This window comes from Pinus tabuliformis, chromosome 5_2 (assembly GCF_031772625.1).
Source record: "Pinus tabuliformis cultivar Carrire ecotype Pingquan chromosome 5_2, CPIR1, whole genome shotgun sequence".
Taxonomy (NCBI): Eukaryota; Viridiplantae; Streptophyta; class Pinopsida; order Pinales; family Pinaceae; genus Pinus; species Pinus tabuliformis.
In genome coordinates, this window is record NC_142306.1 from 517,900,718 (window position 1) to 517,972,806 (window position 72,089).

The following is a 72,089-nucleotide window of genomic DNA, read 5'->3' on the forward strand; positions in this document are numbered from 1 at the left end:
CTCTACGAATACCTGCACTGTGACTTCCTCTGTACTACGTACCCCGCACTGCGCCTTTAGCTGCGCTACGTATACCCGCACTGCGCCTTCTTTTGTACTGCGTACCCCCACACTCTCACTTTAGATCGCCTGAGAACCTCTGATTAGGGCCAAATTAACAATCCTCCAATATACTATAGACAGTCAGATCCATAGATCTGATCATGCGCCCGAGAGATCACGACTTGGCAAAGATTCGCCTTCAAATTTTACCTTGATTTAGATCTAGCTTTTAAAACTGATAACCCAAAATTCAGATCTTAAGATATTCAACTTTCAACGATACATTAGCCAAGTGATCTCCTTCCCTATTTATAGTCAAGCCCTTATTCACACCATGGGACAAAACCATCAATAACCAATACAAGGGATCCAAACCGTGGCTAAATTAGATCCTATACCACGGGCCAAAACCATAGAATCAAGAACGGCGGGCTAAATACCACGGGCCAAACATAAGAAACCCCACGTGAGCACGCTTCTCTACCTTGAAGTGAGTGAACTGGGGGTCCGCACCTCATGAACGGGTAACCTGTGGATATGAACATACTTCCTGGCCAGCGTACCTGCGGGTCCGCACTTTTTGAACCATTCACCTGCGTACCTCTTAATTTCCAACATTTTGAGAGCCCGAACAGAGCATTGCCAGCATTGCCACTTGAGTGAGTTGCCATCAAGTACAACACCTGTAACATAGGGCCACACCAGAATCATAATGCCAACAATCTCCCCCTTTGGACTTGATGGCAACCTCAAGATCCTCAACGTCATTCTCCCCCTTTGACATCAAGGGCAAAGGGTGATGCTCCCCCTAAGAACATGCTCCCCCTGACTATAAACCAGATCTGCAAAGAAGCACCATAATCCACCAAACACCATAAATGACCATGAAAGAGATAGAGACATATTGTAGCAATATTCAGACCAGCATCCATGATCTCCTTCTGTACTTCCTCCATAATGCCAACAATGCATTATATGCTCCCCCTGAACCTGTGCAATTCGCATATGTACGCATATACCCCAGATGAACCTTGCGTACAACCAACAATCAGAAGAGATTCAATCAACAAGATGATGCATCAACAACCCCCAGCTTTTGCCTGAGGTATTCAAAGGTCTCCTTGGGCAATGGTTTGGTGAGTATATCAGCAACTTGTTCCTTAGAAGGAACATACTCCAACTTGACCTTTTGTTCAAGTACTTTTTCCCGGAGAAAATGATACTTGATCGGTATGTGCTTGGTATTTGAATGCATGACTGGGTTCTTTGAAATGCTGATTGCACTTGTATTATCACATAAGATGGAGATGGGTGGTATACAAGTGATTTGAAAATCCTGCAAGGTTTGCATCATCCAAAGGAGTTGAGTGCAGCAAGATGCAACAGCAACATATTCCGCTTCAGCTGTAGACAAGGCAATCGAACTATGTTTCTTGCTGAACCAAGATACTAATCTGGAACCCATAAAGAATGCACCACCACTTATACTCTTCCTGTCATCCACGCTTCCGACCCAATCTGCATCTATATAAGCATGAAGTGTGAGATCTGTATCTCTAGGATACCATAAGCCATAATTTTGAGTCCCTTGAAGATATTTGAAAATTCTCTTCACTGCCTGAAGATGAGTTTCCTTTGGATTTGTCTGAAATCTTCCAACTATTCCCACTGCATGCATGATGTCTGGTCAGGTACCTGTCAAAGAAAGTAGACTTCCAATCATAGACCTGTAGGTTGGTTGATGCACTGTTGCTGATTCATCATTTGCATTGAGGCTACATCCTGTGACCATGGGTGTACATACTGGTTTTGCATCTTCCATGCCATATTTCTTCAAAATCTGCTTGAGATACTTGGTTTGAGACAAGAAGATTCCTCCTTCCTTTTGTTGGATTTTCAAACCAAGAAAATATATCAACTCTCCAAGCAATGACATTTCGAATTCTTTCTGCATCACTGAGGCAAAGCTTTGACTCATAGATTCTTCATTGCTGCCAAAGATAATGTCATCTACATACACAATAAGTATTAGCAATTTGTCATTTTCAATTTTTATATAAAGATTGCTATCTGCTGATCCTTTTGAAAAACCTTGTTGATGAAGATATTTGTCCAACCAATAGTACCAAGCCCTTGGAGCTTTTTTAAGACCATAGAGAGCCTTCTTCAGTCTGCATACAAGATTTGGATCATTTCCAAGAATGAAACCATCTGGCTGCTCAATGTATACTTCTTCTTCTAAGTCTCCATTCAGAAAGGCTGATTTCATGTCCATTTGAAATACTTTGAACTTTTGAAAGCTTGAGAGAGCAAGGACCATTCAGATGGCCTCAAGTCTTGCAACAGGAGAAAAAGTTTCTTCAAAATCTATTCCTTCTTGTTGCGCATACCCTTTACAAACAAGTCTGGCCTTGTTTCTAATTACTTCCCCATTTTCATTCAACTTATTTTTGAAGACCCATTTTGTCCCTATAACATTCTTATCCTTTGGTCTAGGAACCAACTCCCAAGTGTTGTTCTTTTCGATCTGCTCAAGTTCTTCATCCATTGCTTTGACCCAACATTCATCTTTACATGCTTCTTTCACATTTTGTGGTTCAGTGGAAGAGAGTAATGCCAGATAGCTTGAAGCTTCTGCAATTGTTCTTCTTGTTTGTACACCTGCTTCTTTCTCCCCCAAAATCTGAGATTCTGGATGATTCTTCTGAACATACCTGGATGGAGTCTTCTCTTCTATCCTTATCTGTTCCTCTGGTGCTTCTTAAGGTTCTTCTTCTTCATCATTCTGTCTTTGAGGGTAGTCTTCATCTTCTTCGATATTTTCATGATTTACTTGCCTAGGAATGTATCCCTTTTCATCAAGCACTACATCAATGCTGTCAATAATTCTTCCAAGTCTTTTATTGTAGCACTTGTATGCTTTGCTGTGTGGAGAATAACCAAGAAGAATGCCTTCATCTGCTCTAGGTTCAAGTTTGCCAAGTTGCTCATCAGTATTCTTAATATAGCATTTTCTCCCAAAGATTTTGAAGTGCTTTACCGAAGGAGTCTCACCATACCAGAGCTCATGAGGAGTTTGAGTGTTGTTCACTCGGACATTTGTTTTGTTGAGAATAACAACCGCAGCATATGCAGCTTCACCCCAGAAAGTTGCGGGAGTTCTAGACTCACCAAGCATAACACGAGCCATTTGTTGGACTGTTCTGTTCATCCTTTCCACCACTCCATTTTGCTGAGGATTTATAGCTGTAGAGAATTCTCTTCTTATCCCATGTTCTTCACAGAAATCGAAGAATTCATTTGAGGTAAACTCCCCACCTCTGTCGGACTTGAGGCACTTAATTTTGTGACCTGATTCATTTTCAACCAAGGCTTTGAAGGATTTGAATTTTTCGAATGCTTCGTCTTTGTGCTTCATAAGTCCTAACCAAACAAACCTGGAGAAATCATCAATGAATAATATCAAGTATTCTTCTCCTCGAGGTGTCCTTTTCCTAAATGGACCACATACATTTGTATGGACTAGCTCAAGAGGCATGCTGGCTGATCCTTCCTTCTCCAGAAAGTTAGTTCTGGTTTGCTTTCCAAACTGACATGATTTGCATATGGTGTTGTCTGGAATTTTGATATCTCGAAGACCACGAACTACCTGATATTTGCATGCTTTCCTTATTTGTGAAAAGCTTAGATACCCCAACCTCTAGTGCCATAACCAGTGTTCATCATCCTTGCTCAAATAGAATTGTTGTTGTCCTTCTTCAAATATGTATAGATTATTTGGAGTTCTTCTACCTTTGATCACTGTTTCACCTGTATCAAGATCACGAACACGACATCCATTTGATCTAAATACTACCTCAGTTCCTTGATCACACATCTGGCTGACACTCAGAAGTTTATGCTTCAGTCCATCAACATACAAAACATTTCCAGCTTTGACCTTTTCTTTTAACTGAGTAGTGCCTTTTCCTTTTATAGCTGCAGGAGTATCATTTCCAAAAGAAACTTTCTTACCCTTTTCTAAAGCAGAATATGATTCAAGTTTTTATTTATCACCTGTCATATGATTCAAACATCGACTGTCGATGTACCATAGATTTTCTTGTCCCTCTGCATAAAATGCTATCCCACATCTTTCTGTTTGTGGTTCCTTTATTCTCCATGTTCTGGTGCTTGAGGCTTGTTCCTTTGTCTGCTGAAACCTGCTCCTGCATTCAGAATCTTCATGACCAAAGTTATTGCAAATAGAACATTCAACTTCATTTTCAAGAGCCGAAAAGTTGTTATAGGTCCTTTTTGTAAACCCGGTCATACTTCTTTGTTTTTGAGATTCTCTAGTCATGATTGTTTTATATGCAACACATTGAGCTGCTTTTTGACCAAAGTTATGGCAAGAGAAACATTGTCCATTGAAGAAACTTCTGCGATTATCAAGTCTACCGGCCAAATGATTGTAATTTCTATTGTCATCCATTTTTGAAGCAAATTGAGAAGATTTTACCTGTGGCTGGTTGTAGCTTTTGTTCACCCTTAAGATGAATTGCCCCTGGTTTACCTGATAGTCTTTGTTTGTTCTCGATGTAATTCGTCCCTTCTTTACCTGGTGATCTCCATTGTGCTTTTGCTCATTCCCTCTTGTTGCATCAAGATAATTCTTTGAGGTGGATGATTGAGATGTTTCTCCATTATATCCCAGACCTGTCTTGTTTAGTGGAGAACGCTGTACATTGATGATCTCATCCAGAGTTTCAGATCCTTTGACAAACTTAAGATTAATAGCCTTTGTTTTCTCAATTTATTTTCTAAGGCCAACAATTTCACATTCTAACTTTTCAAGAAGTTTTTCTTTTTCATCAATTTGAAATTGTAGGGTATCAATTATCACATTCTTTTCTTCTATACATGTCTTGAGTCTAGAAATCTCTTCATAAAAGCTATCCACATCTATAGCATCCATGTAATCATCATCTTCAAATGCCATTAAAATTTTATAGTCATTACTTCGTTCATCTTCATCACTATTTGATAGACCATCACTGTCTTCATGAGTGTAGTAGCTTTTCTTATTTGCATTCTGTTTCTTGTTCCATCTAGCAGGTTCCTTTCCTTTATCAATCTTATCCTTATGAGGAAATTTGGCAGCATAATGACCTACTCTTCCACAAGAAAAACATTTAAAAGGTAACTTACCTCTGAACCTTCTAGTACCCCGTTGAAGATTTTTGACAAAATTTGATTCTTCTTCTTCTTCTGGCACGTGACTTGCTTCATAGTAGTCTCCTTTGCCTGAAGCCTTAAAGGCAGCTTCTCTCCTATCTGATGGACCTCCTTTTATCATTTCATAGGCAGTTAGAATTCCGTGTAGCTGAGACATAGTAAGAGTTTGTAGATTTTCCTTTTCTTCTATTGTAAACACTTTAGATTCAAACTTGGGGGACAATGATCTTAGAACTTTTTCAACCACAATAGCCTCTTTTATTTCTTCACCCAAGTTTTTCATGCAATTAACAATCTCATCTACCCGAAGGAAATAGTTAGCCACACTTTCATCATTATACATTATGAGATTCTCATACGGAATCCTGAGGGTTTGAAGTTTAGCACGCTTTACTTGTTCATCTCCTTCGTAGCTCAAGACAATCTTGTCCCATATTTCTTTTGCGGATTTATATTGCATAACTTTCACGAATTCTGTTTGAGATAAGCATCCCAACAGAGTATTGACTGCTTTAGCATTTGTTTCATATTTCTTCTTCTCAGCCGGATCTGTAGGAGTAGTTGAAGGAAAAGTGTAGCCTGTATCTATGATATCCCAAACTTCTGTACCAAGAGATTGAAGATAGGCAGTAACTCTTACCTTCCAATAATTGAAGTTTGTCCCATCAAAAATTGGTGGCCTCATTGATGCTTCCCTCTCGTAGTTGCTCATGATTAATGATCTTCCTCCAAGCGATCAAGATTCTCTGAAGGACCTGCTTTGATACCAATTGTTGGAGATAATACTGAGAAGGGGGGGGGGGGTGAATCAGTATTATTAAAACTTTTCAATATACCATCCAAATTTATACTTCAACCTATTCTTCAGATATTGATGATTAACTTATGCATAATAATGAACAAGAACATGAAAAACATATAGTCACACCATAGAACACCAGATATAAGGTGGAAACCCAATGTGGGTGAAAACCACCTGTTTCAATATGTCTCTATCTTCTTTCAATTAGAAAATTCTTTTACAATGATTTTGTACTGGTGCAGTCCTTTACCAGTACGCAGGCTACAACCTACGGAGAGCTACAACTCTCTCTAGTTTTCCAGTTTCTCCTTGAAGGGAGCTACAACCCCCTACTTCTTTTCATTCAAGGACCACTTTTCATTAATTTTCAGACTGGATCCAAGAACATCAAATAAACATCAAGTACATGTGAATCAACCAATCTCCTTATACAATCAAACCACTGAACCACCCGAACTTCTCAGAATGCTGTAAATAGAAAACCAACACCAGTATCCTAAACCCAGAACACAGCAGCAAATAGAAAACAGGCAGCAAACAAATATTTCAAAACAGGTCCGCAACTTCACCAATCTAATCCTGAGGATACCCGCACTTCACCTTCAGTTGTTCTGCGTATACCCGCACTTCGTCTTCTTTTGTACTGCGTACCCCGCACTGTGCCTTCAGCTGCTCTGCGAATACCCGCACTGTGACGTCCTTTGTACTATGTAGCCCGCACTGCGCCTTTAGCTGCACTTCATATACCTGCACTGCGCCTTCTTCTGTAGTGCGTACCCCCGCACTCTCGCTTTAGATCGCCTGCGAACCTCTAATTAGGGCCAAATTAACAGTCCTCCAATGTACTACAGACAGTCAGATCCACAGATCTGATCATGCGCCTTAGAGATCACGACTTGGCAAAGATTCGCCTTCAAATTTTACCTTGATTTAGATCTAGCTTTTAAAACTGATAACCCAAAATTCAGATCTTAAGATATTCAACTTTCAAAGATACATTAGCCAAGTGATCTCCTTCCCTATTTATAGTCAAGCCCTTATTCACACCATGGGACAAAACCATCAATAACCAATACAAGGGATCCAAACCGGGGCTAAATTAGATCCTATACCACAGGCCAAAACCATAGAATCAAGAACGACGGGCTAAATACCACGGGCCAAATATAAGAAACCCCACGTGAGCGCGCTTCTCTACCTTGAAGTGAGTGAACTGGGGGTCCGCACCTCATGAACGGGTAACCTGCGGATATGAACGCACTTCCTGGCCGGCGTACCTGCGGGTCCGCACTTTTTGAACCATTCACCTGCATACCTCTTAATTTCCAACATTTTGAGAGCCTGAACAGAGCATTGCTAGCATTTCCACTTGAGTGAGTTGCCATCAAGTACAACACCTGTAACATAGGGCCAAACCAGAATCATAATGCCAACACATGGCTCTCATCAGCACACACCAGCTCCTTACAAATAATCCTCAAATTGCCCCTAGATATATAAGTGATCAAGCATAGGCCATTGCACATTTTGAGGACATGGAAAGGTTACTTGGGGATGACTATGTGCATGCATGTATGAGGAGATGGAACACCTTACCACACAGTCTGAAGATTAGGGAATATCATTCCCCAATGAGGGTGAAGGAGGCACTAAGGAGAGTGCCTATGTATAATCACTCAATGCAGAGGCTGCGGGTCAATTGGATTGGCCTCAAACTGAGTCCACCACTGCTATTAGGCATGCTAGAAGGGAGAACCAAAGAAGAAGAGCAGAGGTAGTGGGAAGAGATAGACAGAAAAGGAAGCTTCTATGATAAGGAAGAGGAAACAACATCAGAAGCTTGGGATGCTAGAGAGGCCACCAGGGCCATCAAAGATGAGGAGATGGACTAAGTTGCTCAGAGGATGAGCAAAACCTTCAATAGGGGGTGATGATAGGCCCCATCAATGGGTAATTATATGGGGTCATTTTGCCTCCTAACATAGTTAAATCAACCATTCTCTTAGCTTATTGCATTTTTTTTATTATATTTATGCTTATGGAGTGAGTTGGGTTAGTTATGATGCCATGAGGTCTAATATTTGTTTAATGCAGATTTTTGTTGAATTTTGAAGACAAAGTCAAAGATTCAATGGACAATTGGCAGAAATAATTCGAAGTGGACAAAGGAGAGGATTTATAGGAGGGAATCCCCCTCATTTATTACTCCCCACTTCAAATTCCCCTTCATGCAGCTCAGAGTACAAACAACCAAATCAATGCACTAGGAGGCAACCGAGCAAGTGGAGGATAACTTATGTTTATCTTGAGTTTTGGGGTGCCAAGCCTCCTTGATTTTAAGGAAGCTTTTGGGAGCTTCATTTATATAAGTAGAGAGGCCTAGGGCCTCACTAGGGTAAAATTTTTGTTGAATTTTTGTTGTACTTTTTCTATTGTAAAACTCTGCTCAACTTTGAGCTTACTTTTGGTGACAGTTTCATGTAATCCTATTACTATTTTGATAATAAAGATGAGATTATTTTTGAGCTAGCACTGAGTTACCTCAGAGGGCTGAAACTCTTGGGTTAGGGCCCAATCCAAGTAGCCAAGCTCCTCTTGTTTGTATTTATATGATTTGTTTCAGTTTATGGATTAGTTGTTGTTAAATGAATTTCTTTCTTGGTTAAGAATAGGTTGCCTTTCGTGATTTAGAAGATTGTTTCCATTTGTCTTTCCCATATCAGGTTAAGCAGTGATAGAAAGAAGATTCAAAACGCCAGTAATATTGCCTTGGCCTCTTTTCCTCCCTTTGGGACTATGAATTGAGGAAAAGACCCTCTTGCTAGCCAAAAACATAGATTTTCCTTCTCCATAGGATTTCTAGCGTTTGCAGTTTGTTAGAAGGTTAATGCTTTGGTTTAGATTGTAGGTTTTAATTCTGTACAGAAATTACCTACATACAAATTCTAAAACATAGAAAATAAACAATGCAAGAGCATAACACATAAAACACATATACACAGAGATTTTCCCTTGGATCCCAAAACCGGTACTACGAGCTTGATTTTTCATTATGTTCTTTTCAATGTTACAATACATATTTATACATGCCGAAGCATCCAATACTATGGACTGAAAACCATCGCGTCCAATACCATGGACCGAAAAACCATCGCGTCCAAAAAACATGTGAGAAAATCATGCAAAAAACCATAGGTGGGTCCGCCTAACCTAACATAGGGTCCAAAACCAAAATTATCTAGGGCGCTACCCCGGACCCCATAAAGTGGGGTTACGAGTGCCCTTCAAACCCCTTGTTAACTACGTGGAAAGAATATAACACAACCCAACATTCTCCCACTTGTTGTTTTATTTCCATAGGGAGCCACAAGAGAGCTTAGTCATTTTCCCAGCCCTGAAATTCCCATTGTCTCTCTACACCAAGAGAACTTGTCAGAGCTCATAGATTTTGTCAATGCATCTGCAGTGTTCTTCAAAGTGTCCACCTTTACCAGCAACACCTTTTTGTCTTCTATCATATCCCTCACAAAGTGATACTGAACATCAATGTGATTTGTCTTTGAATGATATGCAGGGTTCTTTGCCAAGAAAATTGAACTTTGGCTGTCACAATCTATCCTTATAGCTTCCTGTACTAACCCCATACTTGAACACAATCTCTACAACCAAACTACTTCCTTGCTTGCATGAGTGGCTTCCATGTATTCTGCCTCTGTAGTCGATAGTGCCACTACAGATTGTTTCTTACTCATCCAACTGACCAAACCTCCAAATAGGTTAAACACATACCCACTTGTAGATCTTCTCTGATCCAGATCTCTAGCCCAATCTGAATCAAAAATGCCATGAATATGTAACAATTTGTCCAATCCTGGTCTTCTTTGGTAGCACAAACCATAATCACTAGTGCCACGCAAATACCTGAAAACCCTCTTCACTGCTATCCAATGCTCCTTTCCTGATTTTGACATAAACCTGCTCAATACTCCCACTACATATGCAATGTCTAGTCTAGTACAGACCATTGCATACATCAGGCTACCAACTGCACTTGCATATGGAACACGGGACATGTTCTCTTCCTCTTCTTGTGTCTTGGGACATTGTTCAACAAATAACCTCGCACCTACAAGAATAGGAACCTTCACCGTTTACTATCCAGCATATTAAACCTCTGCGGTATTGTCTCAACATACTTCCTCTGGTTTAACCAGAGCTTCCTCTTTGCCTGATCTCTTTTAATTTCCATGCCCAAAATATAGTTTGCAGCACCAAGATCTTTCATGTCGAATTTCGAGGACAATTGGGTCTTCAAATCCTAGATAATTTCTTTGTCATTTCCAACCAGCAACATATCATCCACATACAAGAACAGATAAATAACATGATCACCAATTAATTTAAAATACACATAGTGATCTACTTTTCTTCTGGTGAAGCCAAGTCCCTGTATAAATGTATCAAATTTTTGATACCACATCCTTGGTGACTATTTTAACCCATACAGAGACTTCTTTAACTTGCATACCAGTTATTTCTTACCCTTCGCTGTAAAGCGTTCAAGTTGCTTCATGTAGATTTCCTCTTCTAGATCCCCTTGAAGAAATGTTGTCTTCACATCCATCTGTTCTACATCAAAATCAAAAGCAGCAACAACAGATAAAAGTAATCTAATAGAAGTTACCTTGGCAACAGGAGGAAAAATATCACCAAAATCAATTCCTGGCACCTGGGAATAACCTTTTGCTACCAATCGAGCTTTGTGTTTCTCCACTTTTCCTTCTGCATTTGTCTTCTTTTTGAACACCCATTCACTACCAATGAGTTTCCTTCTAGCCGGTAACTCCACCATATCCCAAGCCTCATTTTTGTTCAATGATGCCATTTCATCAACCATGGCCTCTTTCCAGAGTTTTCCATCCTCTAAATCTACTGCTTCATTCACAGTCCTAGGATCATCGTTAGTAATAGATAAAGAAAAATTTGAACAAAAAGCAGATGGACTATACCTTTCAGGTCACCTTCTTTCTTGAACTGATCTTCACACAGCCGGAGTTTGTGGACCTTCATCTTCTAATTCCTCCTCTGCTGTAGAGTCTGATTCTTCCTCCTTTAGCTCAAACTCTTTCTTCTTAGGTTCCTTTCATTGGACTTCATGTTTAATAACATTTTTCACCTCTCTGAACACCAGATCTTAGCTGTACACAACCTTCCATGTGACTGGGTTCCAAATCTTATAACCCTTTAAACCATCCCTATACCCAATAAAGATGCACTTTTCAGATTTACTATCCAACTTGGTTCGTTTCTCCTTTGGAACATGTACATATGCATCACATCCAAATACCCTTAGATGTGAAAGAGAGGGTTTCTTACCAGTCCATATCTCTTGTGGAGTCTTATCCTCCAATGCTGATGAAGGTGACATGTTGACTAGGTAACATGCAGTATCCATCGCCTCTACCCATAATTCCTGTCCTAACCCAGCACCATTGAGCATGCTTCTTGCCCTTTCCATCAACGTCTTATTCATTCTTTTTGCAACTCCATTTTTCTGAGGTGTGTATGGAGTAATATTCTGTCGTGCTATACCACACTTCTTACAGAATTCTTCAAATTTCTTACTGCAAAACTCTCCACCGTTATCTGTCCTTAGCACCTTTATCTTCTTCTATGTCTTGTTTTCCACCAGAGCCTTAAATTATTTAAACCTGTCAAAGACTTTATATTTCTTCTTAAGGAAATATATCCATGTATTCCTTGTGAAATCATCTATAAATGATACATAGTACATAGACTTACCCAGTGATGGAACCTTCACAGGTCCAAACACATCACTGTGCACAAGTTCTAATATCTGTTTCGCCCTCTTACTACAAGAGGGGAAACTCACCCGATTCTGCTTCCCATATACACAATTTTCACAGAAATAAAAATCCAGAGAGCTATTACTCATATACCTTTACCATGAAGTATCCGAAGGCCTTTTCTCCAATATGTCCAAGCCTTTGATGCCACAGCATGGTCTTCTCTCTAGAGACCAGTATATTTTCTGCTCCACTTTCAGGAACCATAGAACTATTGCACCCATCAATAACAGTGCTACCTTGCAGCTTGTACAGAGTTCCAATCTGAACTCCCCGCATCAATACCCGTGCTCCCCGAACCATCTTGCAGGTATCCTTCTCGAACACTCTTTTTACACCTGCATCATCAAGATTGCTAACATAAATCGTATTTCTCGGTAATGCAGGAATATCCAGAACACCTGGAAGTGTTCTAACCCTTCCACCTTGAAACTTCAACTTTACCTTTCCATGAACAATGATTCTAGCCTTCCTGTCATCCCCCAAGAAGACATCACCACCATCATATTTCTCATACTCACAGAACCACTCTCTATGGGGACTGAAGTGAAAGGATGCACCTGAGTCAATAAACCATGCCTCATGATCCACATGTGTACTTGAAGAAGCCAAGTACACATCCCCATCTTCATCTGAGGTGGTTTTCGCCTCTGCAGAAGGAGCCTCATCAGATCCATTTCCTTTGTCAGGAGCTTTAGATTTACAGTCCCTTTGGAAGTGGCCTTCCTTTCCGCATTTCGAGCACACCACCTTTATAGGTTTTCCTAGAGATTTAGATCTCCCTCTAGATTTAGATCTCCCACTCGATGACTTATTTTTGTTTCTGTTCTGGGACCATCCTTGTACAAACAAGGCATCACCATTTTGGCTCTCCATATTTTTCTATCTCATCTCCTCCGTCAGCAAGGCTGAGACTATTTCATCAAACTGCAAGGCAGTTGCGTTCCTACCTATTGCAATAACCAGACTATCCCATGAATCTGGTAGAGAACACAACAAACTGATGCACTTATCTTCATCTAAAATTTTAATATCAATAGTAGCTAATTGACTTACCATAGTATTAAATGCATTCAGATGCTCTGTCACCAAGTCTCCATCTTTCATCCTCAAGTTATACAGCTTTTTCCGCAGGAACAGTTTATTCACTAGAGACTTAGATTGGTACAAAGTCCCTAACTTGACCCACAAAGCCTTTGATGTAGCTTCCCCTGATACATTCAGCAATACTGAATCTGAGACACACAATTTTATTGTGCTTTTTCCCTTCCAATCCAACTTCTTCCATTCTTCATCGGACACTCCCGTTGGTTTAGTACCTAGATCTACTGCTATCCACTGATCTTTATCCACCAACAGATCCTCCACCTTGAGTTTCCACAACTCAAAACTCTGACCATTAAATTTCTCGATCTCTATCTTTCCACTACTCGCCATCTTCTTTCACCACCAGAATCGATGTTGTAGATCTCCCACTGAACAGGGTCTACCACAGCCCCGAGCGAAACCCATCAGCAACAAAGGTGTCCCCTTGAAGCCAAATCTACTCTGATACCAAATGTAGGTTTTAACCCTATACAGAAATTACCTACATACGAATTTTAAAACACAAAAAATAAAAAATGTGAGAGCATAACATATAAAACACATATACACAGAGATTTTCCCCTGGATACAAAAACTAGGACTACCAGCTTTATTTTTCATTATGTTCCTTTGAATGTTACAATACATATTTATACATGCCGAAGCATCCAATACCATGGACCAAAAACCATCGTGTCCAATACCATGGACCGAAAAACCATCGCATTTAAATAACATGTGCGAAAATCATGCACAAAACCATAGGTGGGTCCGACCTACCTAACATAGTGTCCAAAACCAAAATTATCCGGGGCGCTGCCCCGGACCCCATAAAGTGGGGTTACGAGTGCCCTTCAAACCCCCTGTTAACTACGTGGAAAGAATATAACACAACCCAACATATATCTCTTCGACCATGCTCATTTCTGTATTTGCAATAAGTCTTCTTCCATGCTTTCTTTTCTTGTAGCATTGCTCAGCATTCACTTCTCTAGATCATTAGACTAGCTTGATGCAAAATTCTATTTTTTAGATGTGTTCACTCCTTGCTTGCTTGATCTTATTGGTTGAATTTCAGTTCTTTTGTACCAGATCTCTCCTCAGATAAAGTTAGCCTTCAGTCATCACATCCTCTCTTTGATCCATGCCCTATAGGTTGCCTCAAAATTTCACCTCAAATCAACCTTAGTTTTCTGCATTTTTCCATAGGAATGCTTCCTCTCTCCCAATCTTCTTTCCCTTTCCTAGTGATTCTTGGTTGAGCCTAGGTGCCCTAACACATCATCCCAACCTTCAGCTACCCTTTCCACCCACTCTTGCACCCTAAAAACCTCCAAAACATCTCTCGGCATCCTCCTGTAGACCTCCTATAGACCTCCTGTAGATCTCCTGTGTCCTCTTGTAGATTTTCCTGTAGGCTTTCTTTTGAAGGCCGATTGTGGGAAAAGCCTACAGAAGGCCACCTAAGACCTCCTAGGACCCATCCACACCATCCCACATCACCTCAAACCCCAAAGTCGCCCTTCAGGACCACCTTTTCGCTTCCACCTTCACACACAATAAAATACATGCATATCAATTTGACATAAAAATACATTAAAATCCAAAAAGATGTTTTTTGCTTATTTACTTATAAAAATAGCTTAATTAGTTGTTGTTTACTACCTTGAGTAGGTAATGGCATTCATTTCATGGTTTTAATAGTGCTTTCTACAAAAGTAGGATTAGTTGGTTAAGTAGGGTTTTCTAGGTTTACTTTACATTTCAGTCTTTTTCCTTTCTGCAATTAAATTAGCCTCTGTAGAGTAAGCTTTCATTTATTTCATCACATATAGATCTTCTTCTGGAATCCATAGAATTTGGCTTGAGCTCCTACTGATCTTGCGCCAACTGACCAAGTGATAACCTGCAGTAAGAACTAGTACTTGTGCATACAGCACCGTCGCTTCCAAGTTTGTTATGAACTACTGAGTTAATAAGAGTAGAGTAGGCATCCTAAGAGTTGCAGCATTATTGCTGCAATACTGGTGCTCACCAGCTTGGTGGTAATCTTCGACATAGATTTTATTGAAAATGTTAAGGCCAATAATGTTAGTGTCAATTTTTTTTTGTAGACAAAAAATTTCAAAGCAATGTTGGTCCTTGAAAATAAGTGATGCGAATGGAGAAAAACCTGGCAGGCCTGACCAACGTTGCAAAAATTCCTCTCCTCTATAGAGTTGTGTGACTTGTCCCATCGTTGGCTTGCACAAGAAAAAAAGAAATGAAAATAGTTAGGGCTTAGCATATGTCCCCGTTGGAAAGGAGTTATATTGAAAAAATTTGAAAAAAATAGGGGCGCTTCTACATTTACTTGGTTCATGGTCGAGAGGAGCGATGGTGGAATAATCGTTGAAGGAAATGAAAACATAGTGGTGTGTGACATGGTTTGAAAGAACATCGTTTCTCTCATCTGAAGTCTACTCGACATCTCAACGAAGCTCAAGGGCAGTGCATGATTGCATTTAGGGAGACTCGACAACTCTAGTGGATGAGCTCCTCTCCTTTCCTGGGAAAATGTTGCAAATGGCAAGAGGTGGTGGGGAGGGCAATGATGGTAGGTAGGTCAATCGACAAAGGGTTGCGCTGACTGTCAGATGAGAAGGGAGAGTAGGCACGTTTGTAGGGTAGGCACATTTTTCTCAGAGGGTAACACTGATCTTGACATATTTTATAATTATAAAAATATTTTCTAACTTCTTAAATGGAAAAGCTATGTATTATTGTTAATAAATGAGAGAAAAGGTATTTTATAATAGTCCATGTAAATGTACAATTGTAAATCTCATCATGGTTTAATTTGATAAAACTAAAAAAAAATCCTTTTTCCTGTATATTTATTTTGTATGTTTGATATTGACACTCTTTTTTTGTATAGTTTTAATGGCACTCTTAGAGTATAACTAGATCACATATCAAATATTCCCATATAAATATATGGTTTAGCATCTTTAATGGAAAAGTAACTCTCTTTTTGGTTAGAAAATAAAAATAATTCATGTAGTGATAAATTGCTACCATTGGATCTATATCTTCATACGTTTAGTAGACAAATTTCCATGTAAATTATTGACTAATTTTTAAAATACCAAAAGAAATTTTCATTTAAAAATTCATTTCTTTAATTATAAATTGTAACCTTTGAATCTATTTGCTTCGTAGACGTGTTTAGAAGAATAGAAAAATAATATATAACCTAAATTAGTTCCAGAGGGATCGAATGCTATACTATCATATGCCATCTAACCAACCCTTTAAAGTGGGCTCATGTAACGCGTTAGTTTTATGAGTTAGGAAAATTTTGGAAGAGAGAATCTCTTATATTGGCGTTAAAATATAATTATCAAGAATAATTATGAGGGACCCATGATCATTAACCATAGGAATTAAGCATATAATACCATTAAAATTACATGGAGCTATTATGTACAATGATTTTGAGTGTATTTCTTTGGAGGAATCACATCTCTGCGAGGGCAAGGCAAGATCATAGCCAATATAGCCATTATCGAAGGATTGACTTGGGCCTCCTGTGAGCTCATTTGAGTGCTTTCATAGGGGTGAAAGTGGAACTCAAGGTTCATTTTTCCATTAAAACGCAAAATTACATTGCAATTGGAGGTTGTGATATGGGGACCAAATTTCACTAAGGTGAATTCACTTGAATATTCTTCTTTCCAAAGTTACTATTAGTTTTATTTCCGAATTTAATAAGTTGAAGTCCTTACTATTAAATATTGAGATTGGTTGGGTGATGACTATGGAATGTTTTCATGTCGTAAAACAAATAGTTGAGTGACCTTTAGTGGTTTAGAAATACTTCTCAACAACAACACTCATTGTAAGGATTGAATCGATTTATTAAACGTATTATGTTAAAAATAATTTAAATATAAATAAATTAGATATAAGTAAATTTAATATATATATAATTTTGATAGATTAATAAAATTTAATAAAATTTAACAAATACTTATCAAATTTTTAATTATTTGAATACCACTTTAATATTTATTTTAAAAAATAATATTTATTTAAATTTATATTGATTTAATGAAATTGAGAAAACATATGTATATATACACTAAAAATTAAACAATCATAATAATTAAAAATATTGATCAAAATAAATTCAATAAATATAATTAAAACTTATGCTTATTAAAAGATTCACATATAGTAACACATGGAAATTGTGAGAGGATGGAGTCGGAGGAGACAGATTGGAGGTCCGACGAGGGTTAGGGTTATTCTTGGTTACTGAATCTCATAGCACTGGCGGACTAATGCAACTGTAGCTCATCTAACTTTTTTTCCCGTACGCCAGCCTTGCTTTCTCTATTCGCTATCGTTGCGTTATTGCGGTTATTTTCTCTCTTTTACCGACTTGGTTTACCCTCTTCCTCCTCGGCACTTCCCCATCTGCTCCCGATCACAATACCGACAGGCACTTCAAGGTTTTGGATGCAGCTGATGTGGGAAATTCGCTACGGTTATGGAAGAGCTCGTCGATTATTCGGAGGACCCATTAGAGGGTACCTCCATTTGGACTAATCCCCAGGTTAACCTGAAAGGCATATTCACCTACGACTACGAGCTTTCTAACACCGTTGCTTCGTTGCCCTCGATCTTAGGGCCTTCAAGTTCGGTGGTTACCATCCCGGAGGCCACCCCCTCTTTACTGGAACTCACAGCTATGCCTTTGTCGCCTTTTGACCTTAAATTTGCGGATCAATCCCTTGAACATAGATTTGAAAACTCCTTGGCTGATCTTGCCTCACTCCCACCTTTTGCCAGCTCCCGTGTCCCCTCTATTGCACAATCCAGTGAGCCTGTGGCTAATGCACCTGGGTATCAACCAGTGCTGCCCATTTCGCCCCCCCCACCCCCATCAAGAAATTTCACCGAGATCCCTTCCATGTTTGGTGTATTCACCTATGAGCCTCTACCAGACTCTGCAAACCCTGTGACAAATCCTCCACTGAGCAACCCGCAACATTCCTTATCTAATGGTGGGATTCAGACATGTAAAAAGCAGAGGTGTTTGAAATCAAAGGCTATTGAGGTCATTCTTCATTTAGGCGAGGACTTTCAGTGGAGCGACACCATGGACACTACTGACCGGGTTTTGGTGGGAAGAGTTAGGGGTCAGAAATACAATGCGAAAAGGTTGAAGCAGTGGGAATTAGAGGTCTGGGGACATCATATGGCCGAACCTCCATTTGTCCAAACATTTTTCATGGGATGGTTTGCGCTTCGTTTCTCCAGGGTTGAACACACGAATTAGGTACTGTGAACGGTTTCGCATATAGAACAAGCACCAATGCTCCTTCGCAGGTGGACTCCCCTCTTCGATCTAGAACAGGAACAACTTGGATCAGGTCCCCTTTGGGTCTGTCTACCTAGTTTACCATTACAGTTTTGGTTTGAAGATATCTCCATATGCATAGGGAACACCCTTGGTACATATCTGGATCACGATAAATCCTATCTCACGACAGGCATGATGGCCTATGCAAGAGTACTGGTACACTTGGATACCCGTGATGGTTTACAAGAGCACATCACAATTCAATGGCAGAATTTCTCTCGGCAGCAGACATTGGATTATGAAGGGGTTCCCTTTAGATGCAAAAGATGCCACAAGGTTGGGAACCTCTTTAGGGATTTCCCTTTCAACAGCAAGGCAAGAACAGGGGATACAGGAAGGGAAATTCCACCAAAGACTACACAAGAGCAGGGGGAACAACCCCCCAACAGAGACGAAGGGATGCAAGCAGAACCTATTACAGCATAAAAGACTCCCACTCAGGATGCCCCGAAGAAGCGTGGCATACCACCTCTTCAGCCTCCCTCTCCTCCACTCACCAGGACAAGGGCGGATGTTAGGGTTGTGTTATCTTCGAGCACGATTTCTTCCTCCTTTAGCCCTCCTCATTTGCTTTCTCATGATGAGTGTAATGCATTATCTTCATTTGGAAAAGTTAATGGCACTGTTAGTAAATCACTACCCCCCATCTCTTTGGCTTGTCCCCTTCACTCCCCCATTTCCACATTCTCTATCTTCCCCCCATTGCTCCCAGATATCTCCCCCTAATACCCCTGTACCTGAGGCAGGGCATTCCTCCCCGAGATATCAGACTTGATCTAAGGCAAAAAAAAAGAAAGTCTCTGACCATATTGGTTTAGACCTGATACTGTCCCCCATCCCCCCTAAACACCCTCGGGGCTGACCCACCTCTCTCTCTAAAGCACAGATCTAGGCCGGAGACGAGATCACTTCTGGCAAGCAAATAACCATCCACAGGGCACTTAGAGCATTGAACCCCCTAATTGATCCCCCCTCATGAAGATTGTCTCTTCCAAATATAGAGGGCTAGCTAGGCCCGATAAAAGTTAGCCCTTCGAAGATTGATTTCTACTGCACCAGTCAATGTTATTTTTCTACAGGAAACCTTAGGATTAGCTGAATCCATCTCTCATCTCCTTGAATCGATGCTCCCTCGCTGGACCTTTCTTGGCCTTTATGCAAACGGATGATTGGGTGGTATTTCTTTGGGTTACAACACACGTTCCATTAATATCTGTAACTATTGGGGGGCTCAGGGCATATTGGGGTGAACTTGTTCTCAATTGATATGGATATGGAGATTCGGATTATCAACACATGCCTAAATTTTGGGATCATTTTCTAAGTACTGAATTATTTCAAAAGGAATACTTAATCAAGGGAGGGGATCTAAATTTATCCATAGGCCACTCCAAATCATGGGGACACTGACCACAAATGGATCCCCTATCTACGTATTTTAAGAATATCTTGGAATCACACAATCTGATGGATATCCCCTTAGAAAATTGTAGCCCACCTAGAGGAATAACAAAACTGGTGAAGATAGTCTAGCTCGAAGACTTGACCGATTCCTAATCAAGGAAGGCCTTCTTAACCTAGGATTAAATCATATACAATGGGTGGGATTGGGAGGCATCTCTGATCACCTACCAATATACTTGGAAATCTGTGGGGGGGCTGGAAAGACCAAGGGTCCTTTTAAGTTCAGCTCTTCATGGTTAAGGGATATAACCTATGTTCATATGATCACGAAATTTTGGAAGGCCCATCCCCCAGTTGCTAGAGGATATATAGCTAAGGGTTTTGCTCATAATCTAATTGAGTTGAAGAGACTGTCTAAGATTTGGGCACATAACAAGCGAGCACAGGATGACCAAATCCTAAGGGATGCAAAAACACAAATTGTTGATTTTGAAAATAACTTGGGAGGCGTTTACAACTCAAATGAACATAAGGACAGACTCACATCCTTATATGCCACTAGAGGAAATATTCTAAGGGACCATGAAGAAGCATGGAGGCATAGAAGTAGGGCGATTTGGCTACAAGAGGGAGATGATAATACAAAATTCTATCCTAAATTTGGAAATGGTCGAAAAGATATTAATACCATTTGGCAGCTCTTGAATGATTAAGGACTCACTGCAAACACTTTCCCTCAGCTGGCATCAATGGCATCCTCTCATTTCAAGAAGATTTACAGGGCTCCCCCTAATGTAAACCTTACTGAAATCATACAAGTGGCTCAGCTTTTCCCATGATTTTTGGAATAGGAAGATGGCAGGGAAGCGACTAAGGAAGTTTCTCTAGGAGAACTAGAAGCCACTCTCAAATGGTTCAAGAGAGACAAGAGCCCAGGGCCAGACGAATGGTTGGTTGAGTTCTATCTAGATTTTTTTGAGATTCTTGGTGTAGACTTCCTCAAGGTTATTGAAGTATCCAGAATCAATGGCAAGATGTATGAACCTTTCAATTATACATTCATTGCACTCATTCCAAAGTTTGACAATCTGACCACCTTTGACGACTATAGACCTATTTCATTATGTAACTGCATCTATAAGATCATGGCTAAAATCATAGCCAATTGATTGCAGCCCATTCTATCCACCCACATATCTCAGGAGCAATTCACCTTTCTACAAGATCGATAGATCCATGAGGCAGTGGGAACAACTCAAGAGGTATTGCACTCATTGCATTTCAAGAAAATGAAAGGTATGATTCTAAAGGTCGATCTCTCTAAGGCTTTTGACAGAGTTAGCTGGTTGTATATAAGAATTCTTCTAACCCACCTTGGGTTTCCATATGATTTTATTAAATGGATTATGAGCTGCATCACTAACATATCATTTAGTGTTCTAGTAAATGGGGTGGCTTCACCATTCTTTCATTCTGAAAGTGGTCTCCATCAGGGTTTCCCCCTATCACCACTAATCTTTCTCCTTATCATGGAAGGGCTTAGTAGGCTTGTTAAAGAAGAGTTCAAAAGGGGCAGACTGCATGGTATAAAAATCATAGAAGGATGCATCTTGACTCATTTTTTATTCGTGGATGACATATTGATATTTCTCAATGGAGGTATTGGGGACTTTAACAAAATGAACAATACTTTCTCTTTGTTCAAAATGGCTATTGGCATGACTATCAACTGCAACAAGTCTACCTTGTTAGCGGCTCATGTTCCTAATATGAGATTCATTTTGCACTACAAAGATTCTAGTTCACCCTTCTACGATTGGAGGATGGCCTTAGATATTTGGGATACAAACTGAAGCCTCTGGGATACAAAATTGCAGATTGGACTTGGCTTATTGCCAATATGGAGAAAAGACTCAACATTTGGTATTACAAATACCTATCCAGGGCAGGCAGACTCATTCTCATTAAGGCTATCTTGGAGGCTACTTTGGTCTATTGGATGTCATTTGCATGGATTCCTAGGGGCATACTCTCCAAGATAAAGGCCTTATTCTACAGATTCCTTTGGAAGGGCAAACAAACATGCATAATATTTGCATGGGTCAAGTGGGAAGCACTCAATCTGCAAATGAAATGGGGTGGATGGGACATTAAGAAGTTGGGGGATTTCTCCTCAGATCTGGCAACTAAAATTGTATGGAAACTCATTACATCAAACACCCTATGGACAAGGGTGGCTATCTCAAAATACATCACCCCTCTTAATTTGATGGATTGGCTAAGACAACCACAAAGATACTCCTCCGGCATATCGATCATATGGAAGGCTATAATTAAATCTATGGACATCATCAGCAATGACATTACTTGGAAAATTCAATATGGAATGGTTGTGCGGATTGGAAAAGACCCATGGATTGGCTGTGGGAATTCCCACAAGCTTCCACTTGAGCTTGGGAACTATTTCAGTGCAACAAACATCAGTGATATCAACCACATCACAGACCCCGAGCACTCCACATTATTTTAGCAAGCATGGAAATTGACCCATCGACTGAACATCCCTCAACAGTGGACACAGCAATGGAATGCCTATATCGGTACTCTTACTGAAGTACACATTCGGTTAGGCGAAGGTGAAGATGAGGTAATCTGGGCGCTCTCAAAAGTAGGGAAATACACACCAAAGGAAGCCTATCTTGTGTTAGCCAAAGCTCGTCGACCACAAGCCATCGAGTCTTGGTGGAAGCACTTGTGGAAGCTCAAAGCGCCCCCCAGGAATAGATTCCTCATGTGGACCATACTTAAAAATAAAATTCCCACAGGAGATAACCTTCTCAAATGAGCACAGCATGACCCATTTTGGTACTTCCTTTGCAAATGAAGCAATGAAACTGTTACCCACCTTTTTATCAACTCCCTGGCTGTACAAGAACTCTAGCAATTGATCTTATTAGTGGTTACATCTCAGATCAGGTGGAAGGTTATTACTATCAAGGTGGCTTGGTCCACATGGTGGTCAAGCGCTATTCCAACATAGCTTCGAAATCTCCCGCTCCTCATTAGCTGGACCTTTGTATCATTCGCAACAATCTCCTCTTCCAGAATGCTGCATCGCATTGGCCTTCCATTACTGCCCGAATACTGTCTGATTACTCTATCATCCCTGATGATGATGAAATCTCTTGGCTGCGATTCGTTGTCCCTAGAGCCATTAATCATTTGATGCCTTGGGCTTTTATTGATGATTCCGCACAGGAGGGCAGGTGTGGTGGAGGTGCCATACTATATCTCACTAATTCCCATTTTAACAAAATTCAAATGGGATTAGGATGGGGCACGAATAACTTTGTCGAACTATGCACTACTAAATTCCTCATTCAATTTACATTGGAAAATCACTGTAGAGATCTACAACTCTTTGGGGACTCAAAAGTTGTCTATGACTGGTTAAACAAAACAACAAGATGTTTTGCATATACATTGAGACATATCCTAGATGAGGCACTCCAACTTATTTCATTAGTTGACTCATTTGCATGCCATCATATTTTCAGGGAATGGAATGTAGTTGCCAATCGATTATCCAAAGAAGCTACAGACAGGGCTCTCAGCACTTGGATGATTCAGGAACACAGGGAAGGAGCCCATTATCAGTTCTATCATTGGCCCTTTATGGACATAGCTGTATAGCAGGCTCATAGGGAGCCTGGCTATATGTTTTTTTTTCTTATTAGCTTCCATCTGTAAATATACATATGCTTTTTAAAATCAAGAACAATGTTGTACTCTACATGTCTAGAGTATTTTTTTTATATAACTTTATGCTAAACTCAACTGAGAATGGTGCCTCCCTGCGTGGACATAAGGCACCAAATATTGATCTGTACTGGAGAACTTATATTTTTTTGACATGCAATGCCTCTCTTACAGCATATGCATCATGCATACACAACATGTAATTTTCTTACTTAATGGAAATTACGATTTTTCCAAGGCAAAAAAAAAGATTCCCATATACATAACTTACGGCTGACATAAACTAAAGCAAACTATTAAAAACAAAGAGCAAGTAGATAATAAAAAGGTAAAAAACAATATACAAAAGAAATTGAAATTATTTATTAAAAAGAAAATATATAATATTTTTTATAACTTATTTATAAAACTTTTAATATAAATATAAAAGATATTGTGAAACTTAAACATTAATAAACTTTACAACTTACATATCAAAGAAAGTAAAAATTCTTATCAATGAAAGAAAACAATGGGCTCATTCGATATAGAGTAATATTTATTTAAATTTATATTAAATTTAATGAAATCTAAACCACTTATTCAAAAAATTATATATAACAAATGTGTAATTAATTAATATTAATATTATTGTGAAAATTAATATTAATAAAGAAAAAGATAATTTAGAAGTTTTTTCTTGAAAGATGTTATTGGTTGAATTTTCTTTTACGAAATAAACGAAAAAGTTGTATTAATTTGGGAGACATGACATGCAAGCTCAATAATAGCAAGCTAATGGATGATCATTGCTCTATTTTTCTTGCAATCATTATATTCTAAGCGGAGGGAAATAACGAAAGATTTGTGTGTGCAGAGAGTTAAATCTTCTCTCTGTAGCTCCCGAAATGTTCTTGGAGTTTTGATCATGTCTTTATGGTGAACCATTGATCAAGGATGGTTAATCATGCTTGAATATGGTCGACCATGGTCAATGTCTTTAAAGTTAACCACAGTCTACTGTGGTAAACCAATATTATCCATGGTCAATGATTGCCATCCTTGGTTAACGATGGTTTAATTTCATCAACCATAATCAACATTGTTTAAAGTCTATTTGATCATGACGAACGATGGTGGTAAACCATGGAAAATAATGGTCAACCATGGTCAATCATGGTTAATCATAGCCAACCATGGTTAACCATAGTTGAATGTCGCATTGTGACAGAATTTGTCTCAATATGAAAATCATAGACAATCGTGGACAATCACAGTCAACCATGTTCTATAAAATCCAACATGGTCAACCATGGTCGAACATTGTATTATGACAAAGATTGTCTCAATATGAAAATCAACCATGGTCCAATGTCACATTGTGACAAAATTTGTCTTTAAGAAAATCAACCATGGTCCAACGTCACATTGTAACAAGGATTGTCTCGATATGAAAATTAGCCATGGTCAACCATGTTTATATACATTGGGTTCAGAATATTGGTCCCTTGGGTTTAATATTATTGCCTTGGGTTGATAATCTGTTTGTCATATTGTGACAATGATTGTACCAATATGGAAATCAACCATGGTCAACCATGGTTCAATGTTGCATTGTGACAAAGATTGTCTTGATATGAACATCAATCATGGTCAACCATGGTCCAATGTCGCATTGTGACAAGGATTGTCTCAATACATAAATAAAACATGGTCAACCATTTTTATTTTAGGTTTTATAATATTTTTCTTAGGGTTTATATACCTTTGGTTTAAAATTTTTATCGCTTGGGTTTATAATATCAATCCCTTGGCTTTATTAATATAAGGGTTCACATTCATAGGGTTTAGTTTTATTCCCTTAGGTTTATAATTCCTTTAGTTTTCAGTATAAATCCCTAGGGTTTATTATTCCCTTGGGTTTATAATGTCAATCATGGTCAACCATCATCAATTATTGTCAACCATGGGCAAACACTACATTGTGATAAAGACTGTCTCAATCTAAAAATCAATCATTGTCTCAACCATGGTCTAACGTCACATAATGAAAAAGATTATCTCAACATGATAATCATGATGAACCATTGCCAATCATGGTCAGCCTTGGCCAACCATGGTCAACCATGTTTTATAAAATCAAACACATTCATCCATGGTCAATCATGGTCACCCATGGTCGAACATCACATTGTGATAAAGATTGTCTTGATATGAAAATCAACCATGGTTAAGCATGATCAACCATGGTCCAATGTCACATGGTGACAAGGATTGTCTCAATATGAAAATCAACGATGGTAAACTATGGTCAACTATAGTCAACCACGTTTATTTTAGTGTTTATAAACCATCATCAACCATCGTCAGCCATCATCAACCATCATCAACCATCATTAACCATCATTAACCATGGTCATAATGGTTAAGCAATGTCTCTACGATGAACTGTAATCCACGATGGTCAACCACATTCAACGATGGTCAACCATGACGAACCATGGTCAATTATGGTCAACCATGATTAACCATGATTGAATTTCATCAACCATGATCAACATTGATTAAAGTCTCTTTGATCATGATCAATGATGATGGCAAACCATGCATAATCATGGTCCACCATGGTCAGCCAAGGTTAGTCATGGTTAATCATAGCCAACCATGGTCAATCATAGTCAAATGTCACACTTTGACAAAATTTGTATTAATATGAAAATCATGGACAATCGTGGACAATCATGGTCAACCATGGTCATCAATGGTCAATCATGTTTTATAAAATCAAACATGGTCAACCATGGTCATCCATGGTCAATCATGGTCAACCATGTTTTATAAAATCAAATATGGTCAACCATGGTTGAACATCACATTGGGAAAAAGAATGTCTCGATATGAAAATCAACCATGGTCAACCATGGTCCAACGTCACATTGTGACAAAGTTTCTCTTGATATGAAAATCAACTATGGTCCAATGTCAAATTGTGACAAGGATTATCTCAATATGAAAATTAGGCATGGTAAACCATGTTTATTTTAGTGTTTATAATATTTATCTTAGGGTCTATATACCTAGGATTCATAATATTGGTCCCTTGGGTTTAATATTATTCCTTTGGGTTGATAATCCCTTTGCTGTATTGTGACACAGATTGTGTCAATATGGAAATCGGCCATGGTAAACCATGGTTCAACATTACATTGTGACAAATATTGTCTCGATATGAAAATCAATCATGGTCAACCATGGTCAACTATGGTCCAATGTCGTATTGTGTGAAGGATTGTGTCAATATGGAAATCAACCCTCGTTAACCATGGTCAATTGTTTTTATTTTAGGATTTATAATATTTATCTTAGGGTTTATATACCTTGGGTTTAAATTTTTGTCCCTTGGGTTTATAATATCAATCCCTTGGGTTTATTAATCTACGAGTTTATATTCCTAGGGTTTATTAATCTAAGGGTTCATATTCCTAAGGTTTAATTTTATCCCCTAAGGTTTATAATTTCTTTCGTTTTTAGTATTAATCCCTAGGGTTTATTATTCCCTTGTGTTTATAATATCAATCGTGGTTAACAATCGTCAATTATGATCAATGATGGGTGGATGTCACATTGTGACAAAGACTGTCCCCATATGAAAATTAATCATTGTCTCAACCATGGTCAAACATCACAAAATGAAAAAGATTGTCTCAATATGATAATCATGGTCAACCATGGTCAATCATGATTAGACTTGGTCAACCATTGTCAATCATGGTTAGCCTTTGTCAACCATGTTTTATAATATCAAACTTGGTCATCCATAGTCAATCATTATCACCCATGGTCGAGTGTCAATCATGGTTAGCCTTTGTCAACCATGTTTTATAATATCAAACTTGGACTTCCAGTGATAGAAATGGTGACGTGAAACCCAGACAAAATACGGAATATTGTGAATTTTTTACCATTGGCTTTTCGAATCCTCGTTGATCACCGTAAAATATCTATAACAGTATTAAGTTGCATTGCACGTTTAATATGAATTTAAGATCGAGTTAACACGTAAATCTTAGGTAAATATCTAATCGTTAAAGAGATTAAGTTTAACATGTAAATGATAAGAAACAAAAGCAAGCCCTCAAGGGCCACCCAGCCAATTCCAATGCAAGAAGAGGTCAAGGTCTGAAATTTACTGCTAGCGTTATCAGGGATGCTACCACTCCATACTACGAGGGTAGCTTCTCTCAGGTTCGTCATTTTATAGCAGAGTGGGAAGCCGATCTTTGGGTGATTGGTAGGTCTTGGTTTATGATCAATGTTACTCTAAGGTCAGGCTTTTTTAAACAATTCATTTTTATTGGTCGATTAAAAATTCACTAGTCAAAATTTTAGTGCATATCCTTCAGACTCACTTTCAACTTCTCAAGGTCTCCCGGATTTTAGTAAGGCTTTTTAGCATATTTAGTTTCAACCCGAATGCAGAATGGGCATCTTAGCCATATAGAAACATCACATCCCATGTATCCCGCAAACTAAGCTTCGAGGCTCTATTGTGAAGGATACTATAGATTCATCTTATAATTAGCAGCATGAGGATTTAATTTTATTTGTTTTTGTTATAATAACCATGTCAAATATGGCTTGACATGGTTATTATATTTTGTTTACGGATAACATATCAAATAGTTAAGTGGCCATCTAAACAAATTAAAACCACATAAATATGTGATTCCTAATTGTAACTTGCTTTTTTTAAAAAATTAAATCCAAAAGTTGTGCAAAACTAAAAAACCAAACCTAAATCATATAATTTTTTATTTATTTTTAATTTAATCAAAATAAATTTTAAATTAATTAAAATAAATACATAAACTTATAAAATATAAATTTTATATATAAATATAATAACATTAATAGTATTCCTTTTCACAATTATTTCCATCACAAATATAAGTTTTATATAAAAATATATAATACATTAATAATATTACTTTTCACAATTATTTACCATCACGCCCAACCATTTTAACATGATTTTTTTAGCCACTATTCATTAGACAAGACTTACGATTGATACCATCTAAACTTATCGATGATGGTAAGATTAATATCTTATATTTTTTTTATATAAATATAATAATACATTAATAATATTACGTTTCACAATTATTTACTATCACGCCCAATCATCTTAACATCTTAACATGATTTTTTAGCCACTATTCATTAGACAAGACTTATGATTGAAAACTTATACCTTCTAAACTTATTTATGATGGTAAGAATATTAATTTTATATGTTTAAATTTATTTTAAATTTGTAAAATTTATACTATCAATTTTTATGCTTAATTTTTTTAACAAATAATTAAATAAATAAAAAATTAAATATAATTAATCTTATATTAATATATCTATTCATTTATTTGTGATGATTTTAATATATTTAATTTTTCTTTTAGCTACATAGCATCACTTCACCCTTACACAAAAGTACTTGTACTTCACCCTAGCACAAACACATATAAATTGGTAAAAACTAGATCTCGTGTATGCAAGTGAACCACATAAACTTTTCTTGAAACTATTTAGTGATTTTTTTTTTAATATAAAGATGAATATGCGTATATAATCTTGAACACATTTAATCAATTTTTATTTGAATACAGAGATGCATATGCGATGTCTAACAATGAAGGTTTAATTATAATAATATATTTAGGTAAAAATCATATAAGAAATAATTTCGTTTACATTTTTTTAACCAACTATTATGGTTTATTTTTTGCACAAGATGAGATAAGATGGAAATCAGATCTAGGCAAGAAATAAATAGATGAAGAGAGTAGTTAACTAGCTGTTAGAAAATAACAACTAGTTTGACTAAAACCTAAAATTAATAATTAAAATTTGACAAAAAAAAATCAACAAGAATTTTAATTATTAATTAATATTTCTAAATTAAATTAAAATATATTAGTATAACAATTAAAATCAATTTAAGATATATTATTATATGTAATACTATTAATAAGAATTATTATTCTAACAAACTATTCTTCATACACCCGGATGCGGGTGAAAGGACTGAAAGCACGGTAAGGCCACATGGCCAGCAAGAGCTGCCACGAGCCAGCCCGTGGAGGGACGAGGCACATCATGCCGAGGGAATAAATGAGGGAGCCTCTGCTCTAGATCTTAATGAACATTAATGTTGGCAGAAGGTGAGAGAGAAGCGCATTCATGGCGCTCAGGTTCCAAGAGAGGGCTGCGGATTTTAAAGCTGGAGCAAGGATGTTACAGCGACATTCTTGGCAAGATCAGTTTCAGGTGCAGACGAGCAGGAACATTCTCTGCTCTCGGAAGACTCTGGAGATTGGGAATTCGATTCGTGAGGCGGACATTCTGGGCAGTTTCTCTGTTCATATGGCAAGAACAAGAGAAAGACAACCATGTCGAAGAGGGCCTGGTCGTGGGGCACCTTCTCGCCCTCCCGCAGTGGCAGCAGGGCATCACCACTGTTGTTGCTGCTATTGTTTTCGTAGAGTTGGAATTCCCCACCTGCAAGTCTCTCAGTTCATGGACACCTCCAACCCGAATGAGGAACCGCCAAGGCAGCCTGCGCTTCCAGCGTTCGGCACAGCAGTCTTTAAGCTGGGCAATCTTAATGCCCATGTTTCAATCCTCTTTGCCAGAGACGCAGAGGAGGACCTCGAGGGAGCAAGCAACAGAGAATTACCCTCTGCGAATCCGCTGGACAAAGTCGAAGATCAAGCAGTTGATGCAAAAGGGAAGGCGCTCATCCAAACTCAGACGCAGGAGGAGTCTTCGTCCAGAGTGGGAGCGAAAGAGGTCCAGGAAGACCCCTTCGAAGGCTTTGGGTACCCGATCGTGGAGATGGACCCGAAAGAATTGGAGCCAGAAGAATAGCACCATCATCCTCCCTCCTTTCAGGTCCTGTTTTGTAGTCTTCTGTCTTGGTCGCTTGGTTCTGTTTTGTGGTCCTCTGTCTTGGTCGCTTATTACGAATGGGTCTGGTAATCTTAATATAGGTCCTGCTCTGTTTTCAATTACGTCACCTAGTTTATTATGGAAGTCTGCTAATATACAGGGTCGCCCCTGCGTGGGTAGTGTTTTTGAGTCTCAGCCCCTGCGTGGGCAATGTCAAAGTTAAAACATTGACTTTCTGATAAGGTTTTGGGGCATCCAGCGCTCATTGCAAGCAACTGTCAGCTGCAATACCACAGTGCCTTTGCTGGCCTTGGAAAACTTGTTTCATTGCATGTAATTTCTCTCTGTATATAATATAATTTCCTAGAGTAGTCTTACTGAGAAAAAAAAACAAACTATTCTTCATAATCGCCTCGCTAACGGGAAAGCTAAGGACATTGAAGGTTACCAGGCGGAAATCTTAAAAATTGGAGGTCCTGTCCTCATCCCCCACATTCACAAGCTTTTCAATCAAGCAGTCAAGCAAGGGTTCCCTAAACCTTGGACTGAGAGCTTCATTATCCCTATTTTTAAAAGTGGGGATACAAATAACCCCTCTAATTATTGGACAATTATGATCAGTCCTCTCTTAGCCAAGTTATATGGTAGTATTTTGGAAAAGAAGTTAAGCATATGGCTTGAAAGTGAAGATAAGCGGGCTAAAGGCCAAGCAGGTTTCAGAAGGCATCACTCAACAACAGACCACCTCGTTACGCTTAGGATCATTGCGGAGGAATGTCGTAATGATAAATCCAATTTATTTTTTTGCTTTGTGGACTTTAGAAAGGCTTTCGATACAGTTCCTAGATACAACCTTTGGAATAGATTAGAAGAGCTAAAGGTTCATCTCGAGTTAAGAGCTGCCGCTATAAGGTTATACGAGAATGTAATTGCCAAGCTAAAAAGTAATGAGCGGTGGTCAAAAGATATTAAGTGTAACATCGGAGTTAAACAAGGTTGCCCCCTCTCCCCTACCCTATTTGGAATTTACATCGATAAGCTTGAAGGTTACTTAGAGGAAGCAGGATGTGATGGCACGATCCTAGCTGGGATAGTCGTCATCCTTCTTTTCTATGCTGACGATATTGTTCTTTTGGCAAGGTGCCCATCTGATCTTGATAAGCAACTCAGGCTTCTTAAGGATTTCTACTCTACCATGGGTATGACTGTTAACACTGACAAAACAAAAGTTATGATTATCAAATCCAAGAAGGACACTTACGCTAATTTTATGTATGACAATAATAACTTGGAGGAAGTGTATTCTTACAAGTACCTAGGAATTGATATTCATCACAAGCTCAACTGGAACCATAGCATTGAGAAAAGGATTAATGGGGGGTGGAAAGGTTATTTTGGTCTTGAAAATAGTTGTAAAATAGCAAACCTCGTAATGTGGGATAAAAAGAAGTTCCTCTTTGAAACTTTAGTCACTCCTGTTATCTTATATGGCTGTGAGGTTTGGGGTTGCAGCATCTCCAGAGAATCATGTAGAAAGATTCAGCAAATTCAGAAGCGTTTTATAACTTATAACCTGAAAATTAAAAGTAATACACCCTATCCTATTCTCCTTATCGAAGCAGGTCTTTCTTGTATTGAGAGCCTAGCTATGATTAGGTTTTTGATGTACAAGCACAAACTCATAACATAGACGATCATAGACTTCCTAAGTTAGCTTTAAATTCCAGCCAAAACCACCTAAGGCTCAATCGGGGGTGGCATAAAGACACAAGGGCCTGGTTAAACTATTGGGAGATCAATGAGAATGATCCATTGCAAGACATAAATAACATTAAAGATAATGTTATTTCTAAGTTCAGAGAAAAAATTTGGTGTAAGAAAGATTTAGCGGCTAAAAGAAAACTAAGTTATTATAAGAACGTCATCAACCCCACCCTAGAAGATCAAAAGTATCTCTCTATTTTAACTAGCTCAAAGAAGAATATTAATATAGCAAAGATTAGAGCGAATTCTCATGAGCTCCATAGTGAAACTGGTCGTTGGGTAGTTCCAAAAACGCCATGGATGGAAAGGATCTGCCATATATGTGAGAATAGGAACATCGAGGATGAAAACCACTTCCTCTTAGAGTTCCCCGCATACAACCACATTAGATCTCAGTTTCACAATCTTTGTTACAATACTGACCTTCCTAGCCTTTTGCAATGTCAAAATTATAGTGAGCTCGGAAGGCTTCTCTCCAAGCTTTTTTGAGCATAAGAATAAAATCTTAAATCAAATTAAATAATTTGTTTTTAGGTCTGATAGACCAATGTTTGGTCTCAGGGGACGTTAACCACCACCACCATCATCGTCATCAATAATATTATAAATATTATTGTTAAAAATAAATTGGGAAAAAAAAAATAATCTAAACTGAATATTAATTATTAATAATATTATTAAATTAAATTTTATTGATACTATAATAAAAATCAACTTTACAAAACTTATTAAACTAAAAATATATTATTATATGTAATAGTATTAATAAGAATTAGTATTCTAAATAATTATAAACAGTATTGTTAATATGGTATTAACAAATATTTATTCTTTCAAATAATTCCAAATACTATTACTAAGAAGTAGTAATCAAAAAATAATATTATTATAAATATTATTGTTAAAATAAAGTTAATAAATTTTATTATGTACAATAATAATAATAATAATAATAATAATAATAATAATAATAATAATAATAAGGAAAATAAATAACATAAAAAAGAAAACACGAAAAAATATTAGGAAGAAAGAGCAGGGATCCAACGCTTGTTGATATTCCAGCCATCATCTCTATTCAGAATAACAAGTTTTTCGTCAATTTCTAAGACCTCTCCAAATTTACGATGATAAAAATGGTCAATGCTAGCTATGATCTTCTATGCAAATGTGATGATTCGTCATTTCTGCATGTTCTTCCAAAGCAGAGGAGCGAGACCTTCCATGCTTGATGTCTGTAGCATGCTCACAAATCCTTTGATTTATTGATCGATCAGTCTCACCAATATGTAAATTTAAGTTTATATATATATATATATATATATATATATATATATATATATATATATATATATATATATATATATATATATATATATATCTATATATATATATATATATATATATATATATATATATATATATATATATCTATATCTATATATATATATATATATATAATCATTGGAACTGTAATATCTTTGTTTTAATATATTAAATTATATATAAATTATATATTGTTAATAGATTTAATTAAAAATTTATTTGGAATAGATTTATTCAAATTTTATATTTTTCGAGACTTTATAATTTACAGTGGTATAATTAAGTGGTCAAACTACGATTATATAATTTTTATTCATGGACTTGAAATTAGTGCTGCTGACTATGTAATATTGATATCTCTGTTTCCATCGAATTGTAAATCAAGACCTCTTGTATCGATATCTCTATTTCCATCAAATTGTAAATCATGGACTATTAAATGATCATGATCTTGACTCTCATAATAGACCTTTAACCTTAACTCTAAACTTTTCTATACAAAACTAGCACACACATGACAATTGAGAGAGTCACAACCACTTGATTTTTGACTAGTAAAAAATGTTCTCCTCTTAGAGGATTTAAATAGATATTTACACCTCTTAACTTATAAGGATAAAATTTAAAACCACTAAGATAATTTTAAAACAACACTATTTTCTTCCATTAGCAAGTTCTCTACCAATGTGTCATATAAAAATAATAATAAAAATACCTTACAAAATTGCTAAAAAAAGTATTAGGGATGCCCTTAAGGAAACCTTAAATCTTGTTAAGATAAATACCTACAAATATCTTATTAAAAGAAAGAGAATATATTATACAATTACAAAGTAAGAGAAGTCACTACATCTCTCTATGTTTGATCCTAAAAGGTGTTAGAGGAATATTCTCATTTGTACGTCTAAAAAAAATATTTTGATTCATTTGAACCACTGGAATATTTACCTTAAAAAACTCTATGAGTCTCATAACACCATGGACACCATTTTGAATTACCCTTTATAGAATTATATCTTTTCTTTGGAGGATATTGAGTTTGGGGTTAAGCAACTTGCTGGTGAGAAAGATAAGAACATTAAAGGCTACCAAGACGAAATTTTTGAAATGGGAGAATCTATTTTCATCTCACACATACACAAACACTTTAATTTAGTTGTGAAACGAAGATTCCATAAGAAATGCAAGTAGGGACATATTATGCATATCTTTAAGAGTGAGGATAAAACAATCCCCTCTAATTACAAGACCGTTATGTTTAGCCACATTTTAGCCAAGCTAGATGAGCTTATTTTGGGAAAAGAAGCTGAGTGTTTGGCTTGAAAACCATGGTAAACGAGATAAAGGCAAAGTTGGGTTTAAGAGATATCATTCAACCATGGAACGTCTTGTCACTATTAGTATCATTGTAGTGGAATGATACAATAATAAAAAATATATCTTCTGTGGTTTTGTTGATTTTAGGAAATATTTTGACACCATTCCTAGAAAAAACCATGGAAGAAGATAGAAGAGATAGTGGTTTTTGTAAAGTTGAGATTTTTTATGACAAGGCTATATGAGAATATTATTGCTAAGATTATGGTCTCTGAGGGTCGTTCGGAAGAAATTATATGCAATATTAGAGTGAAGCAAGTGGGTCCTTTATCCCCTACCATTTTTATCATATACTTTGACAAACTATAAGAGTTTTTGGTAGATGTAGGTTGTGATGGCCCCAAGGTCACTCAGATAGACATAACTCTCCTCCTTTACAATAATGATATTATTCTTTTGGCAAGCAACCATTACGATATTGATGATAAAGTCAAAATTCTCCAATATTTCTAATCCAAGATGGATATGACTACAAATATCAACAAAACTAAAGTCATAATATCCAAAAAGATCACCTATGATACTTTAATTCATAGCAACACCTCCTTGCAAGAAGTTACTTCATACAAATATCTAATAATGGTCACCATCATAAGCCCAATTAGAATTGTAACATTGAGAAAAGGATAAATGGAGGCTAGAAAGCTTACTATAAGTTGGTAGAATTTTAGATTTGGTATAAGAAAATATACTGTTTTAGACTCTTGTCACTCTTGTTGTTTTACATGGATGTTAGGTTTGAGGTTGCAATATATCTAGAGATTCATGGAAGAAGATTGAAACCATCCAAAAGTAGTTTATAACCTATAACAAATATAATAAAGGAAATACTCCCTACCCTATCCTCGTGATTGAAGAAAGGCATTCCCATATTGAAAACTTGGTTATGACAAGTTTTCGTATGGATAAAGAGTCATACAACATGGATGAGAAGAGCTTTCCCATATGAATTCAGATAATACTAGAAATATTATTACTTATAAATTTAAGGAGAAATGTTAGGAAAATAAAGAGGTGTAGGGGAAGAGAAAATGAACATTGCCAATATTAGAATTAATTATGAGGAGCTTCATAGTGAAACTAGGTATTGGTTGATTTCCAAAATATTGGAAACCCTTCTCTCATATCTTGTTTATGGTAAAAAAAAAGGTTAAAGAATTTTAATTGTTCTCTCATCTTCTTAAGGTACATTAAACCATATAAATCTTCATGAATGTTAATCATGATCAAAGTCGTCATCATATTATACATATGTTATTAATAAAATTAAATATTTAAAAAATATTATTTGAAAATTAAAAATGCTAAAAACTAATAATAATATATATATTTTTAATAATAATGATTGATTTAAATAAAAAAACACCTTCGCCACTCTTGATGAACCCCAAAAATGGGTAACTTTATGGGCTCATTTTGCCTATTATTCTCGATTAATCCACCATTCTTCATAGTTTTATGCATGCTTTTGAATATATTTATGTTATTTGAATGAATGAGAATAGTCACTTGACCAAAAAGTCTAATACGTGCTTATTGCATATTTTTGGACATCTTTTGGACCAAGGTCAGGCATTTATGAGCAAGTTGATAGCCAAATACGAAGGAAAAAGGTTGAGGATTTGTAGGAGCGATGTCTCCTACACTAAATCACCCCTTCCTCAAGTTCTCCACCATCATCTCGGAGTTCAACAGCCCACCAAAGATGATTTCAAGGGGCAGCTGAGCAGGTTTTGTGAAGTGGCTGATTAACTGCAGTTTTGAGCAGCCAAGCTCCTAAAGTTAAGGAGGACTGTTGGGAGTCCTCATGTTGCATAAGTAGGAAGGCTTCAAGCCTTGATAGTTTAGCTATTGAACAGTTGTTTTTCGCACTTTAGTGTAGCTCTGCATTTCAGCTCATTTTCGAGCTCTTGCTGTAAATAGTTTTGTGACATGACTATTATGTTTTGAGTAATAGAGATGAATTTCGCTTTTCACCCGCCCTGAGCTTTCTTAGGAGGCTATAGCTCTTGGGTTGGTCCCATCCCAAGTGCAAGTACCTCTTTTGTGTACTTTTATGTGTTTTCCTTTTATTCATAGAATAATTTCTATAATTTAGGTTAAGATCTTACTTTGTTGCTTAGGTTGTTTTTGATGATTAAGATAGCTTTTCATGCTTCAGGTTGCTTTGACAGTTTGGTAACAGAAAAAATCCACAAAAAGGCTACCAAGTAGCCCCTGGATCTCAGTTCTCCCTCCTTGGGATCATGAATTGAGACCAAGGTACACTTGCTGCCACAAAAACACTGTTTTTGCCTTCCAATGCAATTGCTAGTGTTAGATTTGGAATTGGCGAAGTTGATACTAGTTGTGTCTTCATGTTTAGATCTGTTCTTGCTTAGTTCCCATAGCTATCTTGCATGATTTCCTGTCTATAAACTTTTGTTCATCATGTTTCTGGTTTTTAGGTCAGATTAGGTCAAAATAGATAGATCTCTGGTTTTTCTAGTCTTTGTTTGATCAATTTTGGAAAATAGTGTGCAGAGTACCTGTAATACATTCCTACCTACCCTTCCATTCATTCGCCACACTTTCCCAATTTGCCCTAATTTCTATATTTTTGTGCAACATTGCTTTCTCCATCCTTGAACAAATCCAACCATCTTCATCACTCCTGAGCTTCATTTACCAGGTCCCACACCTCTTAACAACCTTATCCATCCTTCATTTCCACTTCCCCACCATTTTTCCTCCATCAATCCTCTAAAATCCTCTTTCGGTCGTTCCTGTAGAACTTCCTATAGAACATCCTGTAGAACCCCTGCAGACTTCCTGTAGAAGTTCACGTGAGCAGTTTTTTGAGATCTGATCGCTGTGAAACTCTCTGGAAGGGTGCTAGGGACCCCTTAGGCCCTCTTTTCACCTTCCCAACCTCCTGCAAGCACCCACTCCATTTCCTTTCACTAATCAACCTCTGCACAGTCAAAAACAGTTAAAGCACATGCATAATAATTCTGCAAGATTACTCAAAAATACAAAAGATGTTTTTTCTAGATTTTACTTCAGAAGTAGCTTAGTCACATGCATTTTACCTTTCCAAGAGTCAATGGCATCCATTCCCGCAACTTTCATCTCTTTTCTTGCACCAGTAGGATTAGTTGGTAAAACTAGGGTTTGCTAGGGTTTGCATTTCCTTTCAGCTTTCAGCTTCTTTCTGCAAGTAGACTAACCTCTTTTGAGTTAGCTTTCATCCATCACAGTTAAAATCTTGTTCTAAGAGCTCATATAAGTTGGCTTAAGCTCCTAGCAAACTTGTGCCAGCTGATCAAGTGACAGCCTACGACAACACCTAGTACTTATGCATATAGCACTATCGCTTCCAAGTTTGTTATGAACAACTGGGTTGGTAAAAGTAAAGAAGGGAGTCCTAGGATTTGCAACATCATTGCTGCAATACTGGAGCCCACCATCTTTTTGGTTTCGTTTCCGAGGAAGCGTCAGAGTATTTGTGATTGCTGCTTTTCTTGTATTTTCTACTACAACCTTCTGCTAAGTAGTTTATTTCAACAAGAGTACAATAGTTGTTTCATTTACATTTCTGCAATTTCATTTCAGCAAGCATAGATTAGACGTTTCCCGCTTTCCTATATTAGCATTTCAATTCTGAAATTTCAATTCTACAAGTGTAGATTAGCATTTCATTTCTGCAATTTCAATTCTGCAAGTGTAGCCTAGCATTTCAATTCTACATTTTCATTTCAGCAGTGTAGATTAGTTATTTCCTTCTTTCATTTCAATTCTACAATTTTCATTCGAGTAAGGTTTATTTTGGCTAGTTGCAATTTGTTATTCAATAAATTTCAATTTTGCAGGTACAAGCAGAAAAAAATAACAAAAGGGCAACCAAAAAGATTTCATTTCATGCCTCGTAGGAACAGAGACAATTCAGGAAAATTCTTACCCAACACCCCCACCACATCACTGAGTCACCCTTCTCTCTTCGGTGGCAATGTTCTAGAAGAACCTATAGGTGAACCTCCAGAGATATACGAAGATCCTATAACAGAAGAAGAGCAAGAAAACGTTCCTCCTGAGACCATGGCTGAACACATAAATGGTATAGGAAATGGGGAGAGAATAGAAGGAACCTTTCCCATCCGAGAGACCAATGGGGACACAAAAATGAAAAACATAAGTCCCTCAGCCTTACCTCACTTCCATGGATGGACCACTGAAGGCCCTGATACCTTCTTGTTTGAGTTTGTTGTCCTTTGTCGAACTTATGACTATGTAGAAGATGAGCAAAAGTTGAAACTCTTTCCCTCTACCCTGAAGGAGGCAGCACTACGCTGGTTCATGGCGTTCCCTGGAAATATTATCACAACTTGGGCTCAGATGTAGCAAACCTTTAATAACAAATATCGAGATTACTGTACGTTAAATGAAACAAAGGGAGAAATCTTTCGGATGACCATGGGAAGTGATGAATCTTTAAAAGACTATGAAGAAAGGTTCCAATTCAGTTATAAAAGGGCCAAGTGCACACTTGACCCTAAATCTCTGAAGCTGGTTCTGCTCTGAGGAGTCCCTCAAGACCTACTAGATACCCTCCATTTGTTGGCTGGGGGAGACACCTACCAGCTACCTTATGATGACATAAAGACTGTGTTTAGAAACCATTCTAGGGCAGCTCAGAAAAAAGGTAGGGGGAGTCAAATTTCAGCCAGTACCACCTTATCCAAAAACGAGTTTGCAAATCAGATGGAAGACCTCAAAAGTGAGGTGAGACAGACCATTGCCATGCAAATGGATACCTTCTGAATCCAACAGAAGCAAGAGGAAGCTGAGAGGGCTTTGGCCATCTTTTGTCCCAGATGTACAAGGAAGCATCCCAGGAACGAGTGCCCATTGCACTCCATAGAGGTATGTTTCGTTTGTGAGGCAGACCACCCTACAAACCAGTGCCCAACCTTACCCAGACTTAAAGCTATGTACCAAGGGGCTGAAGGAGCCACTAAACCACTCTACTTCCTGAACCAAAGGAGGCCACATGGACCCAGACCTTACCAGCAGGGGATGCAAGGGACATCCCAGACTTATTACAACCCCAACCAATCCACTCACATACCTTCTTGGGATCCCCCTACTCATCCTTCCTAGTCCGCACCCCCTCCTTGCTCATATCCATCTCAATACCATACTCAACCTGTTGCTCATTCATTTCATTCTCATGTTCAGCCACAACCTCAGTGGAATGCACCTCAACAAGGGTGGAGGCCCCAGTACAACTCTCCTCCTGCTCTTTTGCCTCCACCACCTGCTCAACCACAACCATTACCTCTTGCTCCTCCAAGACAACCCCAGATGCTTGCTCAACCGAACCCAAACCCCAATAACAGACAGGCCCAACAGGTATATAATGGAGAGACAACATGCCCTACCTATGCTGTGGAGATTTATGAGATCAACCTACAATCTGGGAAGGTCCTCCTAGATAGCTAACCTCCTCCTAAGGAGGATGAGGAAGAAAAATAGGAAAGTGAACCCAAAGCCAGTGAACCCTTTCCTGAGAGACTAACTGGATCCACGCAACCAAACCCATAATAGACTGAACTTTTGGGAGAACTTAAACAGTTATGTGTAAAAATACCACTTCTCCAAGCCATAAAACATGTACCAATCTACAACAAATTGATCAAAGAGAAATGTTTCATGCACCTAGGTAGGCGCAAGAGAGATGCCCCAACTATCAATGTCATAGGACAACTGTTTGACCTGATGTTGGTACAAGTAATCTATCCAAAATATCTGGACCATGGGAGTCCTATAGTCGATGTCCACATCAATGGCACCATAATATCCCACACCCTAATTGATCTAGGTGCTACCATTAATGTGATGAATAGGGACATTATGCTCAGACTCAACCTTCAGAGTTCCCTAAGAAAGACCTCGATAGTACTGCAGTTAGCAGACTGCTCCACCGTGACCCCCGAGGGGATTGTGGAAGATTTCATCGTCTTTGTTGATTCATGGGAGTACCCTATGGACTTCTTAGTCCTTCAGACAAAGGAAAAACTCACTGGATACCCCCTCATTTTGGGAAGGCCTTGGTTAGCTACTGCAGATTCATACATCAGTTGTCGAGCTCGGAGCATGACCATTAAGAATGGGCCTATGTCCAAACAACTTGTCCTATATCCTCCAGCTCAACCTCTGCTAGAACATGACTTACCTCTCTAGTTGGAGGAGGAAGATGAGGATGAAATATACTCCACACCCTTACGTCCAATGGAAGCCACCATGGGAGGTCCTCAAACCAAGGATGATCTTATTGAAGATTTGATTCAAAATCTGCCCCGGAGTGAGTTGCCATTAGAAGAGTTGGTGGAAGAAACCCAAGCTAGTTCTTTAGTTGATCTTTGTGTGGCTGATCCAACCTCTCTCCGAGTTAAGAATGTGGAATTTGGCCCTAAAAGAACCTTGAAGGTCAACTCATCCCTATTGGTTGAAGGGAAAATACCCCTAGGGTCCTTTGGGCTAAGACTCTACCAGACTGAAAATTGCTTATACAAAGAAACACACACACACAGCCATCTTTTTTACTTTCAAGCAAATTCTAATGTTTAGGGTACATACCTAAGGTCCTACGTTCGAGAAGACCGTTAGGGTGCAAACCCTTCTTGGAGTTCCCTTCTTCTTTCTTTGACCTGCAAGACAAACAAATCAAAGAACACAACAGTACATGTATAGAAGTTTATGTATAAATCATCTTTATGCTATAAAGTTAGTTATAAAAAATCTTTAAGTAACCACTTTCATAAGAATTCAACACAAGAATCTCATAAGCATAAAGAAAGATTATTCGGGAACAAAGACGTGTTTCTTTATATATAAAGGCAAATAAAGTACATATATCGGAAAGATATCACCTGAACACCTTCAGCAGGCTCCAAGCAAGCTTCCTCTCGGATTCGTTCCAGCCTCCAGCCTCCAACAAGAGCTCCTTCCAAGTCTTACTCAATGATGATGTCAAGGATGAATGATCACCAATACACATGGAAACAAGGGTTTCCTATGTAAAATGGGGGAAGTGCAGAATGCACCAAGGACTTCAGACCTGGTCTAAGGGAAAAATCTCAGCATAATAATCTTGCTCTCCTTTCTCTCTCCCCTTGGCCTTCCCTTTGATGTCTTTTTATACCCTCTCCAAAGTAGTTTTTTAGTTAGGAGTTGGTTGGGAACAGTTGGGCCACGGGCACTAACAGGTGATCCAGCAGGTAAACCCGCGATCACCGCCCGAAAAAGAGGAAATTATATTTTTTTTAAGTGTTTTAATAGATACACGCGGGTTGGGTATGACAGACCCGCGTGTACACGCGTTTAACACAGGGCAAAGTCGCGTATAGGGAATAAAACACTGTTTTTTAAATTTTTGGACCAGGTCTGGAAGGAGGGGTTGCCCTAGGCCATAAGTGCAGCATCACAAACCATAAGAGTGAGATTTGGAGCTATAACAGATGCCCCCTAATGTATGAGGTCAGAAGGGGAACATGATGGCCGAAATACATTAAGTAAGTACAAGGAAAGGAACTCTGCCGAAAAACCGAGGAGGACTTCACCAGAATTCAGCCTGCCAAGCCACCGAAAGGAGATCAGAAAGAAACACTGTCTGAGGCGGGCATACCCATGCTCAGGAAAAGTAAAGCATGTCCGCATATCAAGTACAAGCGGATCCACTAAGTATACAAGTATAAATGACTGTAAAATACATAATGGATCATCTGATCATAATGAGTAAGTACATGTCTGAATATCACGTATAAAACTGTCAATGATGCTGAAAGATGCAACGGATCACTGAAATCAAAGACTGATCCCATAAGGTACCAACTGAACATGATGGAATAGGATGGTACTACACTGCAAACTCAGGTGCCAGCATATAGAATGTCGCCATGACTGACTGCAACATATAAGGTGGAATGGTATCAACTAGCAGCAACAAGAGCAACTGTCAAGTGAACCAATGAATGCTGATACAACCTGAGGTCTTCACCGACCGCCGTGGTACATTTCTACACCATGGGAATAAATGATCTGAAGTCGACCATGTGAGAAATCGTTTGATTACCGGTCATTGATGTATACCGTTAACAAACGCGAGACTACTCACCGATAATGATAATGAGCGTCAAGGTACCCAGTACAATCTAACAAGTGTGAATAGATGAGCTGAAGTCGAACACCTGTAAGAATCTATCAATCAGGAGACAATGATGGTTTCCCACTGTCGATAGCGAGGAATCTGCCACTAATGACTGCAAACCCCAAGGTACTGCCAAATGAACTCTAGATCTTTGCCCCAGAGCAATGAGTCGGAGTCGATAGGGAAAGATCCGCTAGAAGGAAGGCATTAAGGCATCCTCCATCAATCTAGCGCGAGTGTAACCCGTAGGCCAATAATGTGGAAGGAATCGGACGAAAAAGATGTAGTAACCCAACCGAAGTACGTTTCCGGCGTACACAAGATGTGGCTAGCGCACGGCAGAAACCCTCTGAACCAACCAATAATGAAAGCTGACACAGAGGCGAGGTATCCACCAATAGGGTCAAATGGAAACCAAGGTACTGCACGAATCCCAATGTGTGATAATGTATACTGATGTCGAACACAAGGGAAACCACTCAGTCAAAGACCCATGATACTGATCGATGCTGAGCACAAGGTGACCTATCAATAATGAAAATAGGGCCAGGGTGCGGTCTCTAGGTCTGCCCTCAGAGCAATGTGTCGTCGTCGATAAGGACAAGACCCGCCAGCAAGAAGTCAATGGGGACCTTCTCAAACCGGCACGAGTGAAGGACCAATATAACTGATGTGATGATAGACATGACACTGACAACCAGGGATGGCCGACTGAAAAATGAGTCAAGAGACACCGCAGAAAGGCCGACTCAGGCTAACTTCCCTTGAACAAAAGCACGACTCAATGTGACTATGTGGCAGCATATAATGAATCTGTATAAGTTCGTCATGCAGGAGGCACGAACGAACCCTCCATATGATTGGAAGAGATAACCAATCGGGGGAGAACTGACTCGATAACAAGGTTATGGCTTACCTAAGTCAAACTAAATCCCACCCAAGCGGAGGAGACTTTGTTTTGAGTGCTTTGTTCAAGGGCGACACGACTGACTCTAGCTGCCAACAATAAATGGAAATAATGTCCCTGTTCCCGCTCTTTTTGGAATATTTAATTTTTTTGTCTTTTTCTGATAAGCCGGAAAAAGAATAAAAGAATGCTATGGTACAGTGGAAAGAACGAGTGTCGGTGAAACAGATGATCTAGTTCCTGGGAAAGGAACGTTCCTATGCTCAATGCAGGGAGGTGAAAAACTGGTCAGTGACACTCAGAGGTATGTCCCTTCCACGGATCTGGGTATGTCAAGCTGCAGAGGTCAAGGGTATGCAAGGTTGATTTTTGCAGACGTCATGGTCAAAAGTGGGCTTAAACACGAGTCCAAGTGAAGCCGGCTATAGGCCAAAAGGTGCAAATGGTCAACATGCAATGCAGAAGTACAACTCAACACACATAGGAGCCTCTAGGGTATAAGGCCAGAACGAAGCGAAGAAGCAAAGAAGAATGAGTCTTCAGCGCATAAGTCATGGCGGGACTACAGAGGACTCCCGAGCCTACTCAAAACGAAGCAGCATGGGCAACAAATGTCAATGAGGTGCTAACTAGGATGCCCATGTAAAAGGATGGCTCTACCATCATGTCATGATTTAAAGAATCGGCGAGTGAAAATGGCTTGCGAACCATAACATGATGGGGTCGACCCTACGGCAGATGTATCGGTCAAATGGAGGCTAGTATGCATAATGCAACGGAAAAATGGTGTCCCTAACCTATATGCCAGTGAGAACACGATACCTGCCATGACGGGTCAGCAGTCATGGAACCGTCTCGAACCGTCGAAAAATGTCCAAAATGTCCTGAAAAACAACTCAATCTCGACATTCCAAGCTCCCAAGTTAAAAGTGACATGAAACCAAACAAAATAAAATTTTGAAAAAATTTTGCATTTTCAAAACTTATAAAAAGAAATTTTGGACTTACCATTTTCACCGTTTGACTTGGAGAGCAAATTGTGGAGCAAAAGGAGCAAACTTTCCCCGTGACTTATTCAACCGTTCAAACTTGCCGAAAACTTCCAGGTAAGCACTAAACTTGTCTTGCAATCAATTGTGATAGTTTTTAGGAAGTTTAATTAATGTTTCACCGTTAGATTTTTGCAAAAAATTGCTCTGCGGCGTACACGCGGGTTGGATGTATATAAATCGCGTATACGACGGCCCTACACGCGACTGTGTATAGGGTAAACCGCGTGTGCGCAGCGAAAAATTTTTATACAAAAAACTAATGGATGAAAATGATTTTTTCTTCCAGGATGACTCTCACATGGCGTGAAAAGAGCACTCAGCTGTAGATAATGAAGTTATGGACAATGATGAGGCATTAGATGCCTTACGGGGATGCGGATTGTTAAAATTCTTCAAGTTGCCAAATATGAAAGCAAATGTGCGTCTGCTCGAGAGACTTATTGATTATTGGGATGTCGAGGAAGAAGCTTTTATGATTGATCAGATGCCACTCAGGATAGAAGTGGAAGATATATATTTCATCACGGGCCTTTCCCGAAGGGGAGAGGTAGTCCACTCCCGGGGCAGGACCCGGAATAGTCTCAGCGTGGACGACTATGTACAACTTTACTGCCCAGGTCATCGGAAGGTCGGGAGTCAGATCTCGATCCCACACGTGGCGAGTTTGTCACTGCGGATAATCCTGTTCACCATAGCTCGAGTGAACGGGTCATCTTCGCTACATCAGGCATCACGGGTAAACATGAGCGTAGCAGTGGACTGTCTTACCACGGTGTTTGACTGGTGTACTCCTCTACTTGCCAACATGAAGGAGCAGCTTGCTTCTATCAGGAAGGGACAGACCAAGAACTTTGGGTACGGAACCATTTTATGCACGTTTTTCTTCGAGAAGGTTCCCGCACTCCGCCCCAGGGTAGCAGTTCCCATCAGTAGTCCACGTGATCCATGTATGGGCCGGTGGGCTGACTTGATGAAACGTCTGGGGGGTGGGGAAGTGCCCAGGAATGCATTCGACGACGACTTTTTTGCTTGGTGGGAGCAACAGATCATCGCCATAGACGACTACCCCTATGCTGGACTGGATTTCCGAGGAGATCCTGACCTAGTGTTACCACCAGACGCAGCATGGGGCGAGATCGGTAAGATTTTTTTGATTTTTATGATTTTATGATTTTTAGGATTTTTCAAGCATAATGATGAACTTTGAAAAATATATATATATATATATATATTTTTTTTTGATGAGATTCAAATGACTGATATGATGATCATGTTCCAGACATTGGGCCCGTGCGACCAGATGGATTCCCACGGCATGGACGGCGTGGCCGAGGAGCCGAAGAGGAGGCTGCGAATGCGGAAAGGACGCTCAACAACATCCAGCGACACTTGGCGAGATTGAGCTACCAAGTACCGATGGCCGAGATAGAGGACCTTCCTCCAGATATGCAGCGTCATGTGGTTGGGATGCCACGTGACTGGGTTCGCGTCTTTCGGCGCGTGGCCACTGCTATAGTTAGTTATTTAGATGCTCATCCAGAGCCGAGGCATTAGATATGCCTCACATGATTATGGGCATTTGAGTCCCAATTTTGTATATTTTGGACACACATATGTACACTCGAGACGCTTTGCGATATATATATATACAGTTTGACTTTTTGATGCATGATTTTATGATGATGAATGATTGATATGCCAGTCTAATGCTTGATTAGCGATAGAATCAGCTAACCAATTTTGAGATCTTGGAATGTGCAAATAATTAATGTAAGTAAATGATCTTTGCAACAACCTCACCCTTAAATATTGGCGATATAATGATGGATCTCTAACCCGATAAATGTTATTTAACTGAGACACTATCAATTGAGAATCAAGATACACTACCAACGAGTCGATCCCATGAGAGATTGCCTCGGATAATAAATTGATAACAGCTATATACTCGGCCATATTGTTTGAAGCAGGACCGATACACACGCCTCTCGATGTCATCAACTGACCAGTTGGGTAATAAAGTACCCAAGCTGCGGAAGCAAGATTCCGAGTGTGCCGACTAGCACCATCGGCGAATCCAAAATAAACCAAATCATCCATCAACACCTGCCAAAGCAGACCAAAAGTGCTGATATCAGAAAACGCTCGATAAGATATGTACAAATATACATAAAATACAAAGAAGCCATTGCGTGGTAAAACTAAGCAAAATACTTCTTTAAATAGAGCCCATTTCGGGGCTCCGCCAGCTTGTTTCCTTCGAAATCAATTAACTCATACGATCCTTTTTCTAAGACTCGTTTGATAATGAAAGGACCGTACCACATAGGCTTGAATTTGCCTGCCCCCAAGGCGTCCTTATCTTGGTCATAGACCAAGACAAGGTCACCTTCAGAAAAGACACGAGGTCTGACAGACTTATCATACTGAGTTTTGACCCTTTTCTTATGGGCCTCATTCGTCGTGGCGGCATCTCGACGCTGCTCATCGAGATGTTCCAAGTGAACTAGGCGCTCCTCGAGACTCGAAGTCTCAGGAAGAAGCTCAACAGCCAATTTCAGAGATGGAATTTCACATTCAACCGGAAAGATAGATTCCACCCCGTAAACTAACTGAAAAGGAGTAAAACCAGTAGCCGTTTTAACGGAGGTTCGGTATGCCCAAAGAGTCGGATACAACATAATGTGCCAATTGGACCGATTTTTATCGATTGTCCGTTGGAGTATCGTCTTAAGAGTTTTATTGACCACCTCGACCTGTCCATTGGCCTGAGGATAGTAAGGAGACGAATGCTCTTGACGGAAACCTAATTTAAAAGCCAATTCGGACATTAGCTGATTTTGGAAATGACTGCCATGGTCAGTGACAATCTCTCTTGGGATACCGAATCTTGAGATAACTTGATTGAAAAGAAACAAAGCTGTCGTGTCACTGTCGTTCTTATAAGTAGGCATGGCTTCAGCCCACTTCGTGAAGTAGTCTACAGCCACGATAATGTACTTGTGATTTTCCGCTGAGGGCGGATTACAAGTCGTAAAATCAATACCCCACTTAGTAAAGGGACCGACGGTGACAACGGGAAAAAGGGGAGCTAGATGCGCGCGCATCTTGCGAGTAAAAATTTGACACGGGTGACAGCGTTTTACTGCTTCCACACAGTCCTTAAAGAGTGAAGGCCAAAAGTAGCCGGCACGTAAGATGCGCTGGGCTGTAGCAAGCCCGGATAGATGACCACCACAAGCTCCACTGTGGCAATCATTAAGAACAGACTCTGCTTCCTCTAAGGTTAAACAACGTCGAAGAATTGAATCAACCCCTCGACGGTATAAAGTGTCACCAATGATAACATAGTTTTTAGCCAGGTGACGTAACTTGCGACGTTCATCCTTGGAGGAAGTAGAGGGAAACTTCGAAGTCTGGAGATAAACAATGATATCTCCATACCAAGGGTCTTGTGAAGAGATGAGGAATATATGTTCGTCGGGTAAACTTTCCTCATAAACAACATCCTCTCCACAAGGAAGCTCAGAAATTAGCTCCGCGAAGACCATAGATTTCTTAGACTTGGCGGACAAGAATTCGAGGTCGAATTCTTGTAAAATGACTATCCATCTATTATATTTGCCCCCAATCACTCGCCTACTGAGGACAAATTGGAATGGATTGACCGCCGCTAAGACAAAAGTTTTGCGTAGCAAAATGTAATGACGGAGCCTCTGGACGGCATGGACTGCTGCCAAGGCTAACTTCTCAACTGGAGAATAGCGGAGTTCAGGGCCTATCAAGCCTCGGCTCAAATAATAAATCACGTGCTCGACAAGAGCATCGTCTTCCTGAACTAGAACCATACCAATGGTAGATTCTGCTGCAGCGAGATATAAAAGGAAGTCTCTACCATAATCCGGTGGACTCAAAAGCGGGGCAGAGACTAATGCCTTTTTCAAAGCGTCAAACGACCGCTGCGCAAAGTCGTCCCACAGGAATGGAACTCCTTTCCGTAGCAAACGCATGAACCCTTTAGTGATCTCGGCATAGTTTGCTATAAACCTTCTTAAGAAATTGGCCTTCCCTTGAAGACTTTGAAGTTGACGAATTGAAGACGGGGGAGGCAACTGAACTATTGCCTCAACCTTGAAGGGATCAACCCGAATCCCTTCATTGGAAACTATAAACCCTAACAACCGACCTGATGTAACCGCGAAAACGCATTTATTAGGATTCAACCGGATTTTGTAAAAACGACATCGCTCAAAGACTAATCGAAGATGACTAGGATGATCAGTTCTCTTTCGAGAACGGGCAGCGAGATCATCTAAGTATGCCTCGATGATATGTTTGATGTCGTGGAAAGCGTAAGACATGGCCCGCTGAAAGGTGGCTCCAGCATTTTTAAGACCGAAGGGCATCTTTCGATATGCAAAGGTACCCCAGGGACATATGAAGGCAGTCTTATGCTGATCCTCAGGACGAATAGAGATTTGATTATAACCTGAGAAACCATCCATAAAGGAGAAAATCGCATTACCCGCACACTCGTCAATAATTTGATCAATAAATGGCGTGGGGTAATTGTCTTTTGGACAAGCCTTGTTTAAGTCCCTAAAATCGATGCATACGCGGATTGTTCCTTGCTTTTTGTCCACAGGGACTGGATTCGAAACCCAATCCGTAAGAGGAACAGGGTATATAAAACCTGCCCTTAGCAGCTTCTCAACCTCAGCTTTGATAGCCGCTGCTTTCCTAGGGTTAACCGGCCGAAGCCTTTGACGAATCGGTTTTGCGTTTTCGTACGTCTTGATCTCATGTTGGACTATAGAAGGATCAATGCCGGGCATTTCCTCATAAGACCAAGCAAATACATCACGATATTCCTTGAATAGGTCGGTGTAAATTTGAATTTCTTCAGGGGAACACTCACTTCCGATGAAGATATTCTCGATGATGTTAGGATTTTTAGAGATGTTTATAGGTATCGTTTTTGAGATTACCGACATATTACCTTCAGCACGTGTGTGTGTTGGAGCCAAAGGGTTCGATACCGTACAGACATCACTACCAACGAGCTCGGAGAATCTAGATTCTACTTCCTGCAATGGAGGAAGAAAATATGAGCGATGGTGTAAGTCTTCCCAAGGTCGATCTATACCCATCATAATTTCGAGGATTGCTTCTTCAGAAGGTAGAACCGAATCTAAGCAGTCCAAGGCAGAGTTAGAATCAAAGCTCCAAGCGGGGGCCACATGACCATCTAGCTCCTCTTCAGAAAAGGGAGTAGAATGGTTATCTGCAGAGTCTACGATAGCTTGATATCTAAGCTCAGCTGCAGATATAGGAAATGCCATTCCATTAACTTTCCCTTCAACTAATGTGGTCGTAGGTGAAGGCAAGGTCCAAGGGTCGGAAAAATGATGAGTTCGGAAGAACTCCTCTCGAGAAGATTCCTTGGATGATGAAATAGCATTAATTCTTGCAAAAGGAGAGGGAAGATCAAACGTACCCATCAATGAGGAATACATCCCTACTCCTAAATTCTCAGTCGGCGGGCGAGGGTTATCCACCAAAGGAACAGTAGAGTCGGAGGTTGCTTGAGGATCGATTGGAGCATAGTCCAATTGATCAACCTTAACGATTTTCCCCTCATGAGGAAAGCAAATGACACGAAACAAAGTCGAAACAACGGCTTCCATCTCGTACACCCAGTTCCTTCCTAATAGGAGATTATAGTCTAGGTTAGCATCTACGACTTCAACTTCGATATTAACGACCTTCCCTCCAACACATATAGGAAAGGCCGGGATAATCCCATGCGGCTTGTGAGAATGGCCATCAAATGCAGTTAAGACGGTTGGTGAAGGAACAGCCGAAGGTGAACCAATAGCCTTCCAACAAGACATGGACATGACACACGTGGAAGCTCCTTCATCTATAACGGTGCGAAAAATATTGATTTTCCGGTATGTTGACTTTACCTGAAAAGCCATATGATGAGGGAGTCTCTTTTTGACATTTGACATGTCAAAAGAGAGCACTAGAGAGTTAGCTGGATCGACTGCTCCAATGGCGGAGAGTAAAGCACTTCTCTGAGACAGACACGACTGGAGAACTTCCAAAGCGGACATAGCACATGGGCTTTGAGCCAAATCCTCCACAATGGAGTAATTTTGAGCAGCTCTAGCATTGGGGTTAATTGTCGCGCGTTTGGCGGAACCTTTCGGTATCCTAGGTATAGTCTCAACAGGAGGTCGCTCGATATGAAGGTCATTACTTCCGGGAACCGTTTTATCCTTAGATGTTTCGGCTTCACCATAATCACGTGACCGAGTAGTCACGTTAACGTTTGAACCCATCATAAAAACATTTGATGCTTTTTCCCCTTCCTGGTTGCCCCCTGAGGAGGTACCAGGATTCGAATTTGCGCCAGCAAGAAGTTGCTGCCCTTGGGGAAACGGGTTAGTCAACACAGCTTGCGAACTAGAAGTCCCTTGCTGTGCTAACAAGCGCTGAGCGTCTTCGATTCTAGGGCAAAGATGAGTTAGATGGTCCCCACTGCATAACTTGCAAGGAAACTTGACTTTCTTTCTCGACTCACCCTTACCACCACCAGCGTTGTTGCCGGATTTATTTGCATCGGGCTTCCCATCCGAGTTCTTCTTTTTACCACGTCCTTTCTTTTTCCCATTGGAATTTTGATTTCCTTTGGGGTTATCGGATTGGACGGCATTAATGGAAGAATTTTGGGAAGCAGGAGGATTAGACATTGTGACTTGGTTATTAGGAGCAGTTTGTAATGACAACTGCTGCAATTGATTCAACAAGTTCACTGTAGTCGAGTCTACAGACCCCACGATACCATCCGCATGCGGACCTGGCTTTGGCTTAGCTAAATCAACCTTAGATCCAGGAGCATCTGGCAAGTACTTTTGGAGGATCCCAGACTGAGAGTAGATCAGTTCTAATTGCTGGGCCCTGAAAATGGCTTGCTCCTCAGAATAGACCCCAGACATGGAGACATCCTTGGAGATCTCAGGTTGCAAAGACTTCAAAAACCACTCTAGACGGTACTCCGGAGGGATTTCGGCTTTAATGAGCCTTTTTCTCCGTCTCCATTCCTGTATGTGATCAGAAATGTGGGTTGCCTTATCCTGACGAAAGGTAGCCAGAAGTTCAGTTCCAGCATCATAGCGGACAGGCAACTGGAAGTGATTCAAGAAGATATTGGCTAAGTCAACGAACGATGTAAAGCTACCCCCTGGCAACTCTATGTACCATTTAGCCGCATTACCAGTCAAGGTGCGCTGAAAAAGTCTCAACCTAACCGAATCTTCGATGAGGGAGTTAGATGAGCACCACAAATGGAATGTGGTTACATGATCGCCCGGATCTTCACCACTCTTCCCTTCGAATTTTGGGATGTCCGAAGGGAGTTTGGTTGGGACCGGAGGCCAGGCCGGATTGTATCTGATAGGGTCGTTCGTTAGCTTAGTGAGATCTGGCAAGTTTAACGTTGCCAGAAATGGAAGCCTAGGAGGACCTAGGGGATTCCACCCAGACTGGGCAGAACTCCCCAAGTTCTGAAAAGATTGTCCTGGGATTTGAGAGGCACCAGGCTGCCCCAAGTGACCAGTAGAACCAGCTGAACCAAAGGGCAAGCCTTGTGGTCCAGCAAAATTCGGAGTTTGACCAACTCCTGCCGTATAAGCTCCATAGCTTGCAAAGTTTCCTCCTAAAGAATTGTAAGGAGTCGATAACCCCTGATATGGGTTCCAAGCCGAAGCGAGGGGAGGAATACTTTGAAACATGCTAACCGTGGAATACAGCCTACTTCCTTGTTGGCCAATGAATGGATTCGCAGTTCCTGCGTTACTAGCCCCAGGGTTATTCCAACCTTGGAAAGGATTGCTGCTTTGTCCTATTGAAGAAAAAGGCATGGATCCTACCGTTGGGTTGGAATGTGGAATATGACCACTTCCAAAAGGAAAACCCTGAAATGAAGCCGATCCGCCCATCATGGACGTAGCGGCACTGAACGGAACTGACGGAATACCCTGTGATTGGGTGCCAAAAAGGAAGGAACCAGTACTAAAAGCATTGGTTTGGGCATTTCCACTCGTGGACGGAATGGAGGTAGACCCAACCAAAGATGTGCTAGCAAACGATCCGAACAAGGAAGCGGAGGGGATGGAAATGGTTCCTCCCCCTTGCACCGATGTTGGGGTTTGCATAGTCGCAGCACTCGTGGAAGCCATGCTTCCAGTAGTGATCATAAATGGTAAGCGCGTAGCGTAACCTGGACTCGCTGGTCTATATAATGGAGGCCCAACGTATTGCAATACGTCTGGGTAACTAGATGGTAGTGGAGAATTTGGAATCACTAATGATTCTGAAAGTTCTTCTACCTCTACGTTATCCTCCGCTTGAAAGCGAACTTGAGAAAAGACTGAAGCGTCCCTCTCTTGTTCAAAAGTACCAGGCCTTGCTTGGCCGCTAATATCCCCGAGAGGAGGATCAATCCCCGATGCGTCAGCCGACGTGGGACGGACCCCACCGGTAGTATTCCCTCTGCGCCTTCTAGGAGAAGGCTCTAAACTAGGTGGCGAGAGACCACGAAGTCTTCGAGACCGTCTTGGAGACCGGTCAGCCACTTTGAATTTTTTGTTAAGATCTAACTAAAGACTCAAAAAAAATTAAAAGCTAAGCCGACTAGGAGCACAGAGCACACAGTATAAAGTTCCTAAAGATACAGCCAGTCAAACAACTTTCAAGTATTTCCGCTCCGGGTGATAGAGACCGGACACCAAAATACGAGAAAGTGAATCAAAGGGCCTTCCGAGGATAGTCTGGGATGATGAGGGCCCAGTCCTATCAGCGAAGGTATCAGAGGAAGTTACGCTGACCTCCTAACAACAGTCTGCGCCGGTGCAAGCCCCCAAGCTTCGCAAGGGTGCCCTCCGGAAGTACTGTCGAGAGTGATACAACGTCGACCTCAGGTGCCACGGGATTCCCCTCCGCAGCCACCTATGCAGATCCCTATGAGAGGCAACTATGGGTACCAACTCGTCGCAGAAGCCAGGCGGAACAGTCGTGAGGTAAGTTCGGACAAGTAGGAGAGGGGGTATCTCTCTTCCCTGTCTTCACAGACCCTCGTGCTTAACTCCCAGATCCGGAGCTTTCCTGGTCTCCCTAACGCTATTGGATTTACTCTCTTTAATCAGACTCTTATGTTTGACGTTTTGTGTGGCCTTGGAGAGTTAACTCTCCACTCGCCTAATCCAAGGCCCTAAAATCCTAAACTTGTTGGTGTAATAACTAAAACAAAAAGTTCTAGTGGATTTTAATTAAGCGCTTGATTTTATTAGGCTGTTCTTTAAGTCAAAGGTAATGGAGGTGAAACTTGTGGTGTTTTATGGACGCAAAAGAAATTAATAAAACCTAGCTACATGCACATGCACTTTTGTTTTCGATGAATAGCAATTTCTATGAGGTTCAGAAGGCACTTGTAATATAAACAAAAAAAAATTTCTTTTTCTTTTCAGACTCCACACTCACAAAAACTAACAAAACTAAATATGCCTAAAAAGAGATGCAAATCTTTCCCTAATGCAAGAACTAAATGTGGATGCACGATTCAAAGACTACTCTAAAAACAAAGAAGGAAAGTTGCTGCTTTACCAAATTTTGTCTTGCCACTGAAATGCTTAGATAGAAGATGATTTGTTACTAATCATTTCGTCCAAACAATAAAAACAAGTTTTAAGATAAAAAACAAGGCACTTTCACTTCGCAAAAAAGGAAATCAGATGAGAAGCAAGTTTAAGAAAGCGAAACTCAAAAACTTTCAAAAGATTTTCTTTCAATCAAACCAAAAAGTCTTTTTCAAAGGAAAACTCTCAAAAAAAAACTGACACTAATGATTGATAAACAAGCCATCAAACACTTTTGTGAATTGACACCTTTCAAATGATGAAAACTCAACAAAAATAAAATGTGTTCGAAAACGCTTTTGACAATCAAAAGCAGCAATGAAAGTCCAAAATATCAAAAGACAAGTTTCAAGAAACTGGTAACAAGCAAATTTCCCGAAACAAAGGAGTAAATGGTCATAAAAACGATTTCGTTAAGCAAACATAAATGTCATGAAAGCAAAATGGACACAAAGATTTGAAGACAATCTTCCCACTCTGCCGAAACAGAGCAATCAAGATTCTTAAACAGAAACCTTGTGTGTCAAAAATCAATGACGCTTGCAATCAACGAAAAACAAGACTAGCACTCCTTATAACTAGAGAGAGTTCGAAACAAGATGCCCCCTGTTAAACAGAGAACTGTCACTGGGAATTGACTGTTTTAAACTGACCCAAACCACCAGACAGACATTCAGCAAAAGAAAAATTATAAATCTTGAAAATTATGTGATATACGCGCCTGCAATTATTTGCAGAATGCGTGTATACGCGACTGTAACTAAGGAAACCTGCGTATACGCGGGTTTACTTAGTGCAACTTGCGTATATACGCTTCTGTAATCCAGAAAAAGTGCGTATATGAATTCTTTCAAGAAAACTAAAAAACACAAACTGAAAAACTGGAAAAGCTTGGAGTTCAAGAAAATATCAGACAGTCAGAACCAACAAACAGAGGGACTGAGCCTTGATTGGCTTGAGGACTACCCAAACTAGGAACAACAAGAGTGTTGTCCCCAGTGGAGTCGCCAATTCTGGTTGAAGGGAAAATACCCCTAGGGTCCTTTGGGCTAAGACTCTACCAGACTGAAAATTGCTTATACAAAGAAACACACACACACAGCCATCTTTTTTACTTTCAAGAAAATTCTAATGTTTAGGGTACATACCTAAGGTCCTACGTTTGAGAAGACCGTTAGGGTGCAAACCCTTCTTGGAGTTCCCTTCTTCTTTCTCTGACCTGCAAGACAAACAAATCAAAGAACACAATAGTACATGTATAGAAGTTTATGTATAAATCATCTTTATGCTATAAAGTTAGTTATAAAAAATCTTTAAGTAACCACTTTCATAAGAATTCAACACAAGAATCTCATAAGCATAAAGAAAGATTATTCGGGAACAAAGACGTGTTTCTTTATATATAAAGGCAAATAAAGTACATATATCGGAAAGATATCACCTGAACACCTTCAGCAGGCTCCAAGCAAGCTTCCTCCCGGATTCGTTCCAGCCTCCAGCCTCCAACAAGAGCTCCTTCCAAGTCTTACTCAATGATGATGTCAAGGATGAATGATCACCAATACACATGGAAACAAGGGTTTCCTATGCAAAATGGGGGAAGTGCAGAATGCACCAAGGACTTCAGACCTGGTCTAAGGGAAAAATCTCAGCATAATAATCTTGCTCTCCTTTATCTCTCCCCTTGGCCTTCCCTTTGATGTCTTTTTATACCCTCTCCAAAGTAGTTTTTTAGTTAGGAGTTGGTTGGGAACAGTTGGGCCACGGGCACTAACAGGTGATCCAGCAGGTAAACCCGCGATCACCGCCCGAAAAAGAGGAAATTATATTTTTTTTAAGTGTTTTAATAGATACACACGGGTTGGGTATGACAGACCCGCGTGTACACGCGTTTAACACAGGGCAAAGTCGCGTATAGGGAATAAAACACTGTTTTTTAAATTTTTGGACCAGGTCTGGAAGGAGGGGTTGCCCTAGGCCATAAGTGCAGCATCACAAACCATAAGAGTGAGATTTGGAGCTATAACACCTATCCACCTCTTAGCAGAAAGAGCTATGTAGCTTATTGAACAACCATTTGGATGCTTTTTCTTGCAGCTATAAGGAGATTAAAGGAGTCCATCCTTAAGTCTGTACCCATCACATCTACATTAAAGAGGATTGTAAACCAGTCAGGCAGCCTCAAAGGAGGATGAATCCTGCCCTTAAGGACATTGTCAAAGAAGAACTGCAAAAGTTGCTGGATGCGGGATTCATCTACCCCATCTCTGACAATGAGTGGGATTCTCCTTTGGTGCTTGTTCCCAAGAAGAATGGGAAGTGGAGAATCTGTGTAGATTATCGAGAACTTAATAAATCTACCAAGAAGGACCATTTCCCTTTGCCTTTCATAGATCAAGTGTCAGATGGCTTGGCAGGGAGGAAGTTCTTTTCCTTCCTAGATGGGTTTAGCGGGTATAATCAGATCCAAATCAGCCCGGAAGCCCAAGAGAAGACCACTTTCACTTGTCCATGAGGTACCTTTGCCTATCGGGTCCTTCCCTTTGGGCTATGCAATGCTCCTGCCACTTTCTAGAGAGCAATACTAAGCATATTTGCTGAGCTGGTTCGTGATTCGGTGGAAACATCTATGGATGACTTTACTCCTTATGGGTCCAACTTCCAAGAAGCATTGACTAACCTACGAAAAGTTTTAACCAAGTGTATTGAAATGAACCTATCCCTCAGTCCTGAAAAATGTGAATTCCTGATGATTGAAGGGACCGTGCTAGGTCATACAATTTCTCAGCAAGGATTACAGGTGGATCCCAACAAGATTACTATCATCCAAAGGGTTCCACCTCCTCAAAACATAATAGATGTTCAGAGTTTTCTAGGCTTAGCAGGATATTATAGAAGATTAATTAAAAATTTCATTGAGCTGGCCTCTCCATTGTTTGGTCTCTTGGGGAAAGATGTTGAGTTTATATGGACTGACAACAGTCGAGAGGCTCTGGATGCGTTGAAAGGTAAGCTAGTAACTGTCCCAATCTTGAGAGGTCCAAACTAGTCCCTACCTTTCCACATTCATAAAGATGCCTCGAACAAATCCATAGGAGCAACCTTAGGACAAGTTGAAGAGAAGCTACCATATGCCATATATTTTTTTAGTAAAAACCTGTCCAAGGCAGAGTTAAACTATACTGTCACTGAGAAAGAGCTCCTAGCTGTAGTCCATTCCCTAAACAAGTTCAGACACTACATCACTGGTTATCAAACATTCGTACACACTGATCATGTTGAAATTAGGTATTTGATGAATAAACCTGATGTAAATGCGCGTACCATTAGATGGTTACTTTTATTGCAGCAATTTGATTTGACCATTGTTGATAAACCAGGTAAGGAAAATGTTGTTGCTGATTTTCTGTCTAGACTAGATTTGCCCACAAGTGAAGAAGGGATGGTGGATGATCAAATGCCAGATGAACACCTATTTTCTATTTCAGTACTCTCTCCATGGTTAGTTGATATAGCAAATTACGTAGTTTCAGTACAGTTCCCACCACACCTATCCTCAAAAGAGAAGAGCAAGATCGTGAGGAAAAGTGCCCCATTCGCTTGGATTGGGGGCAACCTGTTTAAACTTGGCTTGGATCAAATTTTGAGGTTTTGAGTCAGGGAGGAGGAAGTTTTCGACATCCTCCTAACTTTTCATGATGGGCCCTATGGAGGCCACTTTGCAGCAAAAAGAACCACCTTCAAAATTCTACAGGCAGGCTACTATTGGCCCACTCTTCATCAAGATGTCAAGAGATACATCAGCCAATGTGACCGTGTTAAGGGATGGGGAAACTAACTCCAAGGGATGAAATGCCCCTCCAACCTCAAGTGACTTTCGAGCCATTTGAGAAGTGGGGCATGGACTTTGTGGGTCCTATCAACCCTCCTTCAAAACAGAGGTCTTACATCATTGTGTGAATAAATTACCTAACAAAGTCGGCAGAAACAAAGGCAATCAAAGCAGTGACAGAAGAAAAGGTAGTTGAATCTTTGAGGGAAAATATCTTCTACAAGTTTGGCTACCCAAGAGAATTAGTCACAGATCAAGGAAGTCAGTTTACCTCTAACTTGATTGAAGACCTGCTCACTCATCACAAGATTAAGCACATAACTTCCACCCCTTATCGTCCGCAAGCAAATGGACATGTGGAAGTTACTAACAGAGCTTTGGAAGGGATTTTGACTAAGGTAGTGAACAGTAGCAGAAAAGATCCTGGGCCTATAACACTACTTGGAAAACTACAGCAGGTTTCACACCCTATGAACTGGTCTACGGGAAGAAGGTTTTGCTATCCATAGAATCTGAATATAACACATTGAGGTTGGTAGCTCAGCTAGACCTAGATCTCAGCCATGCACAACAAGAAAGATTGCTTCAGCTGAATGGATTAGATGAACAAAGAATCTAGGCCCTTCTCCACTCAGAGGTAATCCAGCTTCAAAGAAAGATATGGCATGACTGGCACCTCAAAGAAAAGCAATTTCAGCTAGGAGATTGGGCACTGTTATATGATTCAAGGTACAAGGATTTCAAGGGCAAGCTGAGGACAAGATGGCTGGGACCATATACAGTGGAAACATGCAATGAAAATGGTTCAGTCCTTATCAGGACCATCGATGAAGAAGCCATCTCCATGCTCGTCAATGGGCATCAATTGAAAATCTACAGGAAGCCCCTTTCTAAGCAGGAGTTCATTGAAACTTTGGATAAATCAGTGCTGGTAGTGGAGTAGGCCCCTCTCTCCACTCCACCCACGCTTTGAACACAAAAAAAAAGAAAAAGAAACAAATAAACAAAAATAGAAAAAAAGGAATAAAAGATCCTTGGGCAAAAACCTCTTGGAGGTGCCTGGGGCAGACAGTGAGGGTGAAAACCTCCTAGAGGAGCCCCAGCTATCTCAGACAAAAAAAAAAAAGAAAGAAAGAAAAAGAAAAATAGACGTAATTTCTCTTGGAGAAATTGCAGGTTGCGGGAAGGTCATTACATGTTTTAGGAGGATTGCCCAAGACAAAGACAAAGGTCACAATTAGGCTACAAGAATCCCTCACAATCCATTCCTCCATGACCATTACCCTTTCCTAAGATTTAGTCTCATTCAGGCTAATATTTCACCTTCTACAGGAAATTCTGTATCTTCTACAGGAAGATCTTGTAGAACCAACAGAGAAGCCAAAATCGATCTCAGAAGAGGACCTGAAGGTGGGGAATCTGTCTATGAGGCCTGTAAACCTCCGTGCTTCCATCCATGACCATATTTCACCCTTTTTCCATCTTTTTACATCTCCATTGTGCTGATTGTTTTATGTCCTTGGACAGTCACACACAGAAATCCTGTTTGCTTCATGCTGCCAGCGAAAACTTTTTAATGACAAATCGAAGCAGTAGTCTTTCGCTCACCATACCTGATACCCTCCATCTAGACTCCTCATCAGTTTAGACCCTCATCAATAGTATAGCCCTGCTCATTCTAGCTTGCATTCCAGGAGGAGAAGCAGCTACAGGACATCCTACAAGAATCCTGTAGCAGCTGATCCCTCTGAAGGACATACTCTAGAGACAGGGACAGCAAAGTATGGTAGAAGAAACATGCATGGAGCTCTACTTGAATGTATGAACATCAGCAATAGCTGAGGCCAAGCATGTAGTGTGCATGCAGGAACAAAAAACGAAGGAATGGGTTCCAAAACCCGAAATCTACATAACACAGATGCAACCACGCAGGTAAGTGCCTAAACTCATTCGTCAATTGCATAAATTATATTTTAAAGCTACATGACTATGGGAATGGTTCGGATTGAGTGGAGTTGGTGGCCAATCAACTGGCCACCCTCGACCAATTACACATCCTCGTGGAATCCAAACGAGCTCCGTTAAATTCAAAACTGTCAATTAGATGTGCAACCAACACATGTGGAGTGTCCATTCAGGGAGAAATCGTTGGGACTGGTAGTGGTGGCGGTGGATAACGGGATAAAGGAGGTGATGGCAGTCAACATGTGGAAACATTATGGCTGTGACATGGGATCAACGATCCGGTCCGACCACCTCATACCCTCACCACGAATCACGACGCAGTTAAAAGACGCTCAGTTGAAATATGCACCACCCTCTGTTCATTCTGCACTCATGACGTTCTCGACTGGAGTACGCATCCACCTCTTCAAGAACAGTTAACCAGTCATCCTCCACCAGTTTTTCTACTTGTTTCCAAAAATCTCCCACCTATCGGGCTCTGTTGAAATCACGGTTTCATTCTACAGGAACCGAGAGCCTTCTACAGGAGGGATTCTATAGGAAAGGCAGAGAGAAACTTAGTGGAGAGAAAATTCGGGATATTCATCAGAATTCAAGCCCAAAATGAGGTAGGCTCGGGAAAACTCCTCTATGCATGATTTGTTTGAGTAAGGTGGTAAATTGAACACGACTGTAGATTGAAAAAAGAAAGTGGAAGTCTACCTGTGCATTGAAAAAGTGAAAGTCTGCCTGCATATTTCCCTGAGTCTACACGGTTTCTTTTTCTCTCTTCATTTGAAATCTCCCCATCCTTTTTCAAAAATCTCCTGTAAGAAAGATACATGCAACAATAAAGGCTAGCCTATGGGTGTGTGTGTGAAAAAAAAAACGATTGTGCATATTTGTCTATGTGCTGAGAGAATATCCTATGTCCTTATCCTCTGTTCTATAGAAAACTTATTTCTTTTCAAAACCAAGCAGTCAAATTAAAGTGGCAGTAGTTTAAAACAGGAGAATTATTGCCATTTGATATTGCAAAGAAGCACCTAGGGCATTCCTTCTTGGCTTCAGAAGAGACCGAATTCAGCTATCCTCTGTTTCAGTGATTGACTGTTTTTTCCACATGAGCATTTTGTTTTCTAGTTGAAACATAAAAAGAGCACTCAACACCATGCCAGGAGGATTCATGAGGAAAGGACCCTCAGACTCTAGCAAGTTGCATGAGCACCCTGAGGTAGTGGACCTTTTCACCCAGGAAAATTGGATAGCCTTCTTTGACAGAATTCAGGATTATGATGAGTAGATAACTGAAGAGTTTTTGATGTCCTTGAGACCACATTCGAAGACACATGCCACAGCTAGTTTTATGGGCTTGGCCCTAGAACTTACACCCGAGCTCATTAGTAGAATTACTGGTTTACCATTAGGACTCCCTTGGAGAAAAGAAGAGAGATCATTGGGACAAGTTGTTAAGAAAACATTTTTTCTGCATGAGGAACATCTTGTAGAAAATAAAAACGGGGTTAGAAGGACAAGCTTGCCTCCTCTCTGGAGTGAAGTTAATTATCAAATAATGAAATATATCACATGCGAAGGGAGGTTTAGCATCATTTATGGATACCATTTTAGGCTGCTACATGAATTAAGGTATGGGATGGACTTGCCTCCAGCCAGAAAACTGAGCATCCCATATTTCCTACTTCAATCTTTAATTGAATGTGGTACAAAGCTAAATGAAGGGACCCCAGATCAATTGGCCCACCATGGGCTCATCAAACTTTTGGTGGAATATGCTTTACACACCTATCTTGTCCCCATATCTTGGGAAATCTTCAGAAATATGTCCAGGGATGATAACATCAAAACTTTGGCTGAGAACATCAACCCACCTAGCAGTGATGAGGGGGAGCAAATTGAAGAAACTGAGAAGAGAATTGATGAGGGAACATAGGACATTAAAACAGAAGAAGAACAGAAGGAAAAAGAGGAATTTGACAAGACTGCTGAACCTAAGACAACAAAGGAGAAAACAACAAAAACAGAGAAAGGGAGAAAGACAAAGTTTGGGAAGAAAAAGGCCAAGAAGGCCCAAAAGAAGGCTGCCACAGCCAAGGCAGGTACCTAGCAAGAGAAAGAAGAGACACACCCTGAGATATCAGGGGCACAAGCAGAAACAGGGGGCATAGAGATTTCTACAGGAAGTGAAGAAAAAGAACAGCAGGAAGAGAAATCCTCTGAAATTTTTACAAGAGAGGTCATAGCTATGCTTGCTGCATTAAGCACACCTACAAAACAAAGAGGAAAAAGAAAAAGGACCTCCATGTACTTCAAAGCCAGAAAAAGCACAAGGGTCAAAGTAGGAAAATCTTAGCCACCATCCAAGGAACCGATTCTCATTGAGGTTTCACCCATTAAACATAAGGAAGAGTTTCCTTCCAAGATATCCATCACCTATGAAAGAGGAAGCCCAAAAACCTCTACATGGAAAGAGAAAATTTAGTTGATGGACTCAAAGGTAGCTTTATAGAAAGCTGCAACATCTCTAGAGGAAACTCTAGCCAAGTTAAAAGAGATTGAGAAATTGAAGGAGAAGGTAGCTAAACAATCACAAGGGGAGAGCAAAACCGAAGAAATACCTGAACCTACCCCTTAACCTGATTTGGGCTCATATTAAAATCTATTAGAGGGTGGGAAAATCATCCGACAGAAATTTGCTGTACCATTATTTTTTGAATTAGAGAAAGAGAGGATCAGAACACACACATGGATGAAAATCGCCAAATCTAAGGGAGTTGAGGACATAGGCAACATGGAGGAGAAGTTAAAATAATTAAGGGGAGAATTGGCCATGGTAAGGCATTTAGAAAGCTACAAAAGAGCACAACTGTAGGAGGAGAATGAGTTGCTAAAAAAACAGTTCCAGCTATAGGAAGTCCACAAGGAAGATAGGTTGTCCATTTTGGGAGGGAAACAACAACAACGAGCCTGACCTCCAGTAGGAAAGGACACAACTGAGAAACAATAGAAAGAAGAAGAGCTACAAGCTAAAGTGGAAATGTTAGCAAAATTGCTGCAAGAATAGGAACCTTAGGCAGCAAAAGAAATACAGGTTTTGAAACAGCAGTTGCAAGAGAAAGAGGCCCAATTGGCCTGCATGGCCAGTTGGGAAATAGAAGCCTTACAATGTAGGCAACCTACTAAATCTTATGCATTATACCTTAAAGACCAATGGTTGCAATTTCAAATTAACACATTGGCCCAAAGGGGCACCATTCCATTCCAGAATTACAATCAGTTTATGTATTTGTGTGACAGTAGCTCAGTTGAAGATAAGGCCAAGTTAGAAAAATTCTATTTGCACAACTTGGAACTTCCAAACATGAATCTATGGGACCCCAATGCTGCATTGGGAGATGTGCAACTCATGGCCATGGCTTCTTGGTTAAGCCATGAGGAAAAGAGGGTAGCAGAAATTCAGAAAGTTATGGACAGGGAGCTAAGCGAGCCACTCATGATCAGGGCAGAACCAGAAGATCCCTCATCTTTAGTATATGCCCATTAGCACCTTGCCAATAACTCTCACGTTCTCCTAGACTACACTGAAAGGCAAGCTCAGGCCATTGCTCACTTGGAGGACATGGAAAGATTGTTTGGTGATAATTGCATTCATGCTTGCATAAGGAGATGGAACACATTGCCTCATAGTCTGAAAATAAGAGAGTACCACTCCCAAACCAGAATGAGGGAGGCATTGGAAAGAGTGCCACTTTATAAACAGTCAATGCAAAATCTAAAGGCCAACTGGATTGGCCTAAAGTTCAGTCCTCCATTAATTTTAGGACTGCTGGAAAGAGTCAAAGAGGAAGAAGAACACAGGCAATGGGAGGAAGTAGAGAGAAAGACAGGGTTTCATGACCGAAAAGAGGACATCACCTTGGAAGCCTGGGATGTCAGAGAGACAATCAAAGCAATCAAAGATGATGAGCTGGATTAGTTACTCAGAGGATGAGCAACACATTCAACAGGGGGTGATGATGAGCCCCAAAAATGGGTAACTTTATGGGCTCATTTTGCCTATTATTCTCGATTAATCCACCATTCTTCATAATTTTATGCATTCTTTTGAATATATTTATGTTAATTGAATGAATGAGAATAGTCACTTGACCACAAAGTCTAATACATGCTTATTGCAGATTTTTGGACATCTTTTGGACTAAGGTCAGGCATTTATGAGCAAGTTGACAACCAAATACGAAGGAACAAAGCTGAGGATTTGTAGGAGGGGTGTCTCCTACACTAAATTACCCCTTCCTTAAGTTCTCCACCATTACCTTGGAGTTCAACAACCCACCAAAGATGATTTCAAGGGGTAGCCGAGTAGGTTTTGTGAAGTGGCTGATTAACTGTAGTTTTGAGCAGCCAAGCTCCTAAAGTTAAGGAGGAGTGTTGGGAGTCCTTGTGTAGCATAAGTAGGAAGGCTTCAAGCCTTGGTATTTTAGCTATTGAACAGTTGTTTTTCTCACTTTAGTGTAGCTTTGCATTTCAGCTCATTTTCGAGCTCTTGCTGTAAACAGTTTTGTGACATGACTATTATTTTTTGAGTAATGGAGATGAATTTCACTTTGCACTAGCTCTGAGCTTTTTTAGGAGGTTGTAGCTCTTGGGGTTGGGCCCAACCAAAGTGGTTGGGCCCAACCCAAGTGCCAGTACCTCCTTTGTGTACTTTTATGTGTTTTCCTTGCATTCATAGAATAATTTATGTTATTTAGGTTAAGATCTTGCTTTGTTACTTAGGTTGTTTTTGATGATTAAGATAGATTTTCATTATTCAGGTTGATTTGATAGTTTGGTAACAAAAAAGATCTAAAAAAAGGCTACCAAGTAGCCCCTGGATCTCATTTCTCCCTCCATGGGATCATGAATTGAGACCAAGGTACACTTGCTGCCACAAAAACATTGTTTTTGCTTTCCAATGCAATTGCTAGTGTTAGATTTGGAATTGGTGAAGTTGATACCAATTGTGTTTTCATGTTTAGATATGTTCTTTCTTAGTTCCCATAGATATCTTGCATGATTTCCTGTCTATAAACTGCTGTTCATCATGTTTATGGTTTTTAGGCCAGATTAGGTCAAAATAGATAGATCTCTTGTTTTTCTAGTCTTTGTTCGATCAGTTTTGGAAAATAGTGTGCAGAGTACCTGTAATACATTCCTACCTATCATTCCTCCATCATCCAACTTATTCCAGCCCCTAATCCAAGATTCCTTCCCTTCATTCGCCACACTTTCCCAATTTTCCCTAATTTCTATATTTTTGTGCAACATTGCTTTCTCCATCCTTGAACAAATCCAACCATATTCATCACTCCTGAGCTTCATTTACCAGGTCCCGCACCTCTTAAAAACCTTATCCATCCTTTATTTCCACTTCCCCACCATTTTAGCTCCATCAATCCTCTAAAATCCTCTTTCTGTCGTTCCTGTAAAACTACCTGTAAAACATCCTGTAGAACCCCTACAGACTTCCTGTAAAAGTTCACGTGAGCAGTTTTTCGAGATCTGATCATTATGAAACTCTCTGGAAGGGTGCTAGGGACCCCTTAGGCCCTCTTCTCACCTTCCCAACCTTTTGCAAGCACCCACTCCATTTCCTTTCACCAATCAACCTCTGAACAGTAAAAAATAATTAAAGCACATGCATAATAATTCTGCAAGATTACTCAAAAATACAAAAAGATGTTTTTTCCAGATTTTACTTCAGAAGTAGCTTAGTCACATGATTTTACCTTTGCAAGAGTCAATGGCATCCATTCTCGCATCTTTCATCTCTTTTCTTGCACCGGTAGGATTAGTCGATAAAACTAGGGTTTGCATTTCCTTTCAGTTTTCAGCTTCTTTCTAAAAGTAGACTAACCTCTTTTGAGTTAGCTTTCATCCATCACAGTTAAAATCTTCTTCTAAGAGCTCATAGAAGTTGGCTTAAGCTCCTAGCGAACTTGTGCCAGTTGATCAAGTGACAGCCTGTGGCAAGAGCTAGTACTTGTGCATATAGCACCGTCACTTCCAAGTTTGTTACGAACAATCAGGTTGATAAAAGTTAAGAAGGGAGTCCCACGACTTGTAGCATCATTGTTGCAATACTAGAGCCCACCAACTCTTATGTATAAATAAAATTTTGATCAATATAATACAACTTGTAAATTTTTAATTAATTATTTTATTTTGAAAATTATAATATTATTTATATATATATATATATATATATATATATATATATATATATATTATATTATATTATATTATATTATATTATATTATATCATTAAATTAATTTGATTTTTTAATTATATAAACATTAGATATAGAAAAATATTAAAATAGTTTAAAACTTCAAAATTTCTAATTTTTTTTCTTTCTATTTTTCATTTTAATATATACACGAATCCTTCATGTTTACCTCATTGAATAGGTAATGAAAATTATAATATTGTAATGAAAAATTTAAGTAACTTCCTATAATTATTAATGAACGAATGTTTTAAGGAGTAAGGAGGATGTGGATGTACTAATCCCCTATTGAAGGCTGTAACCGCAACTATGTTGTTTTATCTTTTTTTATAGTGAGTTTATATACTCTCGATATTTTGCTCGTTTTGAAGGTGTTAGGTATTTCTTGGAAATATATTCTCTTATGGAAATCAATTTCAAGTGAATTCTGGATTTTGTGGAGGCACACTTTACTTTGGTGGGATGGAAATTGATTTTGGTTTGTTGGTGTAAAGGTGCTTTTGTTGTTGTTTAACTTAATGGTTTTTTTTAAATGTATTTGATTTTTACAAATATTGTAGAGAAGTACTTGTAGAATTAGTATTATTCTATGATGTTTGTATCCATTGCGGAAATGATAGTTATGCTTGGATGTATTAGGTTGAGCATTGTTATTTTTTATTTTGTTATACTCGGGTTTATGGGTTATTATGGTTTATAGGATGGATCTGAATGTCAAATTCTATAATCACTTTCTTTTCGGATGAAATATAAGTATTTCAATTTACCGAAAAAAAGCTGACAATGAGAACTAAAAGGAGAGGGAGACATTTTTGAAAATAGTAATAATGTTTGGAGTTCTTTAATTCAACTATGATAATAGGTAAGAAGTTGTAGTTAACATTAAGTCTTTTTCTCATACGTGTGCATTCTTATATTTATAGTGATGTACTCTGTAAGGGCCAACAACTTTTGCTTCAAACTATATGCAATTGCATATATTAAAAGCTCATGTGATATGCATACTTAAGCACTACACCACTTTTTTTGTTTCTAATTTCAATTCTATTTAATTTCATTAGTTTATCAATTGCCTTAAATTAAAATAGTGGGGTTGACTTTCCTTGGATGGAATACACTTTCTATGAATTCTAGTCTTTCACAAAAAAATGCAAAATGATATAGGAAATGGTAGAACAAAATAGTAATTAATATTTACCTTCTCTTTTGATGCTTAATACCTTTACCAAAATGGTTGTTGTTACCCAAATAATTCTATCATCATGGAAATTGTCAGTATTACCCAACATTAAGACCTAAAATAAGAAAGAATAGTACCAAATTAATTATCTTAGCATTGTGAATATATAAGATAATGAATAAAATAGATTGAATTGTAGTGAATTAATTAATGAACAAATGACATGTGATTGAAATATTGAAGCTCACATTGTTGCAGTGAGTGAAATAATTGTTAAAAATGACAATATACATGGATGGCTTGGTTGTGTCAATGAGACCATCTTCATAGTTATACATGGAGCAAGGGTTCACGCATATTTTCCTCCCTATGAAGATTGAAATCCCATCTCCATCAATTAATTTTATCCAACCACTATGAAGATGAGATATGTTTCCTATAATGTGTCTTAAATGCTTATAGTTCTGAATGTGCATGTCGTGAATGATGATGTATATAACATTTTTTTATTGCGATACATAAGCTCTTAGAAATGTGGATGTTGATTTCTCATCAATTGATTGTTTTGAAACTAGAAATTGTCAACTCTTCCTTTAGTTAGATAACCATGTCATTGTAGAAGACACCCCACTATCACCTAGATAAGGACATTACCAATAAACTTTTCCTTTATTACCACATTTGTCTAAGTCGACTTGAATCCACAATAAATGAATGTGGCTTGAAAATGAGTAAATAAGAGCATAAGCAAATTAGATGGGTTGATGGTATAGAAGGGTTGATGATGTAGTTAAGTAAATCAACCAATAGATCTAGTAGAGTAGAGTAACACATATGCCAACCCATGGGCGTAGACTCTTGTAAAAACCATGATTTTATTAGTATAATTTTGTATTTTCTATCTATTCCATTGTTGTTGTTTAACGTGGCTCACAAATATTTGGATTCAATACTAATCATTTCACTAGGCTGTAATTCCTATTGACATCATTTTAAATACTTAGTGACCTATTTAGGGTGCATTACTGGACTAAATTTCTTAGTTATAGTTCCCCTATACCATGATTTTAATCTATTATGAGGGTTCTTGAAAGATATTGATGACCTAAAAGGTGGCAATGGAGACATCATGGAATCACTAATGTAGGAACATGAGGGAACTCTTAGAAGTATGCACATGTTCATAATCATATAGACTTAGCGCTCCCGATATATCCTCGCATACATGTCAGTTTAGATTTTCAAGAGCATGTGCATATTTTCAAATTCTTATGGATGCTCACAAGAACATATGTGCATTATAAAAAGCATGAATTAGCTTTAAACAATGTGTGGGGAATTTCAAAAAACTACATGCTTTCAATAATGAGCGTCTATTTTCAAAAGCATTCATATTCTTTTACGTCTAGAATCTTTATGATGTAGGGAGTGAGGAAGGGAGAGAGGGATGGAGTTGGGGGTTTTTTGTAAAGGAGAGAATAAGGAAGGGGGGGAGGGAGTGAGAGAGGAATATAAATGGAAATAAAGAGAGTGGAGTCAGGGTGGAGAGACAAAGGAGGATAAAGAGAGGAAATTAAGGAAAGATGTGTAAATGGATGAAGAGAGACTTAGTGAGTTAGAGGAAAAGATTAAGAGGGAGATATATTCAAAGGGTAGAGAAAGAGAGGTTGGAAGAGGGAGATGTAGAGATGGAAAGGTGGGGGATAGGGGGCACTAGAGAAGACAATTAAAGGAAGAGTGAAGAACAAGGGAAGAGAGAGAGTGAACATGTGTGTGTGTGTGTGTGTGAGAGAGAGAGAGAGAGAGAGAGAGAGAGAGAGAGAGAGAATAAATTGATCGAGACAGAGAGGAGATAGATGGAGGGATGTACATAATGGCTCATGTATATGTTTTAATAATTTCATGTTATTTTTTATAAAATGATCATATTATGAGAGTATCAATATTTTATGTTGATAAAGTTGATATCATGTTTTAGTATTGTAATGCCTCTATTTTCATTTTAATTTACAATAATAATTGAGTCCACTTTATATTTGTTAATTACATGAATCTCTTGATTTATGTGCTTTGACTATATTGATGTTTGGTACTCTTTGGGATTATATAGTCACCTAAAATTGCATCATGCCGTGAATATATATGAATCATGACGATATCAAGATTTATATAATGTTGTTGGATAGTTTTATTGGGTGTATGAACATGTGACTTGATTTGATGGTGTATATATATGATTTGCAATATTAAGGTAATCTACTTGTACAAATCTATTAATGACCTCTCAAGTAAATATGAAGAACCACATGGATATGTAATGCAAAATGAGGCAAGTTACACAACTATGTTGTGCATAGGACATTATCCATTAATTTCAATACGATGTTGTGAACATGCTAATATGATTTAAAACTTGTTGAGCTATTTGATGTGTGCATGTGTATTATTGCTAAATCTTAGACACATGTAAGTGTTGTAAGGAGAGGTTGATACATTATAGATAAATTATACATTTCCATGAGGCATGCCATATGAAGTAACTCACAAGGTATAAATAAGGGACATGTTATAGCTACATGCAATCCTCAAAACTCAATGACAATGAGCCTCTCGCCTTGAGTAAATTGAACGTAGATAACATAGAAATTTTCCATGTTATATTGGTTTTCTTCCTACCATGAAAATGTCTACTTCAATGTATGATCATGACCTCCCCATTGATACTAATTATATTGGTATCAATATTACTATTGATACATATTCTATATATCAAGGCAGATATCCTTTATGTGCATCCCATTCAAAATAACATTATTAATGAGTAAATTCATGAAAGTAACATTCCTACAAGGATAATTACATGCATTTCATAAGGGTGAGAATCCAAGGTAAACATATATTTGATTTATTATTGAATTTGAAAATTAGACATTAACAATATGTATTAGTATAAATTTAATATACTATCTTACATTTAAAAAAAATGAAATTTCACTTGAATTAATAAAAAACGTTAGAATGATAATAGGAAAATTTGTTGAGAGAGAAAGTAATACTATACATGTTTAGAAATTAGAATTATTTATGGAAGGGACATGCCAATGGATGAATAATAATGATATTATTGAATGAATAACTAAAATTCTTGCATAAGTGAACATGTTGTATTTTGTACAAATAATGTAAGAAGATTGAGAGAGCACAACTATGTAAAACATTTAAATGGTTATTTTAGTATTGAAATTTTTAAAAATAAAATGGTAAAGAGTTTTCTCCTAATTTATTAAATATTTATTAAGTTTTATTTGGAAAGGGATATTCCATATATCCTTAATAACTACATAATTTATTAATGAAATGCTCAGGTCATTTGATTATTGTTAATTTGTACACATTCATATAGCCTTTGTAATTTGAAACAGAGAGCCCCACTCCCTCTTCCATTCAGTAATGTTACATACCCATTTTCCACACACACATACATTTAATTCTTACTAGTTGTGGCACTTCTGGAGTTATATGTCTCATATATCTATTTTTTTCCATCCTAACAATTTATGATTATGTACTCTTGAATCTCTAAATAACATTATATTTAATTCTATATTCTACCTAGGAATATATTGCATCTTCTTTTCTTAAAAAGGTTGGTTTCTTTACCACTTATTCTTGTAAATATATTCATAATTCATTCTTGAAATTTGACAACCTCCTTGAGCTTACCTAGACTAAGTTAGTTTATATAAGTAAAAATAACTCCTATTTTAGTGAATGACGCAATGATTGATTCATATGTAAGGACTTATCATTGTTCCATATGATTTTCCAACACATCTAATTACAATATTAAGGGTTAACATAATTTAATGTCTCATGAAGGTAATTGTATAACTCTTGTATGTCTTTTATATGTTGTGTAAACATTTCTTTGGGTTTCTATGTGGGATTTAAGTCCTCCTACCTTAACACTCTATTTTCCTAGCCACCTGGCCTAATGAACAATAACAACATGA